The following is a 72,089-nucleotide window of genomic DNA, read 5'->3' on the forward strand; positions in this document are numbered from 1 at the left end:
GTATGGCTGTAGCTTCAGATACACCCAGTCCCCTTCTGAAAAAGATCTCTCCGTGTGTTTTCGATCATAAAAAACTTCATTCGGGCCTGTGCAACCTGCAAATTGCGTTTGATAATGGCTAGTAACTCATCTCTTTGCCTCAGTTGGCTATCCACTGCTTTAACTGCTGTGGACCCCGGAGAATAAAGGGAGATAGTAGGTGGTTCATAGCCATACAAAGCCTAAAAGGGCGTCATGCCAATTGCAGAGTGATGGGAGGTGTTATACCACCATTCAGCCCAGGGTAAGGCATTAGTCCAAGTGTGTGGTCTCTCCCCAGCCACACATCGTAAGTACTGCTCCAGAGTTCGGTTAAGATTTTCAGTTTGACCATCAGTTTGGGGATGATAAGCTGAACTTTTGCTTAGAACAGTGCCTTGAGCTTTGAAGAAAGCCTCCCAAAAATTGCTGAGGAACACAGGATCTCTGTCAGAAATTATAGACTCAGGCATTCCATGTAATTTAAAAATGCCATTAACAAAATGCTGGACAACTATGGTAGCAGTATAAGGATGTGATAGAGCCAAAAAATGACCATATTTAGTGAAACTATCCACCACAACCATTATCACTGTCTTCCCAGCAGAAGCAGGTAGGCCTTCAATGAAATCCATAGAAATGTTGGTCCAGGCCTTATCTGGTATCACATTTGGTTGAAGCAAGCCAGGAGGGTTGATGGTTTCATAATGATTTTGTTGACAAGTATGACAAGCTGCAACAACTGCCTTAATATCCTTGTGCATGCCGGGCCAGGAAAAAATCTAGCAACTCTCTTCTGAGTTCGATGAACACCTGCATGTCCTCCACAGTACCCATTGTGGAACTCGTGAATAATCTTGGTCCTCCAATTATCAGACTTTAGTACAAAAATCATGCCCTTGTATAACAATTGAGAGTTGACTAGTGAGTATTGAGGTTCAGAAGTGGGGTCCTGTTCCAACTGCCGTATGATCTCACCTGCCTCCATATCCTTCAAACAAGTAGCTTGGATTTCATTAATGTAGCTATGAACAGGAGAAGAGATACCCGTGCTAGCATATAAGTTGCCATACTTAGAAATGACATCAGAGTGAACTCCATGTAGCTCCTCCTTTCTAGACAAGGCATCTGGTGCTACATTAGTCTTACCTGTCTTGTAGTGTATTGAGTAATCATATCCAACCAACTTTAGTAGCCACCTTTGTTGACTTGGTGTAGAAATCTTTTGATTAAGAAAATATTGGATGGTTCTGTGGTCAGTATAGATCTTGAAATGATTTCCTAGCAAATAAGGCCTCCAATGCTACACGGCAAAGACAACAGCTAACATTTCTTTATCATAAACTGGCAGTACCACATGTCTAGGAGCAAGAGCTTTGCTTAAGTAAGCAATGGGGTGGCCTTCTTGGGATAGAATAGCCCCAATACCAATGCCAGATGCATCATATTCAACCACAAATTCCTTGGTGAAATCAGGTAATGGTAGGACTGGAGTACTCATCAAGGCTTGCTTTAATTCTTCAAATGCTGCTTCAGAAGTTGAACTCCATTGAAAGCCTCCCACCTTGAGCATGTCAGTTAACGTCTTGGCAATGATGCCAAAATTTCGAACATACTTTCTGTAATAGCCTGCCAGCCCTAGGAACCTTCTCAAGCCTTTGATAGTCTGAGGCTTCTCCCAGTTTTTGATACATTCAATTTTGGCAGGGTCAACAGCTACTCCTGCTCTACTAATCACATGGCCTAGATACTCCACTTGAGAAACTCCAAAACTACATTTGCTGTGTTTAACCTTCAAGGAATGCTGTTGTAGTTTCTGAAATACCTTCTCCAAGTGATCTAGGTGTGCCTCCATGGAGGGGCTGTAGACCAAAATATCATCAAAAAACACCAATGCAAATTTTCGTAAATAGTCCCTTAGTACATCATTCATCACAGACTGAAAAGTGGATGGGGCATTGGTAAGCCCAAATGGCATCACCAAAAATTCATAATGGCCATTATGAGTCCTAAAAGCAGTCTTGTGCACATCAGCTGGATTCATTCGGATTTAATGGTATCCTGACCTCAAATCCAGTTTAGTGAAAATGCTGGATCCTTGGACTTCATCCAATAGCTCGTCTACTACAGGGATAGGGTATTTATCCTTAACAGTCACAGCATTAAGTGATCTGTAATCAACACACATCCGCCAAGTGCCATCTTTCTTTTTAACAAGTAACACAGGAGAAGAGAAGGGGCTGACACTTGGTTTGATCACACCATTATCCAACAGTTCTTGCACAATTTTCTCGATTTATGTTTTCTGAAAATGAGGGTATCTATAGGGTCTGACACTCACAGGGGAAGTATTTGGTAGTAATTCAATCCTATGATCTTGAGTCCTTGTTGGTGGAAGAGTAGATGGTGTAGTAAACAGCTCTTCATATTTGTGGATCAAAGCTTGGATTTGTGGATCCTGTACCAAAACCTCTTGACTCTGTAAGATTGGCTGAACCTGAACTAGCATAGCTTCTTTTTCCTTTCTGAGTAGCCTTGTCATAGCCTTGCAATTTATTACAGTGGCTTCAGTAATGGTCTCACCCTGTAACTGAAACTCAGAACCATTAACAGTGAATCTCATTCTCATAGTATCAAAGTTCCATAAGATATCCCCCAATGATCTAAGCCATCCTGCTCCCAGTACTATTTCACAACCAGTTACAGGTAGTATGTAAAATTCGTCAGTGAATTGAAACTGCTGCAACTGAAGATCAATGGTAGCTTCACCTTGTGTTTTCATTTTGGCCCCACTTGCCAAGATAACATTCAGTGGAGGTAAGTGATGAACGTGCACTTTAGTGCCCCTAAGCAAGTGTGGATGGATAAAATTATGCGTTGCCCCAGAATTAATCAGAACATGAACTGTTCTCCCATGAAATCTGCCTTTAACCTGCATAGTGGCGGCTTTGGAGTGGTTATCACCCATGACTTGTAGTCTAATCAGGGGTTCATCCAAGTCAATAATAGGGGGAACTTCCAATAGTTGAGTGTCATCAGTGGGGTCAGCTAGTTCACTCTCAGCAGGGACAATCTCCATTACCATCAACTGCCCCTTTTTTCTACAGTTTTGTCTCGGCTTATATGGCTCTTCACAGAAAAAACATTGATTTCTGGCTCTTCTAGCCTCATATTCAGCTTCTGACAGTTTCCTACTTCCACTACTGGTATGACCTGCTCTGGAAGTGAATACAGGACCTGTGGATTTGGCTTGATGATTAATTGAAGTGGACTTGTGAGCATTGGGAGAGTAAGGAGTCACAGTAGCCTTATGAGTGCTATGTGAGTGACAACCCTTAAGAGAATTTCTATGTCCTTCATTTCGTGTCTCATAAACTCTAGCTAGTTCACAAGCCTCATACAGGGATCGTGGTTTTTGTGCTTGCACATCCACTCTTATGTCCTCCTTAAGTCCACCAATGAAGCAGGAGAGGAGTACCTCTGGTGGAAACCCAGGGCATCTCCTAGACAATTTTGTAAACTGCTCTTTATAGAGTTCTACACTTCCAGTTTGATTCATTCTAACCAAAGCAGCCTGATATTTAGACCTATTGTAACCACTAAACTCTCTCATCAAGAGGTCAGCAAGTCCCTGCCAAGTGTTAGGGAATTCATGCCTGAACATATACCATCGATCATAAGCTTTATCAGTTAAGTGCATGGTAGCAATTGAGAGCTTCCTATCTTCTGGTATTTGATAAAACTCAAAATATTGGTCAGCCTTGTTTAACCATTCCACTGGATCTCCTCCACCGTATACACTAAATTCCAACAGCATTTGTTTCATAGTAGGTAAATTGGGATCCACATGTGGGGGTTGGAACAAGTGATTCTGAAATTGGGGATGAGGGTGGCCCATTTGAACAGGGAAATTAGGTTGATAAAAGGGTGTGGAAACGTGAGAGAAGTATGGAGGTGGGTGGAACATATGGGTGGTGGTGGTTGTGGCCATAGTATGTAAAGCATTGGTACCAATGAAAGGTGAGGTCATAGTAGGTAAAGCATTGGTACTAATGAAAGGTGAGGTGCCTTTAGCTTGTGACTGATTATGACTACTGGAAAGTGGAGGGGGTTTTGAAGGGACATGATGCATAGTAATAGAATAAGGCCCAGAATATGTCATGACAAAGGGGTTATTATCCTGCAAAACCAAAGAAGAAGCATGTGATGCAGGACATGCAGTACCGGACTGAGGGAATTGAAGTGGAGCCCCATGGCAAACAGTATCAAACTGTGGAGGGATATCACAATAAATATTTCCCACTGACTTAAGACCAAGCATGTTAGGTACTACTCCTTTGTCCTTCTCGCCATAATTAGGAGCAATTGCATTCATATGCATGTTCACAGCTTGAGTAGTCATGGGATTTGTGGTGTACAATATCACATCATTAGCATTACTGTAGGAGGAAGATGTAACAAGAGGGAGGTGTGCGAAATTACCCTCAGATCTCACCACCACTGAAGAGGACTCCTCCGTTGTCGGGACTGGAACCAAGTGGTCAATGGGAGAAGATAGAGACCCAAATTTCACAGATCCATCAGGTTGAGGGATTGCTGTGCTACTCGGAATGAGTGGTGTGGATTGTGGTTGGGTCCCCGAGCTTTCTTTGGTGAAATTAGAGAGCTGCTGTTTAAATTCATCCATCAACAAGGCTTTGAAGCTAGCCAGAGTGGTGGCCATAGAATCATGGAGGGAAGCCTGCATCGCATCTAACCGCGCACTGGTTTCATCACGATGGACCTGAAGCTCGAATTCCAAGTGAGATAGCTCACCGGAAACGTGAGGGTCATCGGATGGGGGTTTCCCACCCCCCTTCAATTTGCCCATGAACAACTAGGCTCTAGATACCAAATGTTAGGGTAGAGGCCCTAACTGTGAGCGATTGCAAAGAAACGTAAAGGAAAGGAAGAAGATAATGAACTGATATTCAACAATAGGGTTTTCAGCTACAGATTGAGGCATATATAGCCCATATCATGTGGACACGTGTCGCACATGGAGTGATTAGACTTAATTGAACTCATAACATGCTTAGTTAGACTAACAACTAATTAACCACGTGCCAACACATGCACGAGACTGACTTCTCCCAGCTAATTAGGATCCTACTTCCAAGCTATTTTTCATAACAATGTGCAATTAGATTTTGGTTCCCACAGGGCGATGCCTTCCTCCACTATTCATGTTCCCAATCGACGATTCCGTTCAAATCATGATAGCGGCCGTCACCCGCCGCCGGACTATGAAAACTCACCAGACGACACCCAAAATTAGAAAGCTATTTCTCACTCTCTCTTGAAGCTTCTTAATCTGAATCTGGCATCGCCGGTGTATCTGACCATCAACCATCGTCTCCTCCTTCTCCTTTTTATTTCCTGCACTTTCCCTCACACTTGTAGTTTCTTTTTATCTATTTTTTTTTTTTGTCAAATTTATTTGCAGGTTGCAATCTTTTTAATCTTAGAATTTCAAATTTGGGGATTTTGCAACAACCTATCAAATTTGTTGCTCTTGTCAAAAATTGGAGTTTATCTCCACATGTAGATTGACTTTCCATGCCGAGTTCAGTCATTGTGATTTCAATTTAGATCGGTATAGATCTATATCCACTTGGTTTGTTTCTTTTACTAGTTTGCTATTTGGCTATCTTATTATCTCTTGATTTTATTATTCTGTAAGAATTCGGTAGACATATTGGACTTTCTGAGCTGCTCATGTATCTAGCTTTGTATCTGATTATCTTGCATTGAGAAATTTGATATACAATGTCTCGCTTCTGGTCCCTGAGCAATGTTATTGAAGTTTCATCACAGCAACAGAAAGTCTTGGAGTTTAGGGTTTATCTTTTGAAGTTTATAGTCAACATATAAATATTTAGCTTTGGAAATCACCATGCTATTGTTCTTGCAATTCTTTGGAAATCACCATGCTATTGTAAGATGCGAGGCTTCTGGTTATCAAAAGCTTTTGATGAAGAGGGTAGAGGAAAATCTGGGTTCAATTACTAATTCAAACGTAGTTTAGTTCTCACTTGTATAAAGCCAAGGGAATTCTAAGTTGTTTCTTACCATGCATATATCATTTTCACGCCCGGTTAATGCACAACTCTGTTATGGAGCTTCGAAATATATGCAATCATCCATATCTTAGCCAGCTTCATGGGTCTTAGAACTTATGGTTCTATAGACATCACACGAATGTTTTTCTCGTGTGTTCCCTATGGGATCCATTGTTCATATTTATGAACTCTTCGAAACCTTTGTTTCGTATATGAATTTTTCATAGAACATATTGTTCTAATAATTATGGATCCTAATATATCTCATCTTTTCTGTTTGTAGAAAGATGACGCATCTAACCAAATTGGACTATGATCCTCTTAAAAATTTTGGCAAGAACTATTTGATGCTGAAATTCACCTTCTGGCTAAAAACCTTGGAAATGCCATCAAAGTTGACAATAAGTCATCTGTGCAAGATCCCGCCAAACCTATGATTTTCTTACGTTATCATCTTCATAAGATCCTAAAAGATGATTAACTTACGGTGAAAGATCCACTTGAGATTGGCAAGCATTGGCTTATCGATTTGCACACCAGAAAACCATTGTTCTATCTAGAGTACGATATGAATGGACGCATTTTGCGGCTTCAGAACTTTAAATCTGTCACTGATTTTCAATTCCGCTAAACATATGATTACCTCCCAACTAAAATTATATGGAGAATCAGTGAAGATAACAAGCTCAAAGTCCTGTTTTTTTTGTGGACAATGGAAAACATATTGATTACATGATCAGCGGCGGTTTTCTTGATACTGATAAATTTTAAGCCTATGTTTAGGCCTTTTTTTTGTCTCTATTTATTTTGTTTAGTCATTTTAAGCCTATGTTTTGGCAACGATTAAACATAATTATGTTTCATTATCTTTATCTGTTTAATCATATTTATTATGTTTAAATTACCTTAATTTGTTACAATTCTTTCATAACTGAATTTGTCATGAGTATTTGTTGCAAGAGCTACAATTATCATGATAATATTTTTAATTGCCATTATCTTGTAGTTATTGTTATTGATAACTCATTTTATTATCATTCTATTACCATTATTCGATACTCACCATAGTTATTTATTTTATGCGATTATAATGAACATTTATTACTTATGATTATATCTACCTCATATGATTATGTCATTTGTGAAAAATAACAAAATTATTTTTCCATCGCTGGGACTTGAACCCAGGTCTTTTTGGGTGCGAACCAGATATCCTAACCAGCTAGACTACAACAAATTTATGATTATTTTGTTATAATGTTATATTAATGCATATTTCAATTACTGACTCTAAATGAATCTGCCTCTATTTTGGCATATGGTACTCACATATTGGTATCAAAAATATCAATTATATTTTCAACAGAATCGAGGTATATATTTTCATGAGTTTGACAGCTTCAATTTAATTTCCTCTTATTATCTTATCTGATAATTTGATATAAAACTGTCACTCATGTTTCTTGTTTCAATTACATGAGGACTTAAAATTCCTCCACTGATTGTTATACAATCAAATAGATCGAAACATCTTGTTTCTTGATCTCCAATTATGTCAGGACCTTTGTCCCTTCTCTTTATGAGTACATGTGAACCTCTGTTAACTCCACTTTTAGAACATGCTTCTAATTGTGAAGACTCAAACTAAATGTTTTGAATATGAGGGCTATGGTCCCTAAATCTATTATTATTGGAGTATATGCTTATACCCATATGGACTACTGTCCCAAACTCGAAATTTGAGTATATCATTTTGACATTTTTCAGTGTCAAACAATAATATGAACCACGTGTTCATTAATAAATTCATTTTGGACCATGAATGTTTATGATAAATATAATGACAAACATAGTTGTCTTGCATGCATATAATGCAACTATGGACATGATCCATTGCAATTGTTGATAATTTTTCACAAATGATGCTTCCAAAAGCTAAGGTAACAATCATCTCAAGAGTTGCATATCTTGATTGGTGGCCGACTCCAACTGAGCTCATATTATGTTACATATATGGAATTACCACTGCATATATTGGTGATGAAATTTCCACCGACTTTATGTTGTATTAATCAACTATGAGTATACTACTGTATACTATATCATGAATTAAAAATTTCATTGAGCCAAATAAATTTATTTTGGCGTGACTAATGTGTCATTACTATGTCATGTAGACTCATCTACATACATACTCTACATTGTTGTTTAATACAACAATAATTGCAAACTTTCCTAACGAGGATATTATAATTTATCATATATCTACGAGTTGTCACTTTAATAAGACAATTCGCCCATCATTAGGGGGAGAAATATTATGAAAAATGATATGAATTGGTGTGTGATATTTATCCACCATGTCTTATTATTATCTTAAGAAAAAGTCTCAATTAATTATGAGAAATTGAGAAAGTGACACTTATTAAAGACAAGTTTTTGACCTAAAAATTGGTTTGGGCTCGCCACCCACCAATGGATTTCCAATCCAAATTTTTTACACGCATATTTTGCGAGTGGTCAAATAACTAGATGGTCTTCCCACCATTAGGGGGAGGAAACACTATTGTAACGGCGTGCATTATGTGGGATATATCCACCAAGTCCAATGTTTTAATCTCCCTATAAGGGAAGATTATACAAGCCCTATAACACTCGTTATGAGGTTATACAAAGATCCACATTCTTTAATTAATTTGTCCTTGAGAGACAACAAATGCCCTAAAAGAGGCATGGGTACTGGATATGAATAAGCTTATTATAGCTAATGCATGCATATATTTTGAATGTGTGATAGATCTCTAATTGATGATCATTGATGATATCTCATCTGTAGTTGCAACTAAATATCATCAAGGGCTATATACTACCACGTTTCATTGTGTCGACAAATCATACTATTGGCCAAATTGGAAAGAGGCAATTCCAATGAATTTAAATATTGTAAACGTGATGATATAGTTGGACTTTATCTACCCTAAAAAATTACAAAGGGTGTATTAAAGTGAATTGAAATCACTATGACACAATTCTCTTTATAGAGACATGGGCATTCTTCTCCAAGCGACAACTTTTCTATAAGTACAGTGTTACATATAGCTATTATATTGACGAGAGGCTTATAGCAGGTTGTCATGATTATTATGAAAATCTTAAAGGCAAATTACTAAAAGCAAATCCCCAAATGTGTCATTATAAGCATGCATATTGCTTAATCAAATCATTGACCGATTCATATTGCCAAAGGCAAGTCCATGAATGAATGAGCTTAAAGCTTACTCATGGAATCAAAAGTCTAAAGCTCATACATACTCATTCAATTACGGTCAAAGTGACTTATTGCCTCAATGAGTACTATGACAAGACTAAGAAATCGAATTCGAATCATGCTCACAATGTAGCAACATATTCTAACTTTCGCGAAGTTATGAATTGTCTAAAGCTCATATTGAGCCTATATGAAATTATCAATTACACTAATTGATATTTATGGCTAAGTATGCCATACATAAATTTCAATGCTCGGAATATTGTATAAAGGTAAATGTGTCAATTGTTGTTCCTTTATATTGTTATTCTTTGCTAATATCTTTATCTATAATTTGAGCATATGAAATTGGTTCTACTTGAGGTAAGATTTATTATCATAGTTTTATTGGTATTACCCTAACCTTTTGCAGGAATTGCAATTCATGATGAGTCCCCTTTATGCAAAGCACACATGGTCTCACCTATGTGATCGGCACACCATATCCAATATACATGGTGCATGTATTTTATTGCATACATGATTGAAGCTTGCAAAAATCAGGGGGAGATTATCATCAGGGGGAGCATTCAAAATTATGCTACCTAGGACATATACGCGTTGTACTCTTTTTCTCCTTCGACCAGGGTTGTTTTTTGTTACCTGGCAAGGTTTTTGACGAGGCAACATTAAGCGCGTCCAACACCATATCATTTAGTGGTGAACATCCAAGGGGGAGTGTTATAAATATTATATATATGTGGCTGTCCACTGTAAATACTCATTGGTTATGTCCTTATGATATAAACATTACTCCTATATAAAGGGGTCTAATGAGAATGAAATAGACACTTCTACCTCCTCCATATTCTGTTTCTCTCTTCTATCTCTATATTTTTCTCTAGTTTATAACAATTGAAACATTATTACACAAATTATCTGTCTCACATAGATATATGCTAAAGAAAGGAAAGAACCCTGTACTTACTATAATATTTTAATACTAACAACAATCTAAATTACTTAATTAATCTGCGAATAAAATCTTTTTTTTCTTCTTCCTCCGTTCTCCTGGTACCAGCGGGAAAGGAGATATTATTGTCCTACTGTAGGTTTAGTAACGAAGACTTTCCCTCGCACCAACTCCTTTTTGGAGAACACCGTTAGCTAGACTCCTTATGGCGATGAAACTGGACAAATTGAGATATAAACTCCGATGGAATACGGACAGGGCGATAGTCTTTATTAAGCCACACAACTGTGGCCGTTCCTTCGAAGATAGGCTGTTTTGATATCATGCCATGATTAGAAAGTTACTCGGCGTCAAGGGAGTCAAATGTGATTGTAAATAAGATTAGAGTGATTATGGAAAACCTCTAGATTTGGCAGCTTGAAAATGAATTGCTCAAGATACAGGCGAGCGGCTGAGGAGTTAGTCATCCGCAACTTTATGACAAACTTGTCTCCACTCTATTTGCACATCATGTAAAAGAAGCAACGATGAGTTTTCACACTACTCACAGCGCACACATACAAGCATGCATACTATAGTAGAACAAGGGATAAAAAAAAAGGTGAACATTTACATTGTGCGGTGACATACGTTTCTTAAATTGCAATATTAACAGAAAATGACTTGAGAGAGATTCGAATGAAATACATACCTTTAGAGGTGCAATGAATTTCAGAGACGATGCTGACAAAGCCATTGCTTCACCGGTTTGGGTAATTGCATCAGCACTCAGGCCGACGCTTTCTAAATGTTCATCAAAAGCTGATCAAAATGTTGAAGCACGAATGTCAATCTATTATCACATATGGGGTATAGATTTGGATTCATTTAAAGGCCATGTGTTACGCCATGGATTCATTTCCCATGAGAAAATCAACACCCTTGATGCCTTGATTTAAATTTGGCCACCAAATTAAGCAAGCATGCATGTACGAAAAACAGTGTTGATATTAAAGAAAAGCCTTTCAAAATATAGAAATGTTAACTATATAGTTCTGATACGAATGAATATAGAGGTCTCACCGTGCTGGCAATAATCTACATAGACAGCATTGTTAACCACGCCATACCGATCAAGCTCATATTCTCGGACTTTAAGCTCAACATCATAAAAACCACTCCTTCTGCAAGGTTCAGAATGGAGAAAGCCTTTTTTTATTACATATTGAACTTTATGATCACTTGCAGACATCCAATAGCTTAGAAGTTAAAACATATAACATGCCTAGGCACATTACACAATTTTGGTCGGACAATCAACAAAACCATGTCAGATAGAAGGTTAAACAAATTGCATCTTTTAGTCTCCAAGATGCACGAATTAAGCAAATGCTAGATCAACAATGTCCAATTCTTAACCGTAGATAATATGTTTTAGTCACCAAAATGCACGGATTAAGATGCAAAGAAAGGTACAACAAAACCCATGCAACAAGCAAAAATTATGACTTTAACAAGGGTAGCAAGCTCTTGAACCCAAATAACAGAACTTTTTAGTATGATTGAATTACGAACTTTGTCTATGACATATACATTTTTCGAATTTTTTACCCATTTTTGGAGGGTTGTATTTATTAGGACCTTAAGCGACCTCCCATATCGCATGCAACGGAAGTGCTGCATATTCTGACAGTGGGGAGTGATCGGAAACGTGTCCGTGTGGTTGGAAAAGATACCGATTGACGGTGGGAATGGAGTGAAGTAGGAATGACGCATGAGGAGGGAAAGGTCACGTGATTGTAGTCGGCAATTGAATATGCCTGCAACCTCAACATCTCTGCTGCTTGGGAAAGCTAGAGAGTGAAAGCTTTCTAAGAAAATAGAGAGAAATGAGAGAAAAAGAGGTATTGTACAGGACTGAAATGAACGGGAATGAAAAGTACGAGGCTGAGGTTCAACATTTATACAACGAGCTGGGTTTAGCAGTTGAGTAACACGTCGTCTACAGCTATAGGGGCCACAATGTAGAGCTAATAGCATATATAGTAAGTAATTCGATACCTAATTAATTACTACAGAAAATAGGGCTAATTAGAGCTAATTAACTAAGCTAATTAAGTAACAATTATCAGAATCTTCAGTAGCAAGGCAGCTTGATTTCCATTTGACTTTATCAAGTTAATAGAGAGAGTGTGTCAGAGACGGAAGCCAGTGTTTTTTTTTTTTTTTTTTAATATCAAGAATAGGACATAGGCACTAATGCACTATGAACACACTAAACTGCTAATACTTTCCACAAAAATTATAGACACACACACACAGTCTTTCTATGCTAAGGAGATTTTAAAATCTAAGGATATCTTTGAATAGACTTACTTTTCGATTGCATATCCACATCTTAATCGTTCAGTTTTTAGGTATATATGAGTAGATCATTTCTGCAAATTTTCAGCCAAATTGATAATAATTAAGACATTCAAAACTGCGATTTACAATTATGAATACGAACGGTTCATGTTGGACAGATTTGGATTGTTCATTGATTTAATCTAATTCGATACCTTAATGATCATTAATTTGGCTGAAAATTTGCATAAGTGATCTATACATTAGGACCTAAAAATTGAATGGTTAAGACGTGGATATGCGATTGAAAAGTGAGTCTATTTAAGGATATCCTTATATTTTAAAATCTTAGGATATTCTTGAATAGACTCACTTTTCGATTGCATATCCACATCTCGACCGTTTAGTTTTTAGGTATATATGAGTAGATTATCTCTGCAAATTTTCAGCCAAATTGATAATCATTAAGACATTCAAAACTATGATTTACAATTATGAACAAGAACAGTTCATGTTGGACAGATTTGGTTTGCTCATTAATTTAATCAATTTGGTTGAAAATTTGCATAAGTGATCTATATATTAGGACCTAAAAACTGAACGGTCGAGATTTGGATATGCGATTGAAAAGTAAGTCTATTCAAGGAAATCCTTAGATTTTAAAATCTAAGCATATCCTTGATTAGACTCACTTTTTGATCGCATATCCGTAAATTAGCCGTTCAGTTTTTAGGTATATGAGTAGATAATCTCTGTAAATTTTCAGCCAAATTGATGATCATTAAGACATTCAAAACTGCGATTTACAATTATGAACATGAACGGTTCAGATTGGACATATTCAGTTCGTTCATTGATTTAATCTAGTTTGATACCTTAATGATCATCAATTTTGCTGAAAATTTGCAGGAACTGATCTATGCATTAAGACCTAAAAACTGAACCATCGAGATGTAGATATGTGATCGAAAAGTGAGTCTATTTAAGGAAATCCTTAGATTTTAAAATCTAAGGAGGTCCTTAGCATAGAAAAACTACAAACACACACACATACAAGGACGTTCAAAGGTGGACGCCAGTGGAAAACGAAAAGAAGCTGATGTCTAATGTCAACCGTTAGATTTCATTAATGAGATCGGACAGCGATGCTCCATTTATGTAGTGTTTGTCTTTCTCTCTCTTCAAAAACCAAATTACTGAAGTGAAGATGAAAAAATTTCTGTTGCTTTTGAAGCCAATTTAGGATTCAAAACAACACATATCAACCCATTAGAGAATCCATGACTCTTTATGAACAATCTCTTATCTGCAAAATCTAAGTTTTTCCTTTTTAATCAAATTTGAGGAATTGTAGTCACAAATCAAAATTTGGGAGAATTTTGTAGCATTTTGAGATAAGAAATTGATTTATGAGAGAAGAAGGTGGGTTTGGATCAATGCCAATTTTGGGCTATTAGTCTGAGTGAGTGGAAAACAAAGAAGAAAAACAGAAAATAAAAAGAAGAGGAAAGAAGGAGAAACAGAGCTGCTAAAGATCATTGATGGGTTATACACAGCCGCGTTCATAGTAGGCTCCTACATTGTGAAATAGGAAATTAAAATTCCATGATGGAGAACCCTTATTGCCAATAAATGCTTCTAGAATCGAGAAAATTGTATAGATCCTTTAAATAACCTTTATCATCTTTGAAGTCAACTCCCAGCCCACCTACACCGTGTTTTACATCACACGCGCCGTCAAAAATTAATTTCAGGCAACCTATAGAAGGAGGCTGCCAAATAGTAGTAATAACAGCTGGTGGAATGATCGCATTCTGTCTCTTAGCATTACACCATTCAAACTCCAAGTGCCATTCATAGGCAATCAAGGCATTGTTAATTAAGTCACTAGGCTTCAAAGCTGTTTCTCCATGCCTATGTAGATTTCTATTCCTCCACAGCCACCAAAGGATGAAAGCAAAAGATATGAATTCTTAGTTGATGGTTATGATAGCTAAAGCAGGGACCAAGTAGTTCTTTATATAGGCTTTTAGTTTTAGGTTCCTTCCCATAAAGGAAATCTAAACATAATAGCAATAGGAACCATATTCCTGAAGTGTGTACAGAACAATTTTACCTACTGTAATAAGGCATGGTCATACATACCCTTATTGTAGGAGGAATGCAATTAGAATAACATAACTTAGTCCAATTACATGTTCTGTATGAAGAGTAATGAGTTACTGTGACTTTAGTTGATATTGATTAGTCCACAAAGCCTTACAATCTCCCACTTGGACTTGTCAATATTCAACACAGCAAGAATTATCACTTTAAACCAGATATTGTAATTATGAAGTGCTCGCTGGACAAGTCATGAATTCCAAATCATCCTCACAACTTAGTCAATTTGCAGTTAACAGCATTAGACAATGAGAAGACAGATGTTTAACCAAACACCAGCACCTCATTACCAGAATGTAGCAACCACAAATCACAGGAGCAATTACCTGTACACAAAATACTCATAGGTGCTTATGAATGTGAAATATAATAGCACAAATAAGGTCCTTACTGTTGGATTCAATAATAGAATCAGAATGCATTTGTTTAGGGTTCTTGTTCTTTGTTGTTCTATATTGTTGGCTTTTGTAAGTTTCTATAGACACCCATTTGATTGGAGCCAAATTGTTTTTGTTTTTTGGGTTAAGGAAGCAAAGGTTTCCTTGAAAGGATTTTTGGACCTTAAACTTCTCTAATCAAATCAACCGTTTTGTGAAATTGTATCAATACAGACTTACAGCCCCGGCTGATATCGGTTTGTTGTTGGATATGCAGGGAACTGCTGTGGAGTTTCTCTCTCAACTATCTCAAGATAGCGCAGAGGAAGAACTCTTGGTGTTAACAGTGTTGAATAGTATTAGGTACTAGGCATCAGGTCTAGTAAGGGTGGTTGTTCTATACATTTTATATTTCATATTTACAGATGAAATTCTATCAGCCATAACCATTTGTACCGAGGGAGGTGACATTTAGAGCCCCTTGCACATTATCATTTTAGGCTTGTAATTTGTATCAAATAACAAATTACTGGTGTTTTCTTATTTTATCCAAAAAAAAAAAATGGTCTTGATGCTCATTATGTCAGCGATCATGACTTGTGGGATTGAGTGTTTTGTTAAATTATTGCTCCTATAGCACATAACGTTTAGTATTCTTATTATGAAATCACATCTAGGCCAGGTCCTGTTATACATTTAATACACATGTCAAGTTACTGGCCAAGTCACATTGCATGTCAGTGGCTAGTAACTTGATCATGTCACTGTTAGATACTTATACTCATGTCACTGACTAAGTCACTGGCCAGGTCAGGTTCCTAGTTAATGAGGTCACTTTTAAGCCCAAGTCACTGGCCAAGTTACTAGCCATGTCACAGTCATGACTATATCACTAATTAAGTTACTAGCCAAGTCACATTGCATGTCACTATCAGTGTTAATCTCAAGTCACTGACCATGTCACTGTCAATTACTGGCCAAGTCATTGGCTAAGTCACTGTTAATCTCTGGCCAAGTCACTGACCAGATCAAGTCCCTAGTTAGTGAGGTCACTGCCCAAGTTATTGTTAACCTCAAGTCATTGGCTATGTGATTAACAGTGACTTGGCTATTAACTTGTGACTTGGCTACTGACAGTTACTTGGTTAGTGACATGGTCAGTTACTTAGTTAGTGACATGGTCAGTTACTTAGTTAGTGACATGTGATTAACAGTGACTTGGCTATTAACTTGTGACTTGGCTACTGACAGTTACTTGGTTAGTGACATGGTCAGTTACTTAGTTAGTGACATGTGATTAACAGTGACTTGGCTATTAACTTGTGACTTGGCTACTGACAGTTACTTAGTTAGTGACATGGTCAGTTACTTAGTTAGTGACATGTGATTAATAGTGACTTGGCTATTAACTTGTGACTTGGCTACTGACAGTTACTTGGTTAGTGACATGGTCAGTTACATAGTTAGTGACATGTGATTAACAGTGACTTGACTATTAACTTGTGACTTGGCTACTGACAGTTACTTGGTTAATTAGTGACATGGTCAGTTACTTGGTTAGTGATATGTGATTAACAGTTACTTGGCTACTGACAGTTACTTTGTTAGTGACATGGTCAGTTACTTCGTTAGTGACATGGTCAGTTACATGGTCAGTTACATGGTCAGTTACTTGGTCAGTGACATAGTCAGTTACTTGGTCAGTGACATGTGATTAACAGTGACTTGGCTATTAACTTGTGACTTAGCTACTGACAGTTACTTGGTTAGTGACATGGTCAGTTACTTGGTTAGTGACATGTGATTAACAGTGACTTGGCTATTAACTTGTGACTTGGCTACTGACAGTTACTTGGTTAGTGACATGGTCAGTTACTTGGTTAGTGACATGTGATTAACATGTCACTGTTAATTCCTAGTCATGTCGCTGTCAATTCTTGGCCAAGTTTCTGGCCATATCACTGGCTATGTTACTGGCCAAGTTATTGTTAACCTCAAGTCATCGATAAAGTCACTGATCATGTCACTAGCCAAGTTACGATGACAGTTGTTTGGTATACTATCAAAAACAAATACATCAGCTGGTATTTCTATTACAAACTGATCAAATGAGCATGATCCAAGGTCAAAGTCATGTATTTTGACAGTCGCATAACTATCATAAAATAATTAAATAAGAAAGACTAGCTGTGCGAGCAAGCATTGCTCTGTGGATAATACATCTGCCATGAAAAGCAAGCACGATAAGTAGAGAAAAGTAAACAGAAACCCAGATGCAAAATTGAGCTCTATAGTCAGTAAAGAAAAACAACATTTTATCTATTAATAGACTATTGGGACACATGGCTTGGCTTCAACATCTTGTTGTACTCCTGAATGATAAAGAACAACTTGTGCATCATAAAATTTATACATAAAATTCCACGAGGCATTCTTGGTTTCAGCTCCAGCAATTTCTGACATATACCATCTGCAAAATAATGACGAGCATTTTTGTGTAACCCAAACCTAACTGAACATCATTTTCTACTAGTAGCAAATCATACTATTCACACAGTTAGCCCTCAATTCCCTTATAGTCACCCTAGTAATAGTTTCCAGGTTCCAACTACAGAAGGCTGTGTATCTAGCACTACAAAGACTAAGTTAGCATTCAACTTTTTTCTAAAACAAGAACAAAGGCGGCAAGTCAAAACATTTAATAAATGAGTGAAAAGAAAGGTAAAAGAGTAAACTAAAATGAGGCATTGACTCAAAACTTTGTAACTCAAACTTCTTCCTAAACATGTGCAGATCTTGACTCAACTTCAAACAGAACTACAAGGAGGCATGAGAGATCATAAGATATATACCACTCACTCGTGCATATTTCTTTTTAGTAACACAACATCTGGGGGACACCTGCTAACCCACAGAACAATTCAAATATTAAACTGCTATCCAGATTAGATCACATTTGAATGTCGATGAATGTCAAGAAATGTAAGCTAATACCAATTCGAGTCATAATTCATAGATACAACTGGCGTCCCATCTAGGGTATCATTGCCTTTCACCAAATATTTTGTACTCTGGCAAACAGAAACTGTATTACAGAAAGAGACAAGTCTCGCACAGACCCCTAATTTAATCACTTAAATGACTTGACACTTTAAATACGCATAGTAATAGTTTTCTGCAAAAAAGTAGCCTAAGAATATTCAGGTTTTCTTTCTTACCAAATAGCCGGCTATAGCATGATTTTCATATATAATATATCTATTTCAGAGTAGGTAACATGGTAGGTTATTTCAAAAATTCCATTTCCTATGGAGACCATCAGAAATTGAAGGCCACACCATTCATGAGCTAATTAGCAGGATGTAGATATGTGATGCATACAAGCGGAGAAATCAAATAGGCATATGTATATTCATTTGCCATGCCCGTACCTTTCTTCTATGAATCTGTAGAAAAAATGTGGAAGAACAACCAAATTTAACATAAAGATAAACCAATTCTAATAAACATAAACAAACAGAGAGGTCGCTCCCACCAACCAGCCATCCACAACCCATTGGGTTGATGAACAAGGCTCTACTTATACCTTCAAGCATTTTCTACAGTATTTACAAGATTTTACACCATATAGATGGTTCAAACATTTTCCATTATTAATTACAGGAGTCCAGTTTTAATTCTTCATTCCTTCCTGGTTCAATAATTTTTGCTCAGAATAAGTGAGGTCCCTTATTCAACAATATGAAGGGAAACAATACTCACTGCAACAAAAAAACACACACAACTTCTGCAGCACAAAATTCAAGAACAACCGCAAAACCCAACAAGGCAAAAACCTCAGAGACCAAACACACAAGCTCAAAAATCTGCTTGCTTCCAACTTCATTCCAACTAAACTACACCAACCTTAATCTCAGCACATAGAAATGCTCAAAACTGAATGAGAAGTAAAGAATGACACAAAAATCCATTGGAGACGGCCTTTACATTTCAATTTACAAGATTGTTTCCAAGAGGCATCATTTTTAAGAGGGGAAACAGATTGACCTGTTGTCAATCAATTCAATTCTACATAGGCTTTTTTTTTTTCCCAAGCAAAACTGTGGTTTCTTCCAGTTATGTCTTTTTCTGTAAACAAGCCTTACAACCAACTCATTACTAGCAGCAAACTCTTCAGATGAAAGCCCTTTAACCTGTGAGCAAATAGTAGCATTTATAAACCTCACTGCACAAACCCTAAGCAATCAAGAATTCTATACCAAACAGGCAAAATTGACAACTCAACTACACATGTTCTTCCACTTCAATTTACTATCGAGTACTAAAACACCGTATCCGAGTGCAATCATCTTTCAATTTTCAGTTTTAGAATGTAGCACACTAAACATCAATTTCTCAAACAGTTTTATGAAAATGCATAATTACTAAGAAGCACGATAATAGAATTGATTCAAACAGTGGAGGCCAACCTTCTTTACAGCCGATCTCTGCAACTTGGAAACCTCTTTAAGCAATCGAGCCTTGGTCCGGCGAATCACGACATTCAGAGCAACTGCAAATGCCCTACTTTTCTCTTTTGAAGCAAGCTCCGCTTTCTGCAGATCAAAATTACTCAAAATTCAATCTCAATTTGAAAAATAGGACCAAATCATAACTAAAATTCTAGTCAATTTCAAAGAGATTCGAAATTCTGAACTCTCAAAGAGATTTCATCGCTCTGAAACACATAGTTTGAATCAGAAAGAGACTGAACCTGAAGAGCAGCTTCAATGTCGAACTCGACGGCAGAGTAGAGGCGAGCGAAGGCATCGTCGCCGGAGACATTAGAGTCCTTCTACTTGTCGATGCCGTATCGGTCGTACTTGTTGCAGATCACGGCGAAGGCATCGTCGCCGGAGACGTTAGATTCCTTCCATTCTCGCCGACGGCGACGTGTTTCAGCGGATCATGGAGGAAGAAACCGATCAAAATTGTTTGAGATCTCGAGAGAGTGAGAGTGAAAAAGACCGTGAATTTTTTTCTATGAGGAATTTTATCTCCAACATCTGGTTCAACCTGAGGAAAGTGAAGAAGATAATGCAATGAGATTATCAGAGAGGAAAGATCAGGAGGAATTAGATATGAAGATTCTCTCACAAAGCTTATAGCTTAAAAGGGCATAATCGGAATCAAAAAAATTAAAAACTGACCTTTTTTAACATCACTTCATTATTAATAAAGACTAAATTAATCTTATTGACAATTCATGATGGACCATTTTATCAAGTGGGAAACTAGGTGACATTTTTATCATTTCACACTGTAATGTGACCTTTTCCATCATTTCCCTTACTTAAAACCCACATATTCCTGCGAAATTGTCTCGAAAGTAAAACCCAAAATTTTTGTTTACCAGTTTCTTTGTATTGAAGTTATTGAAATCCTAAATGCGTAGTGACCCATCCTCCGACGATGTCAAGATTTCGTCTTTCTTTCTAGGGTGCCACTGTCCACAGGTCAATCCAGTAATATGCCCCTTGGTATTCTTAAGATCACGAATATACATGTCCCCTTTGACAAACTCTCCTAGCGTAAGTCCGTCACGATCATAAATCTGATAATGCAAATGTTTTCAGAAACCATATAACAAATTCATATTGCAAAACAAAACACACAACCATCATATAACAAATTGCAAAACCCCAGCTTTGCAAAACAAAACACACAACCATCATTGGATACATAAAAACAAAGCTAGACAATGCACATAATAACAAGATGAAGTTAATGGGGATTCACCTTTGCCTGAGCTGAGCCGGTGACACACAGAAACCGGTCGGCGGTGGGGCTTCAGCTTATAGTCCTCACTTGATGACCTTCAGACGGCTCCAGCTGCCGGAAAGATTGCAACTTTGCATTCATTCCTTGAAAATCGTACATTCTCACAGAATGGTCATAGCTACCAGATATAACTCTAGAACCAGTGTGATCAATGGCGAGGGCCGAAACCACCTTGGTGTGTCCCTTCAGCACAATCTCATTGCTCACCGGAATCCGGTACTTGTTCTCCTCTTCCGCATCGGAATCCCAATCGTCTCTATTGGACCTCCCCGGCGCCGGCGGTCCAATCATCTCACCATCGTCGTCGCTCTCGGCACTCCCGGGAGGCGGCGGCGGTCCGATGAGGGCATCGCTGTCGTCGTCGGAGGCCGAATCAGGCTGCGGTGGACGAGGCGGTCAGATAAGGGTTGCATCCGAATCGCTAGGGTTAGGGTTAGGGTTGGGGGTTTTGGCGGTACGGAGGGAATTGAGCCAGGTTTTGGAGGAGGAGGAGGAGAGAGAAGGGAGGTCGGCGGAGGAGGGTGGTGGTTGTCGTTGCTGTTGTTGAAGGTTCTGGTTACGACGGGTCGTATTGTGGATGGCTTCGAGAGGGGTTTGAGATTTGGATTGATTACCGAATGTGAGAGGAAATTCGGCTCTCGCTCCGTCGTAGATCTCCGCTGCGTCGTCCGCCATTTGTTCTCCGCACTGTGATTTTTGTTCTTCGTCGTTGGCCGGAACCAGATTGGGTTATATATGGCGAAGCTCTACCGCCATGGAAGTTTGAACATGACCTATTGAGATAAACAACTGGTTCGGGGTTCAGGGTCTGGTCCGTCCAGCAAGCCCAACTATAAATGAGCCCAATTATTGTTTTTTGCACCCGAAATAAGAAGTGTATTTAACAGGTGGTCTCGGTTCAACCCGACAACTTTCAAATGACACAATCTATTTACTTTAGCGTGTTTGGACTTTTGAGGAGCGAAAGATGATGGATTTTTTTTTGGCAAAAGAAAAATTTATTAAACGAAAGAGAGATCAAATATCAACAGGGGAAGACATGAGACCAAAACTTATAAGGAATAAAAATGCAACAAGCATTACCAAACCATGGATATGGTTGAAGATAAACCAAAGTCCAAAGAACTAAAGTTAAGACGCATCTTAGGTGTTCGATTGATGTCGGGTACCTTGAATTCATTTGACATTGTTTTGCTTGAATTCCTTGTGTTCAGGCTTTGGAAGAGTGCGAAGAAGATTCTCATCTAAAGCTGCTTCACCCTCATCAAACCAAGTTTCATAATTGATCTCAGATTAAGCATAAAGTGTATGACCAAGAGGTTCTTCCTTTTCCAAATCACCCCAACAAATCTTTGGAACATTATGTTCTACTCAGTGTCAACCAAAGTGTTTAAGCATAGTCCAACTATCTCTTGTTCGTTTGCAACAATGGGCTCATCTTGTTGCACTTGAGTAAGGATCTTAATTAAAGTTATTACTAGTCGAAACATTGTCATTACATGTAGATCTTGTTGGATCCATGCTATCCTCACGCATTTTCTTTATTAATTATTTTTTCCTTGATCTTAAAACTACCAGTGTCATGCTAGCATCATTTGCCTTATCTCCATTAACCTCGCTTGGTGAGGCAAGTTTTGAAACTGTACAATGATATGAAGTTTCCAGTCCTTTCGTGAGCTCAAGGGATTGATCATTTATTTCATTGATCACCTGATCTGCCATTTCCTCAACTTACTGCTAAGAACAATGACTACTTTGTGATACGCTACATGAGAGATACATTTGAGGACAAGGATTTATCATTTGCCAACAAGGTACACTTAATTATAAGATATACACCTGTTTTCATTCACTTAGTATTCTATATGTGTTTGACTGATCTGTTTGGTACTATTGACCTACACTTTATATAACTTGGGTTTGTTACTTGAAATCGTTTCAGTGGGAGATGAGAAGAAACCTTGTGTATTGCCAAGAGGACATTGATGTGATGCGGAGTGAGTGGGCAAAGTTTTCGTCAAGTCATATATGTAGGAGCTAATTAGTGGTAGGTTGAAGGAAACAGATTACTTTGTTAAGTTCTGCTGATACATGCATATGAATGATTGTAGCAGATGCATGTATATATGCATATATGGTTTTGGAACAAGTGGAAGTCTTCTGCTGTTTTCAATGGTGCAGCCAGAATGGTTTCTTTACTTGTCGAATGCAGCTATATATGTGTGTGTGTGTGTGTGTGTGTGATACCATCGTGTTTTGTTGTAAAAGGGTATATTAAAGTGATGAAGGAAGACCGAGAATTACTTTGTCGATTAAGTTTTTGACTAGGACAAATGGTGCTTTGAAGCATGCATTGTTTTGACAGACATGTGCTTTGGGAATTTCGTATTTCATATCCATTTTGGTTCCATTAGCTGATCTTAATGTTTCTTTTGTTTTTTCAAAATATTTAGATGGTATTAGACCTTCTTGTATGCAGTTGAGATCTGCACCTGAATCAATAAGTGTTGTTGTTATTAATTGAAGATCTTTGATTTTAAGGTGTACTTCGGCATACCATTTTTTGAGTTGGATTTTGTGATGCCCCGGAAATTCGTATTTATTTTCGGATGAATTTCCGGAATCTAAATTATGATTATTGGATGGTTTCGTGGCTCGTGGATGGAGCGGAATTGTTTCGGACGAATTTTTATCTGGAAAGTATAACTTTAGGGGGGGGGGGGGGGGCAAAGGTTGACTTTTTATTTATTGGAATTCTCTAAAAACTTCATTCACAAAAGTTGTAGAGCGCGTCGATACGAGTTCGTGGACATGTGGAATGCATCAATCAGAGTTCGCATGAGAAAGTTATGGCTTTCGGAAAAGTTTTTGTTTTTGTATAAATAGAGAAATTCCGAAATTCTTTTCATAAATGCATATTTCCATTTTCGGAAATATTTCTTCCTCTCCCGACTGCACCTTCTGAATCAAAGTTATCCGGCTGACCCGACCCGAACCCGATATTCCGACCAGGTCGGAACTCCATTTTCCGGCGGCTTCTACCGGTGAAACTTTCCAGATCGGTTCACCACCTTGCTCCAGTCCTCCCTCTGGTGTTCTCTAGCGGCGATTTTCCTCCACGGTAGCGCTGCAAGATGGCAAAGATTGAGGTTTTCAGACCCGACAGGAAAACGTAGCTCCGGTGACGGTACTGCTTCAAGTTTCCTCCTTTGGCTTCATGGGAGCCTTCTGGATCGATCTATGGTGTTTGTTTGGATCGATTTACGTGAAAATCAGTTCAACTCGGATTGGGCAAAAATTCAAAGCTTGTGAGGTAGTTTTCGACCCTTTATGCTTCTTTTCTGACTTCGAGCATGCTTAGATGAATAGCTTTGATATTGGAAGTTTTGTGAAATATTGAGTTTTGACCGTCGGTGGTTCTGGCTGCGTTCCGGCCATGTAAGGGACTGTTTCTGGTATTATATATATATATATATATATTCTACTCGTCGATACGAGCGTTTCGATATATAATACGCAATTTTTGGAGTTCGTATGAAATTGTTATGATTTTTATGGTTTCATACCGGTCGATTTATTCGATCCGTAAGGATTTAAGCATTCGATCGACTTGTGGTTTTGGCATATCGATTGTGGAAGTATTCCGAAGACTTTGGGAGGTCTCGGATGTAGTTTCGTCTCAATTGGCGCCACTTTGGGGATTTTTGTTCGAAACGGGGGTTTCAGACTTAAATTGATTGTGAATTGTTACTAAGTTGAAACCTTATGTGATTAGGTTCTTGACGAAGTATTCTTGGACGGTTGTTTTGTGGTTTGGCTGCTTTGTTCTATATTGAAGACGTAGCGGGAATTTCGAGGTGAGTAATCTCACAATGTTCATTTACGAACAGGCTTATTTCACTATGCCAAAAAGGCCTTCAGACGACAGAACTGTTCTGTCGTCTGAACGAACAAAAATGTGTCGTCTAGTACGGTGTCGTCTCTTGGGGGCATCAGACGACAGAAGTGTTCTGTCGTCTGAAAAATCAGACGACATAAAAAAATAAAAGTCTTGTGTCGTCTGATGAGTTTTGCATTTTGGGAACATTGTGATCTGTATCTTTAAAAGCATTCAAACAACAGTTTTGTATTGTCTGATAAACAAAACAACCACAGTATTTTTTAAATGCTATTGTGTGAAGCATATTTGCAAGACTTATTTGTGTGGTCTGAATGCCCATAAATAAGAAATATGAAGACTCGTATGTAGTGTCTTCTCTCATATAACAACAATTAAAGGTTGTGCTAATTTACTTTAAACGACAATTATATGTGGTCGTAAAGAGCATCAGAGGACAATTAAGTGTCGTTCTAGGGTAGGTTTGTATGACATTTAAGTGTTGTGTGAAAGGTTTTGAAATTATACATATGTGATGTTGGGAAATGGTTTAGACAATAGATATCATATTCTTTCTGTTATGTCAGTCTCATTACGACGACAATTTACTGTCGTTTGAGATTATTTAGACGACAAATATTTGTGGTGTGAATATAAAAATCACCACTAATAGTACATATTTTATATTGTCTGTAATCACGTCCAATCACACTTATTTATTGTTGTTATACACTTTAGCCAATACTTTTATCTAACTTATGTTATTGTTTTGCCTTTCAGACTACAATTTTCTGTTATCCCATTGACAAAAAGACAATAGACTTCTAATGGGTTTTTGTGTTGTTTTTATGCAGCAGCAACCACACATTTTAGTGTGCTTTTGTTGTAGCTTGCAATTTGAGATAACACATATTAGTAGTCCCCTGTTGCGATTGGCATGCATGCATTTGGAAATTAAAATTGCCATTCATTAAACCATAAAATCCACATCCAAAATCATTCTGGAAATAATCCATCATTGTCTCGTGTACACAAGCCTAATCATGAACATTAGTTCAAAATGGCCCATATCTAAAAATCTAGGCAGACAACAAAATATATGCATGCAGTACTGCAAGCTAATAAACTAGAAGCACTACACAATCCGGGCAACCAAGTAAACAACATAGCAAAATAGCTAGCAATACTGCAAGTTTGTCCAAGGTTTTATTGATCTTGAACTTGGGTAAATGGAAAAACTTTGACCCTAAACTGAAGCAAAGCAGTAGCAGCGTGACACTACTGTGAAGGTACCTTATCCAGCAGATCGGTAGAGTTTGGAGCGTGACAGGTACCATGGTTGCAGTTCCCATAGCTTCCAGGTGGAGTACCGAAGCTTGAAAATTTAATAGTAGAAATGGATTGCCCGTTTGTACACTCTAGGCGAAGTTTAGGCTTCTTTTGCTCCTTCAGTTTGCCTCGGTTCTTGGTCTGCCATTTCTCAACACGTGGGTGACTTTCAGAAGATCAATCTTTGTAACATCGCCAGCAAGCTCCTCAAATACCACCAACAAATTTTGGGATGGCTTGAGCCAATACCGAGGAACATGATACCTGAAACATAGATAGAATATAGGAAATTAGTAAATAGGTACTTAATGCTTTTTTCTGATCTAGTTGTAAACAAGTTTATACATACCATTGTTGAGTCGGTTGGAGACAACCAAATTGGCACTTGTTAATCCTGAATGTACCAAAATAATTGCACGCGCTGCAGCTACCATTAGCATGAACAGTCCAGTATCTTCCAATGAACAATCCAGTTACCATAAGCTCAATTATTCCTTACGTTTTAGTTACCTCTAGCTAGGAGTGATATACCATATGATTAAATCAGTGGTTGATCCTAAACTTTATTTAGCATGACATGGTGCTTCATTTGATTGCTGAAAAGTACACACAAGTAGAGACTGTTAGATCATAATGTCATGGTGTCCTGAAAAGTACATTGCTGCTAGCTCACTGCTTTATTACTGATCCTAGTGTCCTGTAAATTGCTGACTCACTTTGGGACCAGAGCACCCCATTTAGAACATTTACTCAAAACCCAAGGCCAGCTTAGCCCCTCCCCTTCCCTTCCCAGGCCCTAGGCTTCCTTTGTACCCAAAACAAGAAGGAAAAAAAAAAACAAAAGATGAAGACAAAACACACCAAGAGCGAAGAAGACAAAACACACAAAGCACCAAAGAATCAAAAATCGAAGAAATCAAAGAAATCAAAGAATTGAAAATTTGAAATGGTAGAGCAATAGAGCATTAACCAATTGAAACGGCAGCTTACAAAAATGAAAAATGAACCAGCAGAGCGTTAACTAACACTAACAGACCTGGGATCTCTTATTTTAGACATTAAGCAATGGAGGCGACAAGCTTCATATATAATAAGCATCATCATTTTGGACCTGTACTAACCTTGTACTTAACTCGTCATCATACAATACGAAAAGGAAAACAGCATATCATATGTACCAGACTACCAGCAATGAAAATCACTATGATTTACAAAAGGAAAACACAAAACAAAATCAATCTCAGCCAAATAGAAAAACTCACGTAAATAAGCAAAATTAGAAGTAGCTAACTCATCCAAATCAAGACTAAGTACCAAAATTAGAAGTAGCAAACTCATTCAAACAGATACGAAGAAGTGAACCACTGAAGAACAAATTCTTCTCTTCAAAGTTCAAATTGTCCAATACTCCAATTGTTCAATCCAATTGCAAAATATTGAAATAGATTCAGTACCCAACTACCCATTAAGTCATTAACCAATTCAAACATCCAATTCAAACTTAGAACTTACCTTAAGAGACTGAATATGATGTGTGATGCACTCTGAAAATAGAACACCAGAGAGATATTTATAAGCAGCCAGTTTGTGCACCAACACTATCAAACAACAACAAAATTCACCACAGTGAGTTTTAGACCTTTTTGATGTCCTAGATCTGAAACTAGATTCAGGTTCTTGTACAATTTAATTTGAGGGGTGCAGATAGTGGACTTAACCCAAGTTTGAGAGACATTTAAAGAATGTTGCAGTAATTTTCTATTTAAGAGAAAAAGGGAAATTTATGTGTACCTGGAGCTGCTACCCTTGAACTGGTGAACATGAGGCACTAATCTTTTTGAAGTCTACACTTGGCTGCTCTGTGCAATGAAAAGAGAAAAAGGAAAACCTCATGAACAACAAAACCGAAGTATCCAAAAGCAAAGCATGAGCACAAAACCAAGCAACCCAACAGCTCAAAAATGACCAAATAATCCCCCACCTTCTCGGATATGAGATAAGTAACAGTGAGGAACATTTCGTGGGGCTGGTAAACATTAAATATGAGATAAAGTAATGCACAAATAAGCCCCCACCTCCTCAGATAGCATGTCATTGTTCTTCATTGCATTAAGCCAGAAACAGGGCAGTCCTTTCCCTGCAATTCGTGTAAAGCAACAAATAAATTCTCATTGTCAAAGAACAAACAGTTACTAAATGAACCGCCAATACTATACCTTCAGCTTCCTGCATAGCTGTGAAGTAGATCAATGCAATTCAATTTTAGAAAAAAGAGATGAAAGAGATATTAACTATTTCCTTTCTTGCAATATCATATCCCTTCAGCACACCAGAGAGCTCAGTTACATCCAAATTCTACATATTATAATAAATGAAACACCTTTGTTTCCAAACAAAGCTGAAATATAAACTTTCGCAACAAAAATATTGCCAAAAACGATGGGGAAAGTTTCCAAATATCAAATGAGTACATGCTAGGTAACAATAGGGATAATAGTAATCACCAAAACCATTAAGAATGATAAACAAAGACTGAGCACTGGAAACATGAGTTGCTCAATTACCCTTTGTAATTAATTAATTTCATTTGGACGCCTCATTAATTTCTTTATCAGTCACTTTTCTTTAATCTTTCCAAACTCCCAAAAAACGATTGCCACCATTGTCAGATAGCCAGGCAGTAGTGCTGTCAGCAGGCCAAAGTCTTAGGGAGGGGAAGAGGAAGAGAGAAGTGGGTTGAGAATATCCTTCTTTTGTTTCTATAGTCATTCACGAAGAGGGGTCAACAAAACAATCTATCAGGTTAAATATTACCTCAAGTATGTCCATTTCAAGAGTAGCTTCTAAATGACACTAAGGAAAAAATGAAAACTCAAATACTGAAACCAAATAAGTACAACAAAGAAATATACCCTTTCTAATTGAGTACTTGTTGTGAATCTGATTAACTATAGCCAAGCTGAACTACACATATCTACTCCAACCATAAGGCAAAGCCTGCGAATCCGCTACATCCAAATACATTGACAAGTAGTCCACATTGTTTCCTTTAGGAAAAATCAGTATCCGCCTGATCAAACAAACCAAAGCAAATTTAACCAAAAAAAGAAGAAGCCATCACCCAGATACAATATAAGCCAACTTCATGAGCGCAAACACATGATTGCCATGAGAAGGATACCATTTATAACCACCGACGATGAACATGTCAGAGTAGTGCTTTTTGGTGTGCAACCTAGAAAAGCTCTCAATTGTCCAAGTGAATTTCATTGTTGGAGGCTCCTCCACTGGCTGATTATCAACTGTACTCGCCGGCTCCACTTGAGCTACTGTAAACACATCAAATACCATTAAACATCAGAAAACAACAAAACCAAAACCCTAACAAAAACAAATCCATTCACTCGCACTCTAATCCCCCAACTACACCAAATTCGCATAAACCTCAACCATCCAGATCAACTACGCAACACACAAAATTTAAGAAATTGAAACAGTAAACGATAGCGTTAGTCTTGAAAACACAAACCTTCCATGGGCTGAGGACCTTTGACCAAATCCGTATTCGGCACCAGCTAAAAATTGCGGAAGAAACAAAGCAGCTGGAAAGACGGAAAGAATTCAACTCGATATTAGACAGACTGTCCTGGATTGCATTTTGCACTAGTCTACATTTCAATGAACAGGGATAGTCAGGTAAACTCACTTTGGCAAATGATATGGCAAGCTAGCCGATGACATTAGGAATGGTGGCGATCATTAAAGACTGCAACCAACACAGAATAATAATGGATGTTAAAATCTCAAACACTACAACCAACTCCGAATTAAGTAAAGAACATTACGGCAAAGATAGGATGATGCTTAATAAGGAATGAATGGTTAGACTAAGTGACCAAAATCTTACCCCTTTGCGCCCAATATACTCAGAAATCTGACCACTGGCTATAGCCCCACCATGGCACCCACATTTGATAAAGAACCAAAAAGAGAATACTGAACCACAAGACTAGTATTAGAAGCTAAAAACTAGACAAGAAATCAAAAACACAAAGTTTCATTAAAAAAAGAACCGAGATTCAAACCTCTCACACTGAGAGTCCAAGATCAACGATGATTGCTGCTTGAGTCAGAGAAGAATATCCAGACTGCAACAAACAACAAGCAAAAAATCAAACTGGCAATTCACATTTCTTTAAGCTCTCAACAACCAAATAGCTAAAGTGCTGGGGTTACTTACAGTGAAGCCGAATTGGATAGGACCCAAAGCGACAATCAGAACACAAGCGACTACAGAAATGGAGCTATCTCTCATGACCTGAGACGAACCCATCATACTGGATTGCCTGGAACCCATCCGGTACCAGCTCCCAGTATGCAGGAACGACTTCTTGATATCCCTCCCTTCTTCACCATTGTCCTCCCTGAAACCCAGCGGCCGCTCACACTCTCACCACCCTCTTTGGCCGCTATCTCCTCCACCACCAGCCCGCTCTTCCTCATGGTCCTTGGCGAACGCCCAGGGGGTACTAAATCTACTTACGGGAACAGCAAGACGTGAGTCCAATCGAAACCATAAAATCGAAGACTGAATCCAATTGAAACCCTAAAATGGAAGACTGAATCCAATCAATCGATTGAATCCAATGCAAAGGATTCTCGGGGTTGAAGGAGAGACTAGGTTTGGGTAAGTATTATCAAGTTTGAGAGATTGAAATGGTTGAGATTGAGATTGTGATTCGGTTGAGTCTTTGGGCTGAGAGAGAGGATATAGTTCTAGATAGTTTCTTTTGAGGGGTTGAGTTTTTGACCGTGATATTAGGGGTTCAGTTTTATGTCCAAAGAGAGACTAGATACAATTAAAGTCAAACTCATCATATTCAGACAACACAATTGTGTCATCTGAATATCACCCCATTAACTAGTCAGCTACAGAGTTTGGGTACTTGAGAGGGAAAGACCAAATTTTTTGGGGGGAATTCAAAATTGTTTGCTAGGGTTCAGTGTAGAAAATCTCCCTCTTTTACAACAACATATAACTGTTGTCTGAATTTTACTATATTTTCCAAAAGTTCAAAGTATGGTTTTTATGTGTATTCAGACGACAGAAACAAAAATTATGTCGTCTGAAAAACTCAGACGACATAAAACAATACTTATGTCGTCTGAAGGCCTTTTTGGCATAGTGTTTTATCGTTTTGATAGTTATTTAGTTAACTGCAAAGCTATAGTTGGTATTGGTAGCATTCCTGAGTGAATGTCTATCTGTGTATATATTTACATGAAATATATATGTGTAGGTGGATTTGTGTGATAAAAAAATAATTATGGGTGCGTTCATTTTATTGTTTTGGGTGTGACTTTTCGTGAAACAATATTTTGTGAAAGGATTGACTTTTATTGTTTTGAAAAGTGTTGTGTATTGTGGAACATTTTAGGTCGCGGGTGGTTTCTTTAAATGTGGGTCTTGTATCGGGAGTAATTGATAGGGATCAATTATGGGAAATCTTTTATTTTAGATTCGTGTAACGTTCTGGGTCCAGTGTGACTCATTTAATGTTTTGGTATTTATATCGTAGATCCAAAGACTTACGAGTTGAGGATCGTGGATCATGAAATGTGATCATGGGTGGGAAAATTGGGAATCACGCATTTGGTCAGGCAAGTGGTTACGATCAGTTAGAGCTCTAGTCTGTCCGCCTTGCTTGGTTTCTTGATTGAAACGTGTGAGCTTATCTCGTGATTCAAGTGAGTTTATCTCGTGGTTCATGTGGATTTATCCCGTGATTTGTGTGATTTGTTTCTTGATTGAAACGTGTGAGTTTATCTCGTGATTCATGTGGGTTTATCCCGTGATTTGTGTGAGTTGTTTCTTGATTGAAACGTGTGAGTTTATCTCGTGATTCGTGTGGGTTTATTATGTGTTTTGCGTGAGTTATTTGAGTTACTCATACGGGCATGCAAAAGCTTACCGGGTTTGATGTGTGGCAACCCGGTGCACCATTCAAACGGTGTAGGAGTTAATCCTGCAGGTCAGGGTAATCGTGGTTGAAAACTGAGGTAGCGAGCTAGTAGCTTTACGGTAGGAAGCCAATTTTGTGACTTTACCGTTATTAAGGCTTCCACTTGTAGTGAGCTCTGAGGAGCATTTACGTTTTATTTTGTTGTTGACAATTTAATTCGTAAGCTTGTGTAATATATAACTCTGTGGAGCGAGTGTATATTAACCTTGTATATTCAGGGCATCAGTATGTACTTGGTTTAAAGGGAAAAAGTTTCCAAGTATTTGTATTGATGACTGAAAGATCACACATGTATAATTATGGGATTACATATCGATTTTTATTTGTGTTAAAAATCAGGGGCGTGGCAGATTTGATGCATAATACTAAGGGTTTTTTGCTCAGATGATTCCGCATCGTTTTACTCAGATAGTTCATTGTTGGTATTTCGGTAGGATGGTGTATTTTAAGGAATTGATTATCTATTTTAAGAATATTTAAATCATGTTTGATTTTGTTTGTTGTCATGACTGATTTCTAAATTTATTTTTTGTAATGATTGTATTTTTGTTTTAATTGTCTTTATTTCTTGTTGTAAACCTTTAATTGTTATTTCTTTTTTACTAGTTTTGAATTTGTCAAAGGTGGAAGTAAGGCAAATTCTTTATTGAGGAATGTTAACAATATTTTCCTGCATGTGTGATTAATTTTTTCAACTTTTTGAGGTATTCAGAATTTAATTCTTGGTTATCGATTTTTACAATTAGATCAATTAATAATTATTCTTGTTCTTCTTGTTTAGAAAGAACATCAAGTATCTTTACACCCAAAAGTGATATCTGGTGAAAAATGTTTATCAGAATCAGCTGAGATGAAAGATTCTATTGATGTAAAATTATTTTCACTATGTTCATTTTCGGGATCAGTGTTTCTTAATTCTAAAAGCCGGGTAAGATTTTCACGTTCTTCATTACTGATTTTTAATTGTTTAATAGTATTTTTTACCGGGCAATTATTTGCAAAGTGACCTATTTTGTTACATTTATAACATTTGGTTTTACTTTTGTCAGAAAATTTTCTGTTTGGGTGGCCGCTTGTTTGTTTTGGCCAGGGTTTTCGGAAATTTTTTTTAGAGTAAAATTTGTTTGGTTCGAAATTATTTTTGTTTCTTGAGTAAAATTTATTGGGTGCAAATTTTCGTTTTGTATGATGATGATAGGAGCATAAAATGCGACGAATTTATAGTTTAACCCTTTACACTTTTGCTTAGTTATTTCGTTAAAAAGATCAAACTAACTTTGTTATGTTCTTAGGAGGTTTGTGGAGCAACCGTGGAGAAATATGAGCTCAATTGAGGCAAGTTAAGGCTCGGGTGTATAGTAGTGATGCAAAAGCTGAAAGATCACCATTTATATGGTCAGAAACAAGAAGGAAAGCTTGTGGAAAAATTCGTGCAAAACAGTTGCCGAGAAGCAGAAAACAGAGTACTAGAAGCTGCCTTATTTTCTTCTGTATTCAGAATGTGTTTTGAAGAACTTTCCAGTGGAATCATGAAGAAAAGCCTAGCAATATTTGAAGATCACATGTTCTACTATAACTGCAAGCAAATATTTGGTCCAGAATGATAAAGAAGAAATCGGAGGCTGTGGTCAAATTTGGCACCTCGAGAACTGTTTCCATCAGCTTTTCAGGAAGCTTTTTCAAGGGCTTTTCTACTAGACTTAAAGCATGACACGCATAAATTTTCCCACCCAGATTTGAAGTTTAGATGTTGTAGAGAATTTTAAAATAAGAATCATCCAGAAAGGTGGTGGAATGCATAAGTTATGATGCCGCAAAGATGTGCAGAGGATAAGAAAAATCTGGAATTTTTGACAAGTCTTATCTGCGAAGCATGTTTGAGCCGTCTTTTGGAGACTTTATTGGAGCATCCTTTGGAATATTATTGTTTGGACATCAATAAATGATGCTATAGGGTATTGTAGGCCTGAGAAATATACAGAAAGATTGCTACAAAGTCATTCTACAAGCCCATAAATTTGACCAAACAATAAGGAAAATCTGGAAATTTCTGACAGATTTGATTGTGAAGACTTTTCAAGGCTGTTTTTGGGAAACAAGTTGAGGGGATTTTTAGAATATTTTTGCAGACTTTTGAAGGCCAATATCAAAGCTTTTACCTGCCTGAAAATCACGTTCAAATCTGAGATGGAACCTAGTTAAGAGAGGGGCTAAAAAGGCTATCAAAAGTGAGGCAGATCCTTTGCATCTCTTGGCAGATTGTGTGTATCTATTGGCAGATTGTTTTGAGGCTTCTTGGGGACTCTTTGCTGAGTTTTTAATGAGTTGTACACATTATATAGGAGCTGTGAAGGATATAGAAGTCAAAGATTTCAACCCAAGAAGAAGAGTTCACATTGGAGAAGTAAAAACTCAATTTAACTGCAAGAATACCCTTGAACTTGTAACTCCTATATAAAGGGCCTCCTTCCACATTTTTAAGGGAGATGAAAACACAGACACACACCATCTACTTCCCTAAATCAGAGACCACAGCTCCATACTCTCCTCTCATCATAGTTCACGAAATCCCTACTCCAAGGAGAAGCCGTAGCCACCATCTTCCATCAGATCACTTCCATCATCCTGTCGTGCTCTTGCTTTGTAGACGCCTCAAGCTTTCTTGGAGAATATTCAAAGTGAGATCGTGATATCTACTACCCTCTACGGTTTATTCCTTTTGTACTTTTCGAATTCAATATGTATATGTCTTCGGATTTCCAAACTATGAGCGAGTAATTTTCTATGTTGAGAGCTAGTATGAAACCCTAGTTATGTGATGGATTTTTAGCTTTTGAATCTCTTTCTCAATTACAAGGTTTTGTGAATGCTTTGTTTGGTTTTGTTTTATAAAATCTTTTATATGTTTATGTCTTAGATTGATCACCTAAAATATGAGCATGTAATTGGAGCTAGTTTTAAGGTGCAGTGCATTCACGATCTTGAAACACTTAAGTAGTAAAGCCTACATGTTAGGTGAAATCAAACAAATAGAATGCATGCTAGGATGGCGTTCCTCACTAGTTTTGTACTCTAAAATCAATCTTTCCAAAGAGCTTAATGTGTTTATGTGTACTTAATGAGTTAATTTGATAGGGTAGCGTTCTACACCTTGATTGCATATAAGCAAGCTTAGGATGTAGTGCGTTCACAGTTCTAAGTAATTTTGGGAAAAATAAGGCTTTAGCGGCGATCCTAAAGTTCTTGATTGGTTTCATTCACATGCCTTAGTAATTGAAGATTAGGTTAAATTGTCTCTCTCTGATCATAACTAGTGGTGGATTATGAAGTTCTCAACGTCCATACATCTGATTTAAAATCCCTAAAAATTGCAACATTTTCTTTCTTTTATTATTGCTTGCGTTTTCAAAACCTAAACCCCCCTTTCATTTAGTTCTTGTGTCAACTTTATTTCTCTTTTCTTTCTTTAGTTTTTGATAGTTTTGTTCAATTAGTGCAATTTGTGAAAGTACCCTCAATCCCCGGACTGAACGATCCCTGCTTATCCTATACTAACAATTGTCTTTTGCAGGGTAATTTTGTGCGCTTAATTCAGGCATATCATATGATAATCAAATTCATTGTTTTCTTTTTATGTCGTTGTGATGGAGGTAGAGGTGATATACCATATTGTTCACAAAAGTTGCCTAATTCATATTTGGCTGTTTTCTTATCTGATTTTATTTGAGAGTTTAATTTCATGTCTATGAACATTTTTAATCCTTCTTTTTGAATAATTGTAATAACTAGACTCTTAACACACGCTCACGCGCGTGTCAGTTGGCCCTTTTTTTATATACTTTATTTGTGTCTATAATATTTTGTTTGAGTTTTTATTAATATTTCTAAAAAAAGAGTTTGGTTTCATAATTTATCTAAAAAATATTTATTTTTTATGAAATTATGAATAACTTTTTTTTTCTTCAAAAAAAAAAAAGAATAACTTTCTGTTTAATAAGCAATTTTTTTATTTAAACTGCCAACTCCAAAAAAAAAAATTTAAAATTGCCATCGTAGTTAACAAAACGTCTAAGATCTTTTTTTTTTTTTTTTTTTTTTTTTTTTGTAATTTCTTCAATTAAGTTTACTGTTATATTTACTATTTTATCCTTCATGTGTTAAATTATAGATTTTTAGACTATAATTAAAGAAGGGTAAATTGTGGGTTTTTGAAAATTTAACCATAAGCCTGTGTTTGAGCCCAAAAGTAATTTTGGCAAGATCCTTTAGTGGATTTAGCACAACGGGCCGATACCTGCGGCAAAAAAATAAGCCTGCTTGGGTTTGGGATACAGCTTCGCCCATTCCGTAATCCATAAGGAAAACGAAATCTTATTGGAGTCAAGTAGCAGAGATTGAATAGGAAACTTCAATCAATAATCCTTCTATAGCAAGGAACAGTCGAAACCCTAGTTATAAATACTAGGTTTCAAGGACGAAAGAGGGGATCTCTCGAATCAATCAATCCCAGCAATTACAAAGCCTCCCCGGAGCAAACCTTCAACCTCGTTTAAACCCGGTGACCGCGCGCCAGTCCTAGTCTCTCCAAGAGTCGACTGTCAGCATCACAAGATTAACCCGGCGACCGTACTTCCTGTCCTAGTCTCTCCGCGAGCTGACTACCAGTACCACTGCCACCGATACGACCTGCGAAGCAAGGGTGACGCCCTCGTAACCCAGCGAAGCTAAAGTCACGCTTTAGCAAAACCTGAGCTTTCTCCAAACTTCCCAGTGATTGCTCTGCTCAGCCTACAACGTTGAGTATCGATTCGGTGACGCGAAGAGATCACACCCAAAGTCCTTATCCGTAAGGCAAGAAGTCCTTTCTCGAAAGGCTAGAGAAGAACCTTGTGGTGAGGTTGGTGCTCTCCTCATCCACAGTGCTTGAAGAAGAAGTCAGGTCAAGGGATTCCCCCGACGACTGCACCCCACAATGCTGGCACCCCCGCACACTCGCGCTCAAAAGAGACAATTTGCAAGCCAACTGGTTTTGGAGCCAAACAGCCTTGTTGGCTTAATTAATACTGATATTTCCATAAGTAAGGTTATCGTAATTATTGTGCCCTATTTCATTACTCAGGACTTGTCAAATTTTGTGAGCAAATAGTTTGGGCAAGCTATTTATGAATTTTTCTTTCCAGAAGGGGTTGGTTACTATCATCTCTAAGCATAACTCTAGAAATGAAAACATCTTTATACCATTTAAAATCATGGATTCTAGAGGTGATGTGGCTAGGTGTGCCTATGAAATGTTGAATAATTGTGAATGGCCGACTAAGTGTACTTAGTTGAGAGTTTATTTGAGGAACAACCCAAAAGTCGGTAGCTTTGGGAGATGTTTGTTCCTCATCTAAAACTTGTTGAGTTTCAGTTTCTACATAACTAGGGTAACTAACTTGAGAGGTGGTTTTAATATTTTTAATTTTTAGTTTTTGTAATTCTTCCTCTAATTCTTTTATTCTAATATTCTTTAATTCTTTATCTAAGTCATAATCTTGTCTTGACATAGTTTCGGCTAAGGTGGAACCGACAAAAGAATGCCTTGAAGCTGTGAAAGAATGCCTTCAAGATTGTCCTAATTCATGGATCCTAAGATTTTGACTTATTCTAGGATTATTAAAGTTGATTCTTACTGTGTCATCATTGTATTGTTGGATACAGTTTAAATCAAATAGATTATGCTATATATTGATAGGTCTGTTCTCACTAGTGAGAGACCATTTAGAAGGGAGATGGACGTCATACCATCTGATTGTATGTGGAACTGTAATATTAGCATTTTCTCAACTACTTTGAATTAAAAGAGTTTGATCTTTTGAGCTTTTACTTATAGCTTGAAAATTCATATTTGTACTAGTAACTTTATAATGGATTCTATAAATTAAGGCTAAGGGTTGGATTCCCTCTAGGACATGGTATCCTGAAGTTTTAATATTTAAAGTTAAAGCTTTTATGACAAAATATTGTTTACTCCATATAATTATAGAGTCTTGACGTTTCAATTTTACCTAGATGCTCCCTAAACTATCTAATTTCACACAAAAAGTCATTGACGTCAATTTTCAAACCAAAATTCCGTTATCTTGCTGACGTGACATTCATTTCACACTGAAATAACTATTATACCCTCACCTTCTTTTTTTATATTTTATTTTATTTGTTCTCTCTTTTTTTATTATTTATTTATTTGTTCTCTCTTTTTTTGTTTATTGTTTATTGTTTTCACCTTTTCTTCTTCCAGCTCTCTCTCTCTCTCTCTCTCTCTCTCTCTCTCTCTCTCTCTCTCTCTCTCTCTCTCTCTCTCTCTCTCTCTCCTCCTCCTCCTCCTCCTCCTCCTCCTTTTGCCTCCAAAGAAGAAGCAGCTGCAATAGCAGCCCAAGAGGCGGAGCTGCAAAACCTAACCAGCCTCTTCCAGCCAGAAGCCTCAGCCCAATTAAAAAAAGTAGCTTCCTCCATCTGACATTCCGATAAACCCGAGTTAGATAGAGAGGGGTGGTGGTGCTTGCCGGCTTGACAGGGATGATGGATGGATGGTGGGATGGCCAACACTTGCTTGGGTTTGCAGTGAAGATGAGGACGGATATGAGAGAGATGAGAAGAAGAAGAGGTTAAAAGGAAAGAGAGGACAAAAAAGAAAAAGAAAAAAAAGGAGACCAACCTCTCCCCAACCCGTTTTGCAATGACAGGCAATCCAACAATTTCTCTGTCTTCTGGCCACGGATGGACGCCGGACTGGTCTGGTCGACTCGTCTCGGCGGTACGATGCTTATCCCGGTAGTCTCTACGTCGAAATACAGGCGACTGCGGTAGGAGGAAGCCCAAAAATTTTCTAGGTTCACTAGTGGGTTTTCCGGTTCCAGCCAAATGGCGATGCCGCACATAATTTAGAGTCTTCCTGTCGACCTCGCCGATCTATCCATGGTGTTTATTTTGTTCAGATGATGATTCAAGTGAGAGAATCGAAAGGGGAAAGCTTTTGGGTTATTACTGCAAGTTTCCTTGCTTTTCTGGCGGCTACATGAACGGCAACGAATAGGACATCATACTCCATCACCTCATCGAGCTCTACATGTCACGCCCCTGATTTTACACACATGAACATCGATATATATAACCCCATAATTATATATGCGTGAACGTCCAGTCATCAATACAAATAACCTGAAATCTTTTTCCCTTAAACTTACACACATATTGATGTCCTGAACCCTCAAAGTTAATATACACTCGCATCCAAAGAGTTATATATTACACAAGCTTACGAATTAAATTGCCAACAACAAAATAAAACGTAAAGGCTGCTCAGAGTAACTATACAACGGAAGTCCTTATCAAAGATAAAGTCACAAAGATGGCTTCCTACCGTAAAGCTGCTAGCTCGCTGCCTCAACCTCGATTTTCCTAACCTGCAGGATTAACCCCTACACCGTTTGAATAGTGTACCGGGTTGCCACACAACAAACCCGGTAAGCTTTTGCAAGCCCGTATGAGTAACTCAAAACACACATGCACAACTCACGCCAAAAACGAGGAAAACCTTTCAACTCGCGAATAAAGAAAACATACCATCCTTCCAAAATCAATACTCTTTTCCCAAAAGAAACAACGAAAGTCACACCGTGACAAAATCATATAAATCGTTAACCTAACAATTCAAATATGATAAATCGATCCAACCTGGATAAAACAATAATTAGGTCCAACCTGGACAAAACATCAACACAAATAAATCATACCTATTGTTAACCTAACAAGTAGAATATGATAAATCGATCCAACCTAGATAAAACAACAAATCGGTCCAACCTGGACAAAACAACAAATCGGTCCAACCTGGACAAAACAACAAATCGGTCCAACCTGGACAAAACAACAATCGGTCCAACCTGGACAAAATATGTACCCAGGAGTCTTAAGTAACCTACTTAGATCCCTAAAGTACGATGGCAGACAGACTAGAGCTCTAACTGAATCGTAACCTGTCACCCGGCCAAGGTTCAATCTTACGATATAATATTGCCATGAGGATGCAACCTGCACCCCCAGATCCTTAGGCCAACCTGACCCTCAGATCAAAACGTCAAATCAAATCAAAAGGAGAAATCACAACCTGTGACTCTCAAATCCTCAGACCACCGGTCGTCAGATCAAAACGTTAAATCAATTCAAAAGGAGAAATCACAACCTGTGACTCTCAAATCCTCAGACCACCGGTCGTCAGATCAAAACGTTAAATCAATTCAAAAGGAGAAATCACAACCTGTGACTCTCAAATCCTCAAACACTTTTCAAAACAACAGAAATACCATTTCCCACCAATTGTTTTCCAAAAGCCACAACCCAAAACAATAAAAAGCATCGCTTCATGCATATTGTTTCACAAATCCACAACTAATACATGAATACGTATGTATATATATACATCCCATAATATATATATACACACACATAGTCATCTACTCAGAAATGTCACTAATACCGTCTACAGTTTGCAGTTAACCAATTAACTCTCAAAACAATAAGGTATTCCCGTTCGTGAATGAACTTCGTGAGATTACTCACCTCAGAATCCCGCTGCGTCTTCAATACAGAACCGAACTAACACTATCACCAACAACTCGTCCAATTCACCTTTTAGAAGCACCTATTCACCAATGATCTCAAATCAGTAACAATTCACAAACGATTTAAGTCCGAAACCTTTGTTTTGAACTAAAATCCCCAAAGTGGCGCCAATCGAGGCGAAACCACATCCGAGACCTCCCAAAGTCTCCGGAATACGTCCACGATCGATGTGACCAAACCACAAGTCGATCGGACGCTCAAATCCTCACTGATAGCATAAATTGGTCAGTATAAAACTGCAAAAATCATAACAATTCCAAACGAACTCCAAAACTTGCATATTATATATCGAAACGCTCGTATCAACGAGTAGAACATATATAATACCAGAAACAGTTCCTTAAGTGGCCGGAACACCGCCGGAACGCCACCACAGACGGTGGTGCACCGCCACCGGCCAAAAACACATTATTTCACAAAACTCCTAACATAAAAAAGCTTCATCTAAGCATGCTTGTGAACTTTCATAACTGGATCGAATTCAGAAAACAAGCTTAAGGGATCGAAAACTACCTCACAAGCCGTGAACAGTAATCCCAACTGAGTTGATCGAAGTTTCACGTGAATCGATCCAAACAACCACCAAGGATCGATCGACGAGGCCGTTCTGAGTTCAACCAAGAAGACTTGAAGCCTTGCCGACGTCGGAACAAGGAATTCCGACCGGGTCCGAAAACGTCAACCTGCACCGCCTTCTATCGCCGCCACCACCGAGAATCGGTGCTAGAGGACACCACAGGGACGACCAGACGGAGGAGACGATCCTATCTGGAAAGTTTCGTCGCCGGAGACCGCCGCAGTTCGCCGGAAAAGTCGGGTCGGATTGACCAGGTCCGGGTCGGGTCAGTCTGAAATCTTCGATTCTGAAGGTGCGAACGAGAGAGAAGAGAGAGAAAGGAATAGTTTCCGGAAATGGAAATTATGAAAATAGTAAGTTTCTCCTTCGGGAAACTTCTATTTATACCAAAATGGAAATTACTTCCAATGGCCATAACTTTCTCATACGAACTCCGATTCTCGCGTTCCACATGTCCACGAACTCGTATCGACGCGCTCTACAACTTTCGTGAAGGAAGTTTTTGGAGAATCCCTACGAATAAAAAGTCAACCTTTGGCAACCCCCTAAAACCATATTCTTCAATTAATTATTCGCCCGAAACATTTCCGCTCCATCCACGAGCCACGAAACCGTCCAACAACCATAAATTAGATTCCGGAAATTCCTCGGAAAATAAATACGAATTTCTGGGGCATCACACTACATACTGGTACTCTTAGTTTTCACTTTTAGTTGGGTTTGCAAGAATTGAGATTTGGGGGTTTTTGAGGTTATTGCGGGTTCATTGTTGGCAGTAGCGATTTTGAAGTTCTTTGATTAGTTTTTTAATACAGATAAACTTTATAGCATAAATCTGATTGTTGATTATGTTTGAATTAGAAATTGGAGAACTTAGATGATCTCTGTACGCAATAGTTGATGAAAGCAGGACAATACATACTATTGCTATGATTTGTGTGGTTTTGATCTTATTTCTAAAGCCTAAATGATGAAAAACAAAAAAACAAAAAAAGAGAGAACAAATAATAAAAAAATAAAAAAAAGAGAAGGTGAGGGTGTAGTAGTCATTTCAGTGTGAAAAGAATGTCACGTCAGCAAGATAATGGAATTTTGGACGGAAAATTGACAGCAATGACCTTTTGTGTGAAATTAGAGAGTTTAGGGAGTATCTAGGTGAAATTGAAATGTCATTGACTAAAACATCGAGACCCTATAAGTATAGGAAGTAAACAATATTTTATCCAAGCTTTTAATATGTAAGGATCACTAAGGCTTATTGTAAAATCTAGATAGCAATCAAAATGGATTGGACCGTTGAATAGGCTTGACTCAATTATTCCGAGGGTACTATCATTGAAGTCAGTAAACCATGCATCTCTCAGGCATAGAAGGATAGAGGCATTGAGACCTTTTCGGGTTAGTGGGTTGACGCCTATTTGAACTAAGCCTATGTGTGGGAAATTGTGACCATCTTTTTTGTGTTTTTTTATTGACTCAGGGCTAAATAATTGACATGTTTCTTGTTGTTTACTGATAGCATAAACTCGTTCTGATAGACTATTAATGTTCCATTCTAATGTTTTATCAGAAGAGACAGAAAACTGATTACTGGGATATGTACTGGGTTGAATACCATCATGCTGCATGCTACAAGTAAAGAAACCATTCTGGCTGTACCATTGAAAATAGCAGAAGACTTCCACTTGTTCCAAAATCATATATGCATATATACATGCATCTGCTACAATCATTCATATGCATGTATTAACAGAACTTAACAAAGTGATATGTTTCCTTCAACCTACCACTAATTGGCTCCTACATATATGACTTGACGAAAACTTTCCACACTCACTCCACATCACATCAATGTCCTCTTGGCAATACACAAGGTTGCTTCTCATCTCCCACTGAAACAATTTCAAGTAACAAACCCAAATTATATAAAGTGTAGGTCAACAGTACCAAACAGATCATTCAAACACATATAGAATACTAAGTGATATATATATATATATATATGTGTTTCTGGAACAAGTTTCAGCTTTTGCTGTTTTCAATGGTTAGGTTTGGTGCAGCTAGAATGCTTTTTTTGTTGGTTTTATGGTCTAGAAACTTGAATGTATGAATGATTGACAAATATATTGGAGCATTGTTTATACAAAAATATATATGGAACATTATAGAATTGCAAATGGAGCATTATTTTTGTGCAAATATTCTAGGCAAAGAATCGATAATGAACAAACAACAGTTCATAAATTGCATTGTATGAGTACTTGTATGTTGTAAATCACACAACAAACCATTTATAAATCACCCAACGGTTGCTAAAACACTTTGTCGTCAGATTTGAACTCACCCAACATAATAAACAAAAAACAGTTGTCCAATTGTTAAATCATATGACCATATAGAAACAATGTGTTGTACAAATGGTGCAAATAATCTCTACATACAACAGTCATTTCTTGCTCACAGATACGATTACAACTATCACACCACAATTATTTAAAAACATCTGTAGTGGTAATGATAATCCAACAACATTTTATTACATTTCTGTTGTCTGATCAGCTAGCCGACGTCATCTTGGATCTTAATTCTGTTGTGCGAGAAGCCATGGAAACAGGAAATAGATGTAGCGCATGCCTGAAAGCCATTGGCATGCCCAAAATTGGTACAATGGTTCTAAAATAGGCATTAATCCTATGATCAACACACAACGGTGTTTCACTGTTGTTTGAGTGGTGTAATCACACAACTCCGAGATATACAACGAAACTTTGCTCTTGGAACAACAGTCATCCACTGTTGTGTGATGCGTTTTTTTGTAGTAGTGCCTAATTATACCACATAACTAATTGGACTAAAAGTCAGTTCAACCTATTACAGAAAACCTATTCCTATAAGGTAACTACTGAATATACATAATCTCTTAATAATCCTAATAATGACTCACATGTTAACAAGTTTTATTTTTTAGTTGAAAAGGTTATCCATTTTTGAATTTCAGCAAGCAGTACAATAACGGCTTGCCCATAGGGCCGTCAGAAAAAGTCATTACACAGAGTACACCAAATAAGCACACTCAGAAACTAAGCATACCTTAAAGTACACCCCTAACACACCTACCTTTTTTGAATAAGCACAGAAACAAGAAACTAAATAACTCCGAAATTAATAAACTACCAATGAAGCTATTCGAGTCTTGTTGATCTTTTCCACTCATGCAGAAATCAAAACAGTCTCCACATCCTCAGTTGAGCTAAGCACCTCCTCAACTGGATACAGACTCTTTGTAGCTAGAGTAGAAACCACCTCCTGCTCTTCCATCTCAATCCCCACATTCTTTCCCACTTCAAGTATCTCCACCATTGAAGTCATCACCTTTTCAATGGTTTCAGTACGCTCCTGAGAAGCCAAAGCATCAGTCCCCATATCCTCAACTTCAAGTATTTTGAGGAAACATTTTCTCCCTTTAACCTTCACACGTGAATTCTTCAGGACCTTAGGACTGTTGACCACCTTTGCCTTGCTTTTGGACCCTTTTGGCCGTCCAACTTTCTTTTTCTTATGAGGAGAGATTATCAACCTATCATCCTTCTGAGGAAGACAGAGAGATAGCTCACCCATCCCATCCATTCCCGGAGCAAGTACGGCAAGCAACTTCTTCCCTGACCGCACCAGAGGGACAGCAGCAGAATGCTTTATGCCATTGATACCCGGCACATCACCATCTATACCAGGAACCATGAACCCACCTTTTTTGCAAGCCTGAATAAAGCTGTCCCCAAGAGAACCACTTGCCAAAGTGCTCACCAAAGGATGTTTTGGTCCTAAAGCAGGAGTTGGATTAACAAGCTTCTTCAACAGACCGGCTGCTTATAGGCTGAAATTGAGATGAGCAAAGAAGAATGCAGCTTGGCTTTTGTGTTGAGATGCTCTATCTGCAGCCCTAGCCAGAAAGAGACTGTTACCCGATAAAGCCCTATTCCAAAAAAAACCAACCCTAGTTTTAGAAACCCTAACCTCACCCACGATGGAACCAGATTCATCCACTGTCGCCCTAGGAGTAGCAGCCAACAGAGATAAACCCGCCATTCCATTCATCGGAGGAGAAGCCAACATAGCCTCCCTTTCCTTGGCAAACATACGGTCACATCCATCAGTTGGATGTTTAAACCTCCCACAGTCCCTGCAAAGACCTCGAACCCTTTCATAAACAATCGATAGCTTCACTTCGACTGCTGCAGAGAAAGAGAAGCTTCTGAAAACCGTAAACCACCTCCTGGTGTTAATGATCAGACGAACTCACTGTTCTTCATCTTTGCGGTTCAACGCCAATTGATCAAGACGCAGCACCCTTCCAATAGCAGATCCAACCATCGATAGTGCAAGTTTTTTGCGCAACCCCAGGCAAACCCTTAACTATGATCCAAAGCTCCATAGAATGGATCAGAATGGCCTCAACATCAGAGATGCCATCATATGGTGCCAACAGCGGCATTATATTACTGTAAACCCAGGGGCCCCATGCAGGCATCGATTTCGGTCAATCTCACAATCAAACTGGAACACAAAGCGATCCCCAACTGCACGAATCAATAGGCCATCTCGCATCCTCCAGATCGTTGGCATGGTGCCGAGAAAACCAGCAATATTCGGCCTCCTGGTAAGCAGCCGCCCCACCATATAGTTATGAGGATCTTGCAGCGCTTCTTCCCCCGCCAAGCCAAGGTCAACGTGTGCATCTTCAGAGAGAGTAAAAGCCACGGCAAGGCTGGCAATTGGATCTGACATGGTAGAGGGAAACAGATGTACTCAAAGAGAGTCGACGAGAAAACCCTAGCTTAGACGAGAGCGGCTAGGTTAGTAAATGATGTAATCTAGAACTGTTTCTTGTTTCACATGTTAACAAGTTGAACATGTGGACCAATTATTACATTACACTTTATTTTTCTTTAATTTGGTATTCTTTCTTATTTAATTATTAACCACAAAGGAGATATCTCATAATTTTTTTTATTTTTTTAATAAAAGAACACTTATACAAATATAATGAGCTCGACCCTGCCGCCTATAAAGCCTTGGGGATATAGGCAAACCTGGGCTATGATTTCTAAGAAAAAGCTTTGCCATGCCTTGTCCAGCGGCCCTAATAGATGAAAGAATATGTTGTGGCCCTACTCGGCCCGGCTCAAGACGGTTGATTTTGAGTAGCAGAGGGCCGACTCTACCCAATGATTACCTCTAAGTCATATACAAAAAATTACATTACACATACACCTAAAGCCGAATCACTGTTCATAAGCATTGTTCATTCAACTGTTCATACGTGAAGTGGCAGTTTTGCCCTTCTGTTTCTCTCATTTACGGGATGCCATCCTTCTATAGTCAAGTCAAATATGTGTGGATTTCATTCGTGGTTTCTAGAGGAAACAGAGAGAGAGAGAGAGAGAGAGAGACTGTGAGAGGAAAGAAGAAGTGATCGATCTGGATTTGTTGCAGAAGAGGTAGAGAGAGAGAGAGAGAGAGAGAGAGGTATCTGTGTCTGGAATAGTTGTAGGTTTGGATTTTTTTATTTTATTATTATTTTTGTTTTTTATCTCTCATCGCTGTTGTTGGGTTTTGAATGATGATGGGCGTTTATCAATCTTGCTTTTTTTAATTCAATTTTCAGATCAATGTTGTGATTCTTCAATTTTCTGCTTTATCTTCTTAGATATGATCGATCTTTGGTTGATTGTACTTTTGTCGAAACTAAAGAAAAATGAAGGTTACTGTGCTTATGAACAGTATCTTGACCGTTTCGCCCCCGCATTCTCTTTGAGCTTTAACCTAAGTGCCCCTGAGGCAGGTGTTTGCAGCCTATTGCGCCGGGTGGTTATGGCTTGACTCTACATGTTCATCTGGAGAAAGACACATATATTATACATATACAAAAGTAGAATGAGATTTTTACTGTTCAATGAATAGTAAAACGGTGATTTCCCGGATTTGCCCCCATATTTTCTTTCATCTTTGACACTTTTGTCCCTCAGTTTTTTTTTTATATAGCTCAATTAAATTATTACAAATAGAAGTGAAAGATAATTACGATCTTAAAATTTATTTGTTCTTGAATCCATGGTTTTAGCTTAGTAGGATTATACAAACTTTTTATCCGTCTTTATATATGGCTTAGTTTTGTCAAATGTGCAACAACCTGAGCCCAGAACATAAACCTTGATTTAAAATAATTTTTTTAAATAGAAATAGAAAAAGTCAGTAAACATGGTATTATATAGGTGGGTGTCTTGAGTAATTCTTAAATTTGAATTTATAACATTATATGTTTATCACAGATCAGTAAATTGTTATAAAGATTTTTGAAAGCTTCACTGCTAAGTTTCATATGCTGCTCCTTATATTAGATCGTTTGTATCCAAAAACAAATGAAGGGTCTTCAACACCATATGAACCAATAAGTGATACATCAGAAGATGATTAGTTCCAACTTAAAATGTATGATATTTTGATGACATTTAACCACTTTTTTAATTTGTATGTAAATAATATCTTTGTTAGACTATCCATTTCTTTTGAAAAAATGTAAATACAGAAGTTTGGTTAAAATATCAGCTCATACTCAACACTTCCATTTAAAGTTAGGTTAAAATACCAGCTTTCATAATATGCAGAATGATAATATATTTAGTTAACATTTTTTATATTGTCATTTCTATCCTACTGCGTATAAAATTTACGACAAAAAATACAAATCTGCGGCATCGCGCGGGCAAGTTGCCTAGTGCTTCTTTAATTAATATCGATAGAGAGATATAGAGAGGGAGTGCATACAATGGGCAAGGCCAACCAGCCGATAAGGCCATAAACTCTTAGATTCTTTAAACTCCATGAGTCCATGTAGAACATAATGATGAGATGAGAAATAGGAAAGATGGTTAGAGACGGAAGATGTCAATTACTGAAGCAAAGAGGAAAGTAGCTCATTGTTTGCAAATCCCAATGAAATTGTATATGACAATTACAATCACAATGAATATTGCTAAGCATTTATATGCAGATAAGACACAGCAAAGAGCGGGGCTGATAAACTAGTCAAACATAACAAACGAAGCTCGCTCTCAGAAGTTGCCACCATCACCTTCTTCTTCATCTTCTTCCCTCCCTGCTGCTGCTCTATTAATTTTCTCTCTATTTTATCTATCGTCTAGCGATTTTTAGATTATTAATTATATATAGCGAAAGTTATAATCAAGACGTACTTGAGGTTGCTGTGGAGATTGATTTGTCTTCTCTTCGTCCTAACATGCATGTAAGTTCCCTGACCCGACCATCAAACTACTACAAGCACGTATCATAATGGTCCAGAAAATCAGATACTCCCTCTGACTACATTAGGATCACAGATTCACAGGCCAATAATTTGTGAGTTCTGAACGGAAAATCATGAACTTTATTGATGTTATAAATATTATATATATGTGGCTGTCAACTGTAAATACTCATTAGTTATGTCCTTATGATGTAAACATTACTCCTATATAAAGGGGTCTAATGAGAATGAAATAGACACTTCTACCTCCTCCATACTCTGTTTCTCTCTTCTATCTCTATATTTTTCTCTAGTTTATAATACATTATCAGCACGAATTTGCTCTTATTTTTCTTCTTCTTCTTCTTTGAACTCCATGATGATTTGCAAGCCTTATGGTGCAACATAGTTGCTTATAACCAAGGCTAATGATCTATGAGTTTTTCTTCTTTCTCTCCAAGATGAATATCAATTTTCTTTATGCGATCATTTACATATATTTGTATGTATCTTTTATATAATATAATTGTTGAAAATTTATATTTCATATACTACAATGAGAACTACATGTTCCATTGCTCAAAACTCGAGTCCTCTGACCGAGTAGTCTTAGAACTTATGGTTCTATAGACATCACACGAATGTTTTTCTCGTGTGTTCCCTATGGGATCCATTGTTTATATTTATGAACTCTTCGAAACCTTTGTTTCGTATATGAATTTTTCATAGAACATATTGTTCTAATAATTATGGATCCTAATATATCTCATCTTTTCTGTTTGTAGAAAGATGACGCATCTAACCAAATTGGACTATGATCCTCTTAAAAATTTTGGCAAGAACTATTTGATGCTGAAATTCACCTTCTGGCTAAAAACCTTGGAAATGCCATCAAAGTTGACAATAAGTCATCTGTGCAAGATCCCGCCAAACCTATGATTTTCTTACGTTATCATCTTCATAAGATCCTAAAAGATGATTAACTTACGGTGAAAGATCCACTTGAGATTGGCAAGCATTGGCTTATCGATTTGCACACCAGAAAACCATTGTTCTATCTAGAGTACGATATGAATGGACGCATTTTGCGCCTTCAGAACTTTAAATCTGTCACTGATTTTCAATTCCGCTAAACATATGATTAGGGCTGTCAATTCCGATACGACCCGATAACACGACTCGAAACCCGCACGAAATAAAGCGGGTTGAACCCGCACGATTAAAAAGCGGGTTAGCCATGGGTCAACCCGCCATGACCCATTTAATAAATGGGTCGGCCACGGGTCAACCCGCCAACACGAAGTGAACCCGTATAACCCGATTATGCTATACTTCTTCTTGAAATTTTGGGCGTTGGAAGTATTTGATCATAGGATTAGACAATTTGAAATATTTTTGTTTATAATTATTGGATTTAATTATTTATGAATATATATATATAATTATTTATATTATTAGTCTTGTGGAGTTTTTAGTGAATTCAATCAATTTATGCATTTTTTTAGTTAAATGGGTCGCATTGTTAACCCTTAAATGAGTCATTTTGTCTAACACGACATGACCTATTTGTTAAATGGGTTAAGCGGGTTGGAAATGGGTAACCCGTTTAATAAATAGGTTGGGTTTGGGTTTAAATTTTTGACACGATTATTAAATGGGTTGGGTTTGGGTTTGTATATTACGACACGACAAATACCTTGACCCGACACGAACCCAACCCGACACGACCCATTGACAGCCCTACATATGATTACCTCCCAACTAAAATTATATGGAGAATCAGTGAAGATAACAAGCTCAAAGTCCTGTTTTTTTTGTGGACAATGGAAAACATATTGATTACATGATCAGCGGCGGTTTTCTTGATACTGATAAATTTTAAGCCTATGTTTAGGCCTTTTTTTGTCTCTATTTATTTTGTTTAGTCATTTTAAGCCTATGTTTTGGCAACGATTAAACATAATTATGTTTCATTATCTTTATCTGTTTAATCATATTTATTATGTTTAAATTACCTTAATTTGTTACAATTCTTTCATAACTGAATTTGTCATGAGTATTTGTTGCAAGAGCTACAATTATCATGATAATATTTTTAATTGCCATTATCTTGTAGTTATTGTTATTGATAACTCATTTTATTATCATTCTATTACCATTATTCGATACTCACCATAGTTATTTATTTTATGCGATTATAATGAACATTTATTACTTATGATTATATCTACCTCATATGATTATGTCATTTGTGAAAAATAACAAAATTATTTTTCCATCGCTGGGACTTGAACCCAGGTCTTTTTGGGTGCGAACCAGATATCCTAACCAGCTAGACTACAACAAATTTATGATTATTTTGTTATAATGTTATATTAATGCATATTTCAATTACTGACTCTAAATGAATCTGCCTCTATTTTGGCATATGGTACTCACATATTGGTATCAAAAATATCAATTATATTTTCAACAGAATCGAGGTATATATTTTCATGAGTTTGACAACTTCAATTTAATTTCCTCTTATTATCTTATCTGATAATTTGATATAAAACTGTCACTCATGTTTCTTGTTTCAATTACATGAGGACTTAAAATTCCTCCACTGATTGTTATACAATTAAATAGATCGAAACATCTTGTTTCTTGATCTCCAATTATGTCAGGACATTTGTCCCTTCTCTTTATGAGTACATGTGAACCTCTGTTAACTCCACTTTTAGAACATGCTTCTAATTGTGAAGACTCAAACTAAATGTTTTGAATATGAGGGCTATGGTCCCTAAATCTATTATTATTGGAGTATATGCTTATACCCATATGGACTACTATCCCAAACTCGAAATTTGAGTATATCATTTTGACATTTTTCAGTGTCAAACAATAATATGAACCACGTGTTCATTAATAAATTCATTTTGGACCATGAATGTTTATGATAAATATAATGACAAACATAGTTGTCTTGCATGCATATAATGCAACTATGGACATGATCCATTGCAATTGTTGATAATTTTTCACAAATGATGCTTCCAAAAGCTAAGGTAACAATCATCTCAAGAGTTGCATATCTTGATTGATGGCCGACTCCAACTGAGCTCATATTATGTTACATATATGGAATTACCACTGCATATATTGGTGATGAAATTTCCACCGACTTTATGTTGTATTAATCAACTATGAGTATACTACTGTATACTATATCATGAATTAAAAATTTCATTGAGCCAAATAAATTTATTTTGGCGTGACTAATGTGTCATTACTATGTCATGTAGACTCATCTACATACATACTCTACATTGTTGTTTAATACAACAATAATTGCAAACTTTCCTAACGAGGATATTATAATTTATCGCATATCTGCGAGTTGTCACTTTAATAAGACAATTCACCCATCATTAGGGGGAGAAATATTATGAAAAATGATATGAATTGGTGTGTGATATTTATCCACCATGTCTTATTATTATCTTAAGAAAAAGTCTCAATTAATTATGAGAAATTGAGAAAGTGACACTTATTAAAGACAAGTTTTTGACCTAAAAATTGGTTTGGCACTATGCCAACAAACCCATCAGACGACAGACATTGACTGTCGTCTGATATGAAGAAAATCTGTCGTCTATTAAGCTGATATCTGATTGACGTTCAGACGACGGGTAAAGCCCGACGTCAGAAGTTCACTCAGACGACAGACACCTCAAAAAAATCTGTCGTCTGAGTGTGCCTAAATATGCACAAATTGTAAGTATATGTGGTTAGATATGAAATAGAACGATAGTCAAATGTTGTTGTCGTCAAACTCTAGCAACAGACTTTAAAAATAATCTATTGTCTGTTTTAATGTGAGACGACAATAAAATGTCGTCTGAATGTGCAGAATTTCAAAGTTTCTTTGTTACATCTGTTGTGTGCAATGATTTTACACAACAATAATCAGTCGTGTGAATAACACTATGACTATAAACTCCATCTTTGTCTGTGGATTTTGGTTGTTTCAAACAACATAATTTTGCTTGAATTCTGTTGTTTGATGTTCAATTGTTTTCCTTTTTATGTTGTGTGATTTGGTTTACAACCACAGAATTTGGCTTCAATGTGTTCTTTTCTTAATAAAGCAACATACATTCTAAAACCTGGAAACCATAATAATGTACCATACATTCATCAGAACCTGGAAATATAAACCAAAATATACCATTCATATAGAAAGTGGAAATCGCTTTGTACCATATATTCATCAAAAACCTGGAAACCAGTAACAACATATCCATTGATAAACACTGCAAAAACTGTACTACTACTTCAAGCAACCACCAAACTACATCAATTGTTCCAAATATTCAACAAAGTAAAATCGATCTAGCCTGAAGTAGCCTCTTTAACGAATCCATGAAGTGAATGGTTTCTTCATCCAGATTCACAACAGCCAACGTCCAATGACCACAGTTCACAATAGAAATAAGTCTAGCTCTCATTCAACTAGTTGAGACAGAGCATAATGATATGTCTTATGTCTTCTTCTCTGAACTTTATCATCAACACTCTGCCTTCTGAACACATGCAATAGTTTGAAATATGTTTATAGCTACTGTAAGATTGTTCAGTAAGTGGTGCATTTCAGTAAAACAGAACAAAGACTACATAATTGAAGTCTTAAGATGCACAAAGTATATATGTGAAACCCAAGTATGATACCCCAATCTTTGTATTCATGAGTAGTAAAGCGATATAACGAGTAAGAAATAAACATTAATATAATAAAAGCTTTCAAATTTGATCTGATGAAGAGAGAAAGTAGGATAAGGATCACTAAAATTTAACAACCTAGGTCCCCACCAATCAATTAACAAAGAACTTAAAGCAGCAGTTCGGAATTGGTATATTTGCAATGTTAAAGGGGCCAGACTATATGCAAGTGTAGTTCAACACAATGATCGTCTAGGGTATTATAGCATTACCTTTGACAATGGGAGGTTGAACAGTTTGCAATTCTAGGCATTGTAGTTTGATCAAAGTGTCAGTCAATGTTCAGGTATAACTTACCACAACAGAGTGCTTTCTAAGTGTCATTATCTGGACCATATATTTACCTTCAAGTAGCCTTCAACGATTGAGATGGCAGCATTTGAACGGTTCATTTGCAGAAACACCAATTACCGAGCTCCCTGCTGCTTATTGTCAAAATACAGATTGCAGAAAAAGCTTCCGAACCCCAATTACTAGTCAAATCCCAGTCAGCATCCATTCCACAAAATCTTCAGCCTAAGACAGGAAAACCCATGCAATGGAAATTAGAACTGTCATGCCTAAGCACAAAATCTTCTTGATGATTACACTGTCATGCTCTCGATTTTTATTTCTTTTGGCTGATTGGAACTTGAGGAAAACCATAACCTTTCTTTGCACAATTGCACCAATAAGTTTGCAGCAATCCAACTCAGTAGATCAAATTAATCTCACTTTATCTGCAGCAATGAAAACAGAAAATGTACCTCCCAACCATGTGAAGTGTTGCTACATACCACTTCAACTTCATCCCCTTGCTCCATGACAAAGGCCTGGACAGATATGTCACAAACGAACCCTGCAATGCGATAAACAAAAACAATACAAAGTTAAAATTTCTATTAAAATAGAAATAATAAGAAATTTATCAATACAAAAGGCCATGATTTGAACACGAAAAATCATTCTATACAACTAGAAGTAATCTCACGAAAGTGATTTCTGATCTTCAGTTTTACAGGTAGTGTTTAGACAAAGACAGAAACCCAATGCATTATCAGACTCGAGAGATTAGCTAAAAAGCAGCAATATATTGGAATATATGAAGGGCAAAAATTTCCCGTGGACATTGCTTCAAATTACCTACATTTGATGGGTAACCAATGCCATTGTCTCCACCTTAATGACCAAATCATTTACTCAGCAGGGCCTAATTTGATAAACAACCGCAAATAAGCACTCACTTCTGCAGTAAAGAAAATACAAGGAACAACATAACAAGAAGTAAGATACACAGAGATAAGTTCGAGAATTCCAACCAACTTCAACATGTCACCATCTCAACTCCAATAAGAAGAATTCATATAACCCATCACAATATTAACTGATATATCAAAATTTTGAAAGACTAATTCCTTCTCAAGCTAAGGGACCACAATTAATTTCAGAAGCAAAACTTCAAACAAACCCAGAATACCATAGGAGAAGAACTTGAAAACCCATTTCCCCTTTTCTTACCCTCGAAATTTCTCATAACTAGAGGATTCCCAAATCTACACAAGTACAAAAGAAGATCAAATTCACCAAAATCAAATGTAAAGCTTCAAACTTTGTTCCCCCACTTTTCTCCATTTCATGAAAAACCAAAAAGCTCAGCAATTTCTGCTCATAAAACAAAACCTAACAGATTCAAGTTCATAATTGAAAGCCAAAATGAAAGAATCCAACTAACTTGTCATGAGCTTCTACAGCATCGTATACTCTCAACCCCACCATCATTACTCTTTCCTTCCACCTCACCCTTCCAACTTGCAGCTTTTGGTTATGTATTGCTATTGGTATTGAGATTAGTACCTTCAAAGACCTCGCTGTATTTCCCTCTCCCAACTTTCCTCACAACCTCATAATCATATTGATCACTGCAAAATCACAATACAAATTCCAACAATAAATCCCTAATCTAGCTCAACTCTACTCCATTTTAGCTAATCTCACAAAATCGGATTGAAAAAAATCGAGGAATCAGATTCGGTTAGGGTTTACTTACCCCCATTTGACGGTGAAGGACTCGTAGTCCGGGTACTCCTTGGGGCGTAGGATCTTGATGTCGGCGTAGCCACCAGCTTTGGACATGGCTACGAGATTGGGAGGCGAGATCTGAGTGGGCTTGGGATAAAGGAGAGGAAACCAATTTTTTTTTTTTTGTTCTGTTGTATGAGGGAGTTCGATATGGGTGAAGAGGGAATTAGAAAATTGGATGAGGAGGGAATCTAAAAATTGGATGAGGGAATCTAAAAAATGGGTAGCGAAAACGTTGTTGTGCAGCGCGAAACCATTCTTTTGAGTTTGATAAATTTGTCGGGGTGGGGGGGAGAAATTTGGAACTAAATCCCTTCATGTTATGCCAAAAAAAAAATTGCTATGGCAAATTTCAAAGTCATTATCTCCTTTGACGAGACCACAGATAAATGTTGTCTGAATACAAACAAAAAACAAAGAGCTACAACACAAACTAAAATTAATTTATCTCCTTTGATTAAACGACAGATAACTGTGGTATGAAAACAAACATAATTCTCAAAAGTAACTTACCATGGTATGTTGCTATATTCAGACAACAGTTTTTGGGCTGTCTGTCGTTAAAATATATCAGACGACATAAAACAACTTGTCTGTCGTCTGAGCCCTGTCGTCTGATGAGGATATTGGCATAGTGTGGGCTCGCCACCCACCAATGGATTTCCAATCCAAATTTTTTGCACGCATATTTTGCGAGTGGTCAAACTAGATGGTCTTCCCGCCATTAGGGGGAGGAAACACTATTGTAACGGCGTGCATTATGTGGGATATATCCACCAAGTCCAATGTTTTAATCTCCCTATAAGGGAAGATTATACAAGCCCTATAACACTCGTTATGAGGTTATACAAAGATCCACATTCTTTAATTAATTTGTCCTAGAGAGACAACAAATGCCCTAAAAGAGGCATGGGTACCGGATATGAATAAGCTTATTATAGCTAATGCATGCATATATTTTGAATGTGTGATAGATCTCTAATTGATGATCATTGATGATATCTCATCTGTAGTTGCAACTAAATATCATCAAGGGCTATATACTACCACGTTTCATTGTGTCGACAAATCATACTATTGGCCAAATTGGAAAGAGGCAATTCCAATGAATTTAAATATTGTAAACGTGATGATATAGTTGGACTTTATCTACCCTAAAAAATTACAAAGGGTGTATTAAAGTGAATTGAAATCACTATGACACAATTCTCTTTATAGAGACATGGGCATTCTTCTCCAAGCGACAACTTTTCTATAAGTACAGTGTTACATATAGCTATTATATTGACGAGAGGCTTATAGCAGGTTGTCATGATTATTATGAAAATCTTAAAGGAAAATTACTAAAAGCAAATCCCCAAATGTGTCATTATAAGCATGCATATTGCTTAATCAAATCCTTGACCGATTCATATTGCCAAAGGCAAGTCCATGAATGAATGAGCTTAAAGCTCACTCATGGAATCAAAAGTCTAAAGCTCATACATACTCATTCAATTACGGTCAAAGTGACTTATTGCCTCAATGAGTACTATGACAAGACTAAGAAATCGAATTCGAATCATGCTCACAATGTAGCAACATATTCTAACTTTCGCGAAGTTATGAATTGTCTAAAGCTCATATTGAGCCTATATGAAATTATCAATTACACTAATTGATATTTATGGCTAAGTATGCCATACATAAATTTCAATGCTCGGAATATTGTATAAAGGTAAATGTGTCAATTGTTGTTCCTTTATATTGTTATTCTTTGCTAATATCTTTATCTATAATTTGAGCATATGAAATTGGTTCTACTTGAGGTAAGATTTATTATCATAGTTTTATTGGTATTACCCTAACCTTTTGCAGGAATTGCAATTCATGATGAGTCCCCTTTATGCAAAGCACACATGGTCTCACCTATGTGATCGGCACACCATATCCAATATACATGGTGCATGTATTTTATTGCATACATGATTGAAGCTTGCAAAAATTAGGGGGAGATTATCATCAGGGGGAGCATTCAAAATTATGCTACCTAGGACATATACGCGTTGTACTCTTTTTCTCCTTCGACCAGGGTTGTTTTTTGTTACCTGGCAAGGTTTTTGACGAGGCAACATTAAGCGCGTCCAACACCATATCATTTAGTGGTGAACATCCAAGGGGGAGTGTTATAAATATTATATATATGTGGCTGTCCACTGTAAATACTCATTAGTTATGTCCTTATGATGTAAACATTACTCCTATATAAAGGGGTCTAATGAGAATGAAATAGACACTTCTACCTCCTCCATATTCTGTTTCTCTCTTCTATCTCTATATTTTTCTCTAGTTTATAACAATTGAAACATTATTACACAAATTATCTGTCTCAGATAGATATATGCTAAAGAAAGGAAAGAACCCTGTACTTACTATAATATTTTAATACTAACAACAATCTAAATTACTTAATTAATCTGCGAATAAAATCTTTTTTTTCTTCTTCCTCCGTTCTCCTGGTACCAGCGGGAAAGGAGATATTATTGTCCTACTGTAGGTTTAGTAACGAAGACTTTCCCTCGCACCAACTCCTTTTTGGAGAACACCGTTAGCTAGACTCCTTATGGCGATGAAACTGGACAAATTGAGATATAAACTCCGATGGAATACGGACAGGGCGATAGTCTTTATTAAGCCACACAACTGTGGCCGTTCCTTCGAAGATAGGCTGTTTTGATATCATGCCATGATTAGAAAGTTACTCGGCGTCAAGGGAGTCAAATGTGATTGTAAATAAGATTAGAGTGATTATGGAAAACCTCTAGATTTGGCAGCTTGAAAATGAATTGCTCAAGATACAGGCGAGCGGCTGAGGAGTTAGTCATCCGCAACTTTATGACAAACTTGTCTCCACTCTATTTGCACATCATGTAAAAGAAGCAACGATGAGTTTTCACACTACTCACAGCGCACACATACAAGCATGCATACTATAGTAGAACAAGGGATAAAAAAAATGGTGAACATTTACATTGTGCGGTGACATACGTTTCTTAAATTGCAATATTAACAGAAAATGACTTGAGAGAGATTCGAATGAAATACATACCTTTAGAGGTGCAATGAATTTCAGAGACGATGCTGACAAAGCCATTGCTTCACCGGTTTGGGTAATTGCATCAGCACTCAGGCCGACGCTTTCTAAATGTTCATCAAAAGCTGATCAAAATGTTGAAGCACGAATGTCAATCTATTATCACATATGGGGTATAGATTTGGATTCATTTAAAGGCCATGTGTTACGCCATGGATTCATTTCCCATGAGAAAATCAACACCCTTGATGCCTTGATTTAAATTTGGCCACCAAATTAAGCAAGCATGCATGTACGAAAAACAGTGTTGATATTAAAGAAAAGCCTTTCAAAATATAGAAATGTTAACTATATAGTTCTGATACGAATGAATATAGAGGTCTCACCGTGCTGGCAATAATCTACATAGACAGCATTGTTAACCACGCCATACCGATCAAGCTCATATTCTCGGACTTTAAGCTCAACATCATAAAAACCACTCCTTCTGCAAGGTTCAGAATGGAGAAAGCCTTTTTTTATTACATATTGAACTTTATGATCACTTGCAGACATCCAATAGCTTAGAAGTTAAAACATATAACATGCCTAGGCACATTACACAATTTTGGTCGGACAATCAACAAAACCATGTCAGATAGAAGGTTAAACAAATTGCATCTTTTAGTCTCCAAGATGCACGAATTAAGCAAATGCTAGATCAACAATGTCCAATTCTTAACCGTAGATAATATGTTTTAGTCACCAAAATGCACGGATTTAGATGAAAAGAAAGGTACAACAAAACCCATGCAACAAGCAAAAATTATGACTTTAACAAGGGTAGCAAGCTCTTGAACCCAAATAACAGAACTTTTTAGTATGATTGAATTACGAACTTTGTCTATGACATATACATTTTTCGGATTTTTTACCCATTTTTGGAGGGTTGTATTTATTAGGACCTTAAGCGACCTCCCATATCGCATGCAACGGAAGTGCTGCATATTCTGACAGTGGGGAGTGATCGGAAACGTGTCCGTGTGGTTGGAAAAGATACCGATTGACGGTGGGAATGGAGTGAAGTAGGAATGACGCATGAGGAGGGAAAGGTCACGTGATTGTAGTCGGCAATTGAATATGCCTGCAACCTCAACATCTCTGCTGCTTGGGAAAGCTAGAGAGTGAAAGCTTTCTAAGAAAATAGAGAGAAATGAGAGAAAAAGAGGTATTGTACAGGACTGAAATGAACGGGAATGAAAAGTACGAGGCTGAGGTTCAACATTTATACAACGAGCTGGGTTTAGCAGTTGAGTAACACGTCGTCTACAGCTATAGGGGCCACAATGTAGAGCTAATAGCATATATAGTAAGTAATTCGATACCTAATTAATTACTACAGAAAATAGGGCTAATTAGAGCTAATTAACTAAGCTAAGTAAGTAACAATTATCAGAATCTTCAGTAGCAAGGCAGCTTGATTTCCATTTGACTTTATCAAGTTAATAGAGAGAGTGTGTCAGAGACGGAAGCTAGTGTTTTTTTTTTTTTTTTAATATCAAGAATAGGACATAGGCACTAATGCACTATGAACACACTAAACTGCTAATACTTTCCACAAAAATTATAGACACACACACAGTCTTTCTATGCTAAGGAGATTTTAAAATCTAAGGATATCTTTGAATAGACTTACTTTTCGATTGCATATCCACATCTTAATCGTTCAGTTTTTAGGTATATATGAGTAGATCATTTCTGCAAATTTTCAGCCAAATTGATAATAATTAAGACATTCAAAACTGCGATTTACAATTATGAATACGAACGGTTCATGTTGGACAGATTTGGATTGTTCATTGATTTAATCTAATTCGATACCTTAATGATCATTAATTTGGCTGAAAATTTGCATAAGTGATCTATACATTAGGACCTAAAAATTGAACGGTTAGGACGTGGATATGCGATTGAAAAGTGAGTCTATTTAAGGATATCTTTATATTTTAAAATCTTAGGATATTCTTGAATAGACTCACTTTTCGATTGCATATCCACATCCCGACCGTTTAGTTTTTAAGTATATATGAGTAGATTATCTCTGCAAATTTTCAGCCAAATTGATAATCATTAAGACATTCAAAACTATGATTTACAATTATGAACAAGAACAGTTCAGGTTGAACAGGTTTGGTTTGCTCATTAATTTAATCAATTTGGTTGAAAATTTGCATAAGTGATCTATATATTAGGACCTAAAAACTGAACGGTCGAGATTTGGATATGCGATTGAAAAGTAAGTCTATTCAAGGAAATCCTTAGATTTTAAAATCTAAGGATATCCTTGATTAGACTCACTTTTTGATCGCATATCCGTAAATTAGCCGTTCAGTTTTTAGGTATATAAGTAGATAATCTCTGTAAATTTTCAGCCAAATTGATAATCATTAAGACATTCAAAACTGCGATTTACAATTATGAACATGAACGGTTCAGGTTGGACATATTCAGTTCGTTCATTGATTTAATCTAGTTTGATACCTTAATGATCATCAATTTTGCTGAAAATTTGCAGGAACTGATCTATGCATTAGGACCTAAAAACTGAACCATCGAGATGTAGATATGCGATTGAAAAGTGAGTCTATTTAAGGAAATCCTTAGATTTTAAAATCTAAGGAGGTCCTTAGCATAGAAAAACTACAAACACACACACACATACAAGGACGTTCAAAGGTGGACGCCAGTGGAAAACGAAAAGAAGCTGATGTCTAATGTCAACCATTAGATTTCATTAATGAGATCGGACAGCGATGCTCCATTTATGTAGTGTTTGTCTTTCTCTCTCTTCAAAAACCGAATTACTAAAGTGAAGATGAAAAAATTTCTGTTTCTTTTGAAGCCAATTTAAGATTCAAAACAACACATATCAACCCATTAGAGAATCCATGACTCTTTATGAACAATCTCTTATCTGCAAAATCTAAGTTTTTCCTTTTTAATCAAATTTGAGGAATTGTAGTCACAAATCAAAATTTGGGAGAATTTTGTAGCATTTTGAGATAAGAAATTGATCTATGAGAGAAGAAGGTGGGTTTGGATCAATGCCAATTTTGGGCTATTAGTCTGAGTGAGTGGAAAACAAAGAAGAAAGACAGAAAATAAAAAGAAGAGGAAAGAAGGAGAAACAGAGCTGCTAAAGATCATTGATGGGTTATACACAGCCGCGTTCATAGTAGGCTCCTACATTGTGAAATAGGAAATTAAAATTCCATGATGGAGAACCCTTATTGCCAATAAATGCTTCTAGAATCGAGAAAATTGTATAGATCCTTTAAATAACCTTTATCATCTTTGAAGTCAACTCCCAGCCCACCTACACCGTGTTTTACATCACACGCGCCGTCAAAAATTAATTTCAGGCAACCTATAGAAGGAGGCTGCCAAATAGTAGTAATAACAGCTGGTGGAATGATCACATTCTGTCTCTTAGCATTACACCATTCAAACTCCAAGTGCCATTCATAGGCAATCAAGGCATTGTTAATTAAGTCACTAGGCTTCAAAGCTGTTTCTCCATGCCTATGTAGATTTCTATTCCTCCACAGCCACCAAAGGATGAAAGCAAAAGATATGAATTCTTAGTTGATGATTATGACAGCTAAAGCAGGGACCAAGTAGTTCTTTATATAGGCTTTTAGTTTTAGGTTCCTTCCCATAAAGGAAATCTAAACATAATAGCAATAGGAACCATATTCCTGAAGTGTGTACAGAACAATTTTACCTACTGTAATAAGGTATGGTCATACATACCCTTATTGTAGGAGGAATGCAATTAGAATAACATAACTTAGTCCAATTACATGTTCTGTATGAAGAGTAATGAGTTACTGTGACTTTAGTTGATATTGATTAGTCCACAAAGCCTTACAATCTCCCACTTGGACTTGTCAATATTCAACACAGCAAGAATTATCACTTTCAACCAGATATTGTAATTATGAAGTGCTCGCTGGACAAGTCATGAATTCCAAATCATCCTCACAGCTTAGTCAATTTGCAGTTAACACCATTAGACAATGAGAAGACAGATGTTTAACCAAACACCAGCACCTCATTACCAGAATGTAGCAACCACAAATCACAGGAGCAATTACCTGTACACAAAATACTCATAGGTGCTTATGAATGTGAAATATAATAGCACAAATAAGGTCCTTACTGTAGGATTCAATAATAGAATCAGAATGCATATAATTTTGCTTACTGATATTACAAAAGAAAATTCAAGTTCTAACTGAATCATCATAGTTATGCAAATCTGCAACTGATGTTTAATATCCTTGAAAAATTCTGAACTTTCAAGCTTAACAATGTATGCAGAACCTTTATAATGATGAGAGCTTTAAACAAATAAACTTCTAAAATAAATATTACTTAAGATAATTTAAAGTTTTCAGCTACTAAAGTATGATTCATATAATGAACTCATAAATGACTCCCACTCATTCAGCCAAGTCAAAATTCTTTAAGACACCCATATTTTTGACATGTACCTGAAAAGGTGCTACTGCAATGGCCTTTGTGAGAGGATCTGCAAGTTGAGCTAGGGTGCCGATTTTGATTTCATTGTTTCTCACACTTTCTCGGACTGCATAGTACTTCATATCTATATTCCTCGAGGCTGTGGATCTCTTATTGTTCTTAGCAAAAAACACTGCAGCTGCATTATCACAATAGAGACATATTATGATAATGGCCTTTCTACTGAATCCACTACCTTTATCTCAATCGTGAAGTTTCTAAGCCACAAAGCTTGACCTGTGGCATCATGAATAGCGACATATTCAGCCTGCATGGTCGATGTAGTTGTCAAAAATTGTTTAACACTTCTCCAAGAGATTGCATCCCCTGCCAATACATAAATATACTCTGAAGTCGATTTCAAATAATCAATGCATCCTTTGTAGTCACAATATGTATATCCAATCACCTCAAGGTCCAGATTTTCAACTCTTCTGTATACTAGCATGTAATCTTTTGTTTTCTGTAAGTACCTGAATACCTTTTTGCCTGCAACCCAATGCTCATTCCTCGGATTAGATTGATACCTTGCCAACACACCAACTGAGAAAGCAATATTTGGTCTTGTGCATACTTGAGCATACATTAAGCTCCCAACCAGTCTAGCATATGGTCTTTCGTCCATCTCTTTCTTTTCTAGCGAGTTTTTGGGACATTGCCCTGAGTGTAGCTTATCCCCTTTTGACATTGGTGACTCACCTGCTTTACATGTTTCCATTGCAAACCTCTTAAGTACTCTGTCAATGTAGTTTCTTTGACACAATCCCAAAGCTTTTCTTTCTCTGTCTCTCTTGATTTCTATACCAAGTACAAACGCAGCTTCACCCATATCGTTCATATCAAAATTCTTCAAAAGAAAATTCTTTGTTTCTTTTAACATATTCACATCACTACTTGCCAACAAGATATCATCAACATATAAGATTAAGAAAGTAAACTTGCTTCCACTGATCTTCATATATATGCATTCATCTAACCTATTTTCCTCAAATCCAAATGAAGTAATCAGTGAATCAAACTCAAGGTACCATTGTCTAGAAGCCTGCTTTAAACCATAAATGGATTTCTTAAGTTTACATACCTTGTCAATTTGTCCTTCAGCAATAAAACCCTCGAGTTGCACCATGTATATCTCTTCATCAAGATTTCCATTCAGAAAAGCTGTCTTGACGTCCATTTGATGCAGCTCAAGATCAAAGTGAGCTACTAAGGCCATTAATATCCTGAAGGCATCTTTAGTTGACACTGGTGAGAATATTTCTGTGTAATCAATCCCTTCCATTTGAGTGAATCCTTTGGCAACCAACCTTGCCTTGTGTCTTTCTATATTACCTCTTGGATCTTTCTTGGTCTTGAATACCCATTTGCATCCCACTGGTTTGTATCCTTCTAGTTTATCAACCAATTCCCACACTTTGTTTATTTCCATTGACTTCAATTCTGACTCCATTGCCTCTATCCATTTATCTGCATATGTTGATTGTAGTGCCTGCGAATAAGTAACTGGATCTTCTTCTTCTCCAAGATCAAAATCTGTCTTTGTCAAAAATGTTGTTTCGTAACAATCTAGAATGGCTGATCTTCTTTCCCTTTGTGATCTTCTCAATTGTATTAGATCTTGTTATTGCTGTTGTGGTTCTACTTCCTGAGGTTGCTAAACATTTTCATCATACCGATGAGGCTCATCATGAGGTTCTTGTTGTTGTGCAGCTTCATTTTGTTCAAATTGTGGTTGAATGTCATCATGTTGAGCTGCAGGTGTTTCTGCTGGAGGCACAACATTATGCATATATGGTACTTCAATTTGATCCGTCACTTCAATGCTTATTCTTTCATCGCTGCTGTAAACTGATAGACTCATATTTTCATACATTTTTATTCCCTTAAATATCGGATTCTAGGCTTAGTTCTTGTCATTTTTGAGTCTTTTACTTTGTGTTTGTGTTTTTAGGTTAAATTGGAGAAAAGAAAGATTTGGAGCTTAGAGTCACGCAGGATTGAAAGGATGCTGGCCATCCTGATTTTCCAAAATTGTCTCTGTTTTGCATCAACTTCAAGTATTAAACTATACCTTCTCACAAGGAACTAGCAGGCGAGCCATATACCATTGGAAAGATAAGGATGTTAGCTTTCTGAGGAATTTTACGGAAGTGGATTCACATTCTTCAGGAGGAAGTTATGATGATTTAAGTGAACCTAGTTCGGGAAGGTAGATTCTGACGGATTTTGCATATCTTTTCGGAATCTGATTTGTGAAGCCCAAGTCCATTGCTCTTAGCACTTTGATGAGATAAGACTGAACGTGTCTGGTATGTTTGGAGTAATTCCTTGCGTTGACTATAGTAGCCTTGCGTTTTCTTTGGAGAGAAGGAATCTATTCCAAGTTGGACTAGAAGACCTAAGAAACCTAAAGTCAAGTAGGATTTGGAAAGAGAGATAGAGGGCAGAAAACCTAGCACGCCTAGAGACACAAGACACAACATATTCTGGAGAGAACAAGGAGAAGAGAAGCTCTCACCATCGTTGACCCGAGTTCCTCAATTCTTCCATTGTCTGTTTCATGATTTCTTTGATTCTAGTCATGCTTTTCATAGTTATGGATTGCTAAACTTCTAAGCTAGGGCTGAGATGAAGCCCCTAGTATGACTATTCTATTTGTTTAGTTGGTTTGCTATTGAATTTCTGGATTTCTGTGTTAAACTCTTAATCACTGTTTCAATAGAACTTTTATTCAAAATCTTTGCTCGGGATCAATAAGACTTAGGTTTTGTTTATGAGTTATTTAGTTGGAGAACATGATGTTTGATCAATGAGTAGATGTTTTCTAGGGTGCCAAAAGATAATTCAGTCTTGTGATTAGAGAGTTGTGAATTGAGAATACAAGTGCTTGATCATAGTCGGTATTCTTGTTTGCATGATTTCCTAGTTCTTTTGTGCTTAATGGAGTTGAACATGTTTGCTTGAACCTGATCATTAAGTGGAGTAAATTATAGTTTGGCTACTTGAGTTCTATACATGATCAATAAGTTGGAATTCATAGGTTAGAAGAACTTTGGCATATGTCTGGGATCAATAAGGCTCATGTACGGAAATCTTTAGATGAAATCAAGTGAATTCAATTGTTATCAACTAGAGAATAGGATAGAAGTATTAGGTGGTGGATTCAATGCTTTAGCATCTTCATAATCTGCTTTCTTTAGAGTTTAAATCTCATTGCTCATTCTTGTCTTTAATTTTAGTTTTCCTTTCTTTAATTTTCTGTTTAAATTAACCTCAATCACATCATAAAAATCAGTTTGTTTCACTTAAGTATAGCACACTTGTCATAACAAAATTGCCTCAATCAGTCCTTCAGGGAATGACCTCGTGCTTGCACCTCTATTCTACAATTGATTCGTGCACTTGCGAGTACTAAATTAAAATTGACAACAAGTTTTTGGCGCCGTTGCCGGGGACTGACTTAATTCAATTTGATTTGTCAGTTGTGCCATACTTAATTTTTGTATAGTTTTTAGTTTTTCTTTTCTTTTACTTTTTTTTTGTTTGTTTTTCTTGTAGGTTTGAATTGTGTTTATGCATGGTTGTCGATCCCAGAATTTAGCTTTCATTGTCTACGATCCGGAGATTGAACAAACTCGTAGACGACTTTTAAGGCAAACAAGAACTCAAACACAAGTTGCGGTTCCAATGGCAGAAGATGAAACAAAAGCATTGAAGGAGTTCACGGCTCTTACTGCACTCACAACATCATCTTGTATTGTTGTAGCTCCCATTCCTGCAGGAGTGCGTTTTGAGATTAGACCAGCAACAATCCAGAGCTTGCCTAACTTTTATGGGAAGACAAATGAAGATCCTTATCTCCATGTAGAGGAATTCAAAGACATATATAGAACTTTTCGGTATGAGATATCAGATGAGCAGATCCGTTTAAGGCTTTTTCCTTTTTCATTGAAAGACAAAGCAAGAAAGTGGCTGAGCTCTCTTCCCCCTGGTTCCATCAATACTTGGGATGATTTGGTTAAAAAGTTCTTGTTGAAATTCTTCCCAGCTAAGAAAACCAATGCACTCCAAACAGAAATCTTTGGCTTCTCTCAACCTAAAGGAGAACCTTTTTATGAGAGTTGGGAGCGTTATAAGGATTTGTTCTTGAAATGTCCTCACCATGGATTTTCTAAACCCCAGAAGGCTCAATTTTTCTACAGAGGTTTGAGCTCCCAAAGTAGAAGTATGGTGGATGCTACAGTTGGTGGAACCTTGATGGGAAAGACGGCAGATGAGGCAATTCAAGCTTTTGAGACTATATGTGAAAATTCGAAGCAATATGATCCTTATACAACAGTGCCCAAAAGAGGAGGACTATATGAGGTTAGTGCAAGTACTAAGTTGGAAGAGCAAGTTGCAACCTTGGCAAGACAAATGAAGAGCCTTACTCCTCTGTTAAATAAGGCTGCAAGGGAGACATGTGCTTTGTGTTCAAGTATTGCACATACCACCGAGGCATGTTCCGAAAATTTCTTCCAAGATGAGCAAGTCAACATGGTGAATAATTATAGAAGGCTTGTGAATGATCCTTTTTCAAATACCTATAATTCAGGTTGGAGACAACATCCAAATTTCTCTTATAGCAACAATAATCAACTGCAGTGCCAAGGAATCCTCCCATGCAAAATTATCAAGGGTCAATTGAACAAAAGAAACCATCTCTTGAAGAAACCATGCAGCAACTTGCACAAAATTAGATGGAATTTCAAAAGGCTAATGCTCAGATGCTTCAAGCTATTCAGGAGAACAAGAAAGAGCAGCAAGTTCAATCTTAAGCTATTTCTAAGCTAGAAGTTCAAGTTGGTCAGATTGCCGCTGCCTTGAATGAGAGAGAACAAGGGCGTTTACCTAGCCAAACTCTTGCTAATCCAAGGGGTCAATTTGAGAAACATGAACCTATGAAAGCTGTGATCACGTTGAGGAGTGGAAAAGAAGTTGATATTAAAGTTCGTAGCCTAGGAGATATTCAAAAAGAAGAACCAAAAGAAGAAGTCGAACAGAGGAACCCAGAAATTAATGAATCAGCAGAGAAGGATTCTGCAGGAGGATTCAAGCTGCAACAGCAATCCCGAAAACGAACTGATTCGAACCCAGCGACTTCCAGCACTCCAGAAACGACTTTAAGGCCTACTACAGAGTCTCAATTTGTTCCTAAACCTCCATATCCAGAATTACTTCAGAAGCCAAAGAAAGATAGGCACTTGACTGAGATTATGGAACTATTTCGCAAGGTGCAAATTAATATTTCTTTGCTTGATGCCATTAAACAAATCCCAGCTTATGCGAAGTTTTTGAAGGAGTTAGGCACAAACAAGAGAAAATTTGAAGATCATGAGAAGGTGTTGTTAACAGAAGAGGTCAGTGTCGTAATTCAAATAAGACTCCTTCCAAAGTTGAAGGATCCGGGCAGCTTTACAATCCCTTGCACAATTGGTGATCATTATTTTGAGCGTGCTTTGATGGACTTGAGTGCAAGTGTGAATCTGATGCCGTACTCTCTGTTTTTGAAATTAAAGCTTGGTGACCTGCAACCAACATCAATCACTTTGCAATTTGCAGACCGATCAGTCAAGAGGCCAAAGGGAATTGTTGAAGATGTGTTAGTGAAGGTTGATAAGTTCATATTGCCTGCAGATTTTGTCATTCTTGAAACTAAACCAGATGCTTATTCAAGTGAGGATGTACCAATCATTTTGGGTCATGCATTCATGGCTACTACTGATACCATAATTAAAGTAAAAGATGGACTTCTATCTATGACAGTTGGTGACATGTCAGTGGAGTACAAGATTTTTGACACTGGGCGACGTCCCTCTGAAGATGGTAAATGTTTTATGGTTAATTCAATTTCTCCTATTACTCATGAATCTTTTATTTTGAATTCATCTCAAGATTCCCTTGAAGTATGTTTGACACAATCTGGAATGGATTTTGACGCGAAGAAAGAGGTTGATGAGTTGGAGAAGCTTCTTAATGCTGCACCGGTTTTTGAATCAAGAAAGTGGAACCAATTTGAGTCGTTACCTTTGTCCAGAAATAAATTTGTGCCTTCCATTCAGCAAGCACCCAAGTTAGAGCTCAAGCCACTGCCATCACACTTGAAATATGTATTTTTGGGTGAAAGTGAGACACTTCCAGTGATTATTGCTTCGGACCTTTGTGAAGAAGATGAAAAGAAGTTGTTGCAAGTTCTTCAAGCTCACAAAATAGTGATTGGATGGAAAATTGCGGATATTAAAGGTATAAGTCCTACAATGTGTATGCACCGAATCCATCTTGAAGACAATGCGAAGCCAACACGAGATGCACAAAGGCGTTTGAATCCACCAATGAAAGAAGTTGTGCGTGCTGAAATTTTGAAGCTTCTTGATGTTGGAGTTATATATCCAATTTCAGATAGCCAATGGGTTAGCCCAGTTTAAGTGGTGCCTAAGAAGTCGGGAATAACCGTTGTGAAGAATGAAAAAGATGAATTAGTGCCTACAAGAATGACTACGGGTTGGAGAGTGTGCATTGATTACCGAAAGCTCAACAGTGCCACACGCAAAGACCACTTTCCATTACCTTTCATTGATCAAATGCTCGAGCGATTGGCGGGTCATAGTTATTATTATTTCCTTGATGGCTATTCAGGGTATAATCAAATTCCTATTGCACCATAGGACCAAGAAAAGACTACATTTAGTATCAGTTTCTTCAAATTCACTGATATCGGCAATGTTTGAACCATCTAATTCTCCAACAAAAATGGCTCTATTGGTTTCTAATATTCTTGTGCTACCATGAGGACTATAAAACCTATACCCTTTAGATTTGTTCAAGTAACCAGCAAAATAAACACTCGAGGTTCTATAATCCAATTTTTGTTGCTGAGGGTTGTAAATCCTTGCTTCTGCTTTGCAGCCCCATACATGAAAGTGATGCAAACTAGGTTTCTTGTTGAACCATAACTCAAAAGGTGTTTTATTCTCAACTGATTTGCTAGGGGTCCTATTACAGATGTAGTTAGCTGTCTTCAGTGCTTCCCCCCACAAATATCTTGGCAAACCAGACTTACATATCATACTTCTCACCATATTTATCAAAGTCCTATTCCTTCTCTCTGCAACTCCATTCAGCTGTGGGGTTCCTGGTGTGGTGTACTGAGCCTTGATTCCACATTCTTGAAGATACAGAGCAAAGGGACCCTTGTTTTGCCCTGATTCAGTGTACTTGCCCTAGAATTCTCCACCTCTATCTGATCTAACAACTTTAATAACCTTGTTCAGCTATTTCTCTGCCTCTGCTTTAAAAATTTTAAAAACTTCCAGAGCCTTTGATTTTTCATAAATAAGAAAAATTTGACAGTATCTGGAAAAATCATCAATACAAGTAATGAAGTATTGATTTCCACAGATGGTGTTATGAGGAAAAGGACCACAAATGTCAGTGTAAATAAGTTCTAATAGCTTTTAACTTCTAATTGACCCTTTCTTCTTAAGATTGGTGGTTTTACCCTTAAGACATTCTATGCAAACACCGAAATCTGAAAAGTCTAAAGAAGGTAAAACATTTTGTTTGATTAAGATTTTCAGCCTTTCTTCTGAAATATGACCCAAACGTTTATGCCAAAGAAAAGCAGATTTTTCATTCAATCTAGGCCATTTAAAACCAACAGATTTTTCAGTCAAAAACACTTCAACAGAATTCCTGCAATTCATATGCCAATAACCATCAATTAAAGAAGCATCACCAATAAAATCAGAATTTTTGAAGAAATCTAAACCTTTATTATTGCCTGTAAAAGTACAGCCATTGTTTTTGACTAAAAGAGAGCCTGAAATCAGGTTTTTTTGCATAGAAGGAATACAAAATACATTATCTAAATCCAAAGAAAAACCAGTAGTAAAAACAAGTCTAACGACTCCTATGGCCTTGACAGCTACTCTGTTCCCATTCCCCGACCTAATCCTAGCTTCATCCTTGTTTGGAATCCTCTTTCTCAGAAAACCCTGCATAGATGTAATATCATGAATTGGAGATGCAGTATCAAACCCCTAAGAGCTACTAGACACATTGACAGTTTTTGACTCTAAATGAAAGACAATTTTATTTTGAAAACTGAAATTATTACCTTTCTTACTCATCCAGTCCTTAAAACCTCTACAATCTTTCTTAACATGCCCTGGTTTACGGTAGAAGAAACACTTAACTGAACTTGACTTTTGATTCTTAAAGTTGTTAGATCCTTGAGTTGCCTCATTTTGTGTTTTTGAGGTAGATGGTGCAGAATACTTGGAGTTAAAAGCTTTCTTCTTGAATTGTGGTTTGCTGACCAGATTAATAGCTACCCCTTTTCTCTTCTTAATTCTATCTTCTTCTTGCACACACATTGAAATCAACTCATTCACACTCCATTTTTCTTTCTGTGTGTTGTAGCTGCATTATAGCTGAGAGTATTGTGAGGGTAAGGAATTCAGGATTAGGTGAACTAGAAAGGGATCATCAATGGTGACACCTAAAGCCTTTAATTTTGTTGCAGTTTCTGTCCCCTTCAGAATGTATTCCCTAATGCTCCCTACTCCATCGAACTTCATGCTAGTAAGAGCATTCATTAATGCTCCAATTTCAGCCTTGTCAGACACTTGATACTTTTCTTCAATATTCTTAAAATACTCCCTTTGCTAGCTTCGCATCTGGGATACCTCCCTTTACAGCTTCTGACATGGACCGTTTCATGATAACTAGGGCCATTCTGATTTGTTTATGCCACTGAATATATTTATCTCTTGTTTCCCTAGTACTGGTAGATG

At 37.2% G+C, this 72,089-nt stretch overlaps 3 protein-coding genes, 2 long non-coding RNA genes and 1 other non-coding gene across 11 annotated transcripts in view; 1 reads left to right on the forward strand and 5 right to left on the reverse strand.

Annotated features, from left to right (window-relative positions):
• LOC121050071 overlaps positions 1-5,813 on the reverse strand; it is a 6,475-nt gene extending 662 nt beyond the window's left edge. The window contains exons 1-2 of the mRNA XM_040508670.1: positions 1,168-5,813; positions 1-1,009 (exon numbers count right to left, since the gene is read on the reverse strand). The exon at positions 1-1,009 is cut by the window's left edge and continues 662 nt beyond it. Of these exons, the coding sequence (XP_040364604.1) occupies positions 2,315-4,888 (2,574 nt within the window). The 5' untranslated portion in view covers positions 4,889-5,813 and the 3' untranslated portion in view covers positions 1-1,009; positions 1,168-2,314. The remainder of the gene's footprint in view (positions 1,010-1,167) is intronic.
• A 4,716-nt stretch (positions 5,814-10,529) lies between these two features.
• Positions 10,530-11,570, reverse strand: LOC112171493 (acyl-acyl carrier protein thioesterase ATL3, chloroplastic). Its single transcript, XM_024308673.1, has 4 exons — positions 11,402-11,570; positions 11,031-11,140; positions 10,741-10,836; positions 10,530-10,649 (listed from the first exon to the last, which is right to left on the reverse strand). The coding sequence occupies exons 1-4, from the start codon at positions 11,568-11,570 to the stop codon at positions 10,530-10,532; spliced, it is 495 nt and encodes a 164-aa protein (XP_024164441.1).
• A 5,691-nt stretch (positions 11,571-17,261) lies between these two features.
• Positions 17,262-21,834, reverse strand: LOC112169260. Of its 6 annotated transcripts, none has more exons than XR_005801673.1 (6): positions 20,983-21,834; positions 20,597-20,797; positions 19,958-20,259; positions 19,674-19,799; positions 18,064-18,105; positions 17,262-17,674 (listed from the first exon to the last, which is right to left on the reverse strand). It is a non-coding gene; the product is annotated as an uncharacterized LOC112169260 (long non-coding RNA). The 6 variants fall into 6 exon arrangements; XR_005801672.1 differs by having other exon boundaries at positions 18,057-18,105; XR_005801671.1 differs by lacking the exon at positions 18,064-18,105.
• Positions 21,835-29,197: 7,363 nt separating this feature from the next.
• Positions 29,198-30,180, reverse strand: LOC112170235. The gene is made up of 5 exons (XR_002925043.2): positions 30,138-30,180; positions 29,937-29,996; positions 29,760-29,832; positions 29,412-29,559; positions 29,198-29,300 (listed from the first exon to the last, which is right to left on the reverse strand). It is a non-coding gene; the product is annotated as an uncharacterized LOC112170235 (long non-coding RNA).
• Positions 30,181-66,942: 36,762 nt separating this feature from the next.
• On the forward strand, positions 66,943-69,719 carry LOC112171494. Its single transcript, XM_024308674.1, has 2 exons — positions 66,943-67,794; positions 68,106-69,719. The coding sequence occupies exons 1-2, from the start codon at positions 66,943-66,945 to the stop codon at positions 69,717-69,719; spliced, it is 2,466 nt and encodes an 821-aa protein (XP_024164442.1).
• Positions 67,318-67,424, reverse strand: LOC112174965. Its single transcript, XR_002926271.1, has one exon. It is a non-coding gene; the product is annotated as a small nucleolar RNA R71 (small nucleolar RNA).
• Positions 69,720-72,089: the final 2,370 nt, after the last annotated feature.

Source organism: Rosa chinensis, chromosome 6 (assembly GCF_002994745.2).
Source record: "Rosa chinensis cultivar Old Blush chromosome 6, RchiOBHm-V2, whole genome shotgun sequence".
NCBI classification, from domain to species: domain Eukaryota; kingdom Viridiplantae; phylum Streptophyta; class Magnoliopsida; order Rosales; family Rosaceae; genus Rosa; species Rosa chinensis.

What these genes read in the sequence shown, in the direction of transcription:
- LOC112171494 (XM_024308674.1), top strand. Translation starts at nt 66,943, where the DNA reads ATGGCAGAAGATGAAACAAAAGCATTGAAGGAGTTCACGGCTCTTACT. An exon ending in AAGATGAGCAAGTCAACATG is followed by an intron (nt 67,795 to 68,105) that starts GTGAATAATTAT and finishes CAAGTTGGTCAG; the next exon opens with ATTGCCGCTGCCTTGAATGA.
- LOC112171493 (XM_024308673.1), bottom strand. Translation starts at nt 11,570, where the DNA reads ATGTCTGCAAGTGATCATAAAGTTCAATATGTAATAAAAAAAGGCTTT. An exon ending in TGTAGATTATTGCCAGCACG is followed by an intron (nt 11,141 to 11,401) that starts GTGAGACCTCTA and finishes CATTTTGATCAG; the next exon opens with CTTTTGATGAACATTTAGAA. An exon ending in TCAAGCTGCCAAATCTAGAG is followed by an intron (nt 10,650 to 10,740) that starts GTTTTCCATAAT and finishes ATATCAAAACAG; the next exon opens with CCTATCTTCGAAGGAACGGC.